General features: G+C 37.8%; 2 long non-coding RNA genes across 3 annotated transcripts; one reads left to right on the top strand and one right to left on the bottom strand.

Annotated features, from left to right (window-relative positions):
• Window positions 1-29,561: 29,561 nt before the first annotated feature.
• Window positions 29,562-52,725, bottom strand: LOC103351061 (uncharacterized). Of its 2 annotated transcripts, none has more exons than XR_007909582.2 (5): window positions 51,788-52,725; window positions 48,903-49,108; window positions 45,790-45,833; window positions 30,461-30,569; window positions 29,562-30,086 (listed from the first exon to the last, which is right to left on the bottom strand). It is a non-coding gene; the product is annotated as an uncharacterized lncRNA (long non-coding RNA). The 2 variants fall into 2 exon arrangements; XR_007909583.2 differs by lacking the exon at window positions 51,788-52,725 and adding an exon at window positions 50,263-51,227.
• Window positions 51,851-66,018, top strand: LOC127483415 (uncharacterized). Its single transcript, XR_007909585.2, has 3 exons — window positions 51,851-51,933; window positions 56,059-56,256; window positions 62,384-66,018. It is a non-coding gene; the product is annotated as an uncharacterized lncRNA (long non-coding RNA).
• Window positions 66,019-72,089: the final 6,071 nt, after the last annotated feature.

The following is a 72,089-nucleotide window of genomic DNA, read 5'->3' as shown; positions in this document are numbered from 1 at the left end:
GCATGAGAGGGAATGCTGAAAAATATGGCTGGTAATGCAGAGTGCCAGTGGAACAAAGGTGAGTATTCAAACATGTGGGTTAAATGGAAAGAATGAGCAAGCTATGTTTCATAAAGATAAGCTTGTCAGAGAAGTAAGTGGTAAACCAGCATTCAAAAAGAATGGAAACAGAGAGTAGTGTTGCAATTGGTAGAGCAGGTTAAACTGTTTCCTGGGCCACCTGCATCTCATATCAAAATACCTGGGATTGAGTCTTGTCTCTTCTTGCAATCCAGATTCCTACTAATGCACATGTACTAAGAGGCAGTAGATGATGGCCCCAGTAATGGGGTCCCTGCCACTCATCAAGGTGACTGAAATGGAGTTCCTAGTCCCTGACTTTGACCTGGCTCAGATTCTGCCATTGGAGGCATTTGCCTAGTGAACCAGTAGTTCTCTCTGTCTCTCAAATAAATAAAGGAAAATGATAAATAACTTAAAAACGTAGACATCTGTTAGGAAGCTTTATCAGCAGGACTTGGTAAGAACCAGGTAGTCAGAACAGAGAAAGATGGGAATGGAGATGAGGAGAAAACATCGCCAGTGTTCATGGGATGGGCCAGGCTTCTGTTTTCCTTCTTCCGCACTGATCTACAGCCAGCCTTCCCCACCATCTGGGCTTTATTTAAGTGATGTCTTAGGAAGGATTTTCCTTACAAGCTATATCCATTTCCTCCTATTTGATTGGCTTGGTAGTAACTGCCATTTCCTAAAACGACCTGCTTTATTTGGGGATCATTTATTTACCAGCTTTCTCCCCTGAAAACACTCAGTAGAATGCAAAATGCCATGGAATCAGGGTCTTTTTCTCTATGGTTCATCTCAGATTCAAGATGCACTGAAGAGACTTCAGAATATTCTAGGCATTCAGTACCAAGTTGGCAGCTCCCACCATTGGGCAGATTTTAACAGTCCTTGTCCCTAGGTCTGCACTCTCTGGACCTGCGCCTATGACAAGCAGAATTTGTATGTCCCAGCCAGTATCTGTAGGTGCTAGTTTGAACAGCAGTGAGGAGTGAGTTTACCTCAGGAACAGACACACCATAGCAGAGTGGGCTTTGTTCTTAACCAGGTTGCACTGATCTCAGTGGGCTGTGAGCTCTGTGTGTGTTCTAGTGCTGTGGCATTAGTGCACCCAGGCCTAGGAGTTTGTGACAATCCTAGCCCCAGAGAGAGGCTTGTAAGGACAAACCATCCCCTTTTATGAACCTTGGTGGCTCATTCTGAACAACACACAGTTATGGATTTGAGACAAATATAACCTTGTGGAGAATCTTATCACCAAACAGTGGAAACACTCTAACAGTAAATCTATGGCAACCCTTGACTTTGGGCTCTGTCTAGCGCTGGAATGGAAGAAATGTCCATAGACTCAGAGAAAATTAACAGACTGCTTGGATTTTCTAGAAGTGCAGCCAGAAACAAAGCTGAGATACTCTAGCTGATCCTCCCCTGAAGTGATGACACAGTCCAGCAGCTGGTCAGGAACTTTCATTGAACTGTGACTTCACTTATTGAACAAAATATGGTGCCTGGAAACCAGCTAGCCAGGAATTTAATTATTAAAGTGGGGATGAAGATTTCTAAACTGCTGTTTTAAGGACAATAAATGAACTTCAAAGCCAGAATAACAACTTAATATTCTAACAGAGAGACTTGGAAGAGATAAGAAAATAATTAAATCAAATAGAGATCCTTTAACTTAAAAGTACACTAGGTGAAAATAAATCCATGGGAGAAGTCAACAATAATAGAACAGATCAACCAGAATGAATCAGTGAGGTTAAAGACAGGCTATTTGAAAACAGGCAGCTGAAGGAGAAAAAAAGAATCAAAAGGAATGAGGAAGGTTTATAGTAATGTTTAAAAAGTGTGAAAAGAGTAAATATCTGACTTATTGGAATTCATGAGAGACTTGAGAATGTCAAAGAGCTGGAAAGTGTATCTAAAGATATAACAATGGGCTTGTGTTGTGGCGCAATGTGTTAAGCTGCCACTTGGAATACCAGCATCCCATGTCGGTGCTGATTTGAATCCTGGCTGCCCCACTTCTGATTCAGCTCACGGCTTTAAGCCTGGAAAAGCAGTGGAAGATGACCCATGCACTCAGGCTGCTGCCACCAATCCTGGCTTCTGCCTGGCCAGCCCTGGCCATTGCAGCCATTAGGGGAATGAACCAGCATATGGAAGATCTCTCACTTCCCTCTGTCTCTCCCTCTTTCTCTCTGTGATTCTGCCTTTCAAATACATAAATAAAACTTAAAAAAGGGAGATAATTAAGAAAATTTTCCATACCCAGAGAAAGATACTACTACCCACCCAGGTATAGGACAGTCAAAATTGACCAGACTTAACCTAATCAAGTCTACCCCAAGACATGTTCTAATCAAGTTCTCAAATCTGAAAGACAATGAAAGGGTTCTCAAAGCTGCTAAATAATTGAAATAAATAACATGTAAGTGGTCCCAAATCCACCTGACTGGAGACTATCAGTAGAAGCCTTATAGGACAGGAGAAAAATGAAAAATTCACAAGCAAGGCTTTAATTTCTTTTTTCAAATTCTTTACGTTTGAGAATTAGAAGGCTGAGACTGAAGAAGAGGGAAAGTGAGAGAGAGGTACTCTTACCATTGTTTCATCCCCAAATGCCACAAGTGGATGGTGCCAGAGCCAGTATCTATGAACTCTATCCAAATTCTATAAGTGGATGTCAAAAACCCAATCACTTCAATCCTATAAATCTGTTGAAATACTGTACTGTGTCCCATAAACTGTACCCCATAGTTTTATATACTAATCAAATTTATAATTAAAATAATTTCAAAAAAGCATTATTAATTCAAATAGTTTTTATACTAACTATATAGACAGTTATATTTACAAGAAATACACAAAATTATTCCAATAAGTATATAATTAATAATAACTAAAGCTCCCCACCAGCATCTATCATGCCTTATGTAGTGTTTTGGCGATCTGGCCTTTACCACAGGGCACAATACAGGGTTAAACTTGCTCATTACATTTAAATAATTAGGCTTATTTTCTAAATTCATTACATTGACACAATTTTTTTTTTTGACAGGCAGAGTTAGACAGTGAGAGAGAGAGAGAGAGTGCGAGAGAAAGGTCTTCCTTCCATTGGTTCACCCCTCAAATGGCCGCCAAAGCTGGCACGCTGAGCCGACCTGAAGTCAGGAGACAGGTGCCCCTTCCTGATCTCCCATGTGGGTGCAGGGCTTCCACTTCTTTCCTGGGCCACAACAGAGAGCTAGACTGAAAGAAGAGCAACCGGGACAGAATCTGGCGTCCCAACTGGGACTAGAACCCAGGGTACCAGCAACGCAGGTGGAGGACTAGCCAAGTGAGCCGCGGTGCTGACCACATTGACAAGAATTTTAAAATACTTAAAAGTCAATACATAGGCATAAAAATACATCAATAAAATAGCAATTACATGCCACTAGCTTCCCACTGGGTTGACTAAAATTAGAAAGTGGCTACATTCACTTCCAGTAGTAATCCTACTAGCTATGCTAATGATGTTCTCCCTCTTTGACCAACACTTAAAGAAATTTTAAAATCTTCACTAATCTTGAATCTTGCTGATTTGGCTTGAATTCTCCTCATTATTAATTCATTTATATCTTTAAGGTAATAGAAGCTTAGCATGCTTGCTTCAAAAAATCCATTTGTACATCCATTATCTATTTTCTATTGGATTATTGATCTTTTCCTTTATGGGTGGCATGATACATTTATATATTTTGAGTAGCATTCTACTGTAAGTTACATGTGTTATAAATACCCACTCCCTACTTGAAAATGCCAATTCAATTCCTTTGAGAACATTTATCAAAAAGGAGCAAAGGTCAAATTTGTCTGTTTTGTGTTCATTGTGTTTCATTTAAGTAAAAGATTAAGATTTCATGTCATCAAATACTATATGTTACATTATTTTTCCATAGGCTTCACTGTTTTGTGTATTTGGCTGCAACACATTAATATAACTCATCTTTAAATTCTAGCATGCTTAGTCTCAGCCTAAGGCACCAGCATCCCTTAAGGGGCTGATTCATGTCCAACCTAGCCGTTTCCAATCCAGCTCTCTGCTAATGGCCTAGGAAAGCAGTGGAAGATGGTCCAAGTGCTTAGACTCCTGCACCCATGTAGTAGACCCAGAGGAAGCTCCTGGCTCTTGGCTTCAGATGGGCCCAGCTCCAGCCATTGTGGGCATTTGAAGAGTGAACTAGTAGATGAAAGATCTCTGTCTCTGTCTCTTCCTCTCTCTGTCTATAATTCTGCCTCTCAAATAAATAAATAAAATCTTAAAGGAGTTTCAAAAACTTGTCATAACTGAAAAGAAATATAAATTCTTAGCACTCCTCAACCCTACTAAATCAGAAGATCTGTAAAGAAGGCACAGATTCTGTATTTTAGCTATAGTTCCTTGTTATTCTAATATATGCCAAAGTTTGGGAGGGATTTTATTAGAACTTTACAACCATGTAATCAGGCAAAGCCAAGTGAAAATCTCAGTCATAATTTTTATGGCTTAACAGTAAGAAATAATAAGAAAATATTTCTCATCAAGGAAAAAAGTTTTCCAGCTAGAAGAGAAGACTTAAAAATTTAAAGATTCAAAGAAATACAAATCCAATCAAATAAAAGGAACAGTCTGGGTGAGCAGAAGAAAACACTTGTCCCTTTCATACCTGATGTGAACATGAAGTCATGCTACACGTGGCCACCTCTTTCTTTAAATTTTGCAGTTCCTATTTTATATTATAAATAAGCTTACTAACCCTCTCTGCTTCACACCAAAACTAAATTTTTATCTGGGCCATCAAAAATGGTCCATAAGAAACTTTAGCTAATTGACATGGAAATATCAAAAAAAAGGTTATGACACAAATGATGCGTGTAGCCAGACATACTTTAAGTGAAAAACACTTGGAACTATGAATACAAATACCTAAGAGAATAAGACTTGTAATATTAATACTATGATTAAGAAATCTGCAAGCATGTGATTCACAGGCACATAATACTGATGAGATTCTAGCCATCAAAGGCTGGATTTTCTGGAAGTCGAAGACTGAGATCAATCCTAGGTGACATTTTGCCTTGAGCTGCAATTTTAGAGAAACAGAATCAGAAAAAAAGAGGCATGCTACAAGGAAAAAGCAAACAAAGAAGGAAATGATCACTGTTCCGATTGCCTACTTCTGCCTCTATGAATTCTACTTCCATATTTGTTGCTGATTTAGAGCATATACCTGCTCCAGAAAGAAATTACTCTGGTCTCCTCAGGTGAAGCTGTTCAGTCAGCACTAAAAGCAGGCCTTCCAAAGGCCATTCCATTCTTCCCTTGGGTGAGAAATGGAAAACATGGCCAAGAGCACTGAATTCCATGATCATGAGTTTATTGACACAATGAATCAATGTACCACAAGTTTCTTAGTAAAATCCACGGTATGCCTGGGGCTGGCGCTATGGAGTAGCTGGTTGCCACCTGCAATGCCGGCATCCCATATGGGTGCATCCCGGCTGTTCCACTTACCATCTAGTTCTCTGCTATGGCTTGGGAAAGCAGTAGAAGATGGCCCAAGTCCTTGGGTCCCTGCATCCATGTGGGAGAGCTAGAGGAAGCTCCTGGCTCCTGGCTTTGGATCGGTGCAATTCCAGCCATTGCGGCCATCTGGAGAATGAACCAGCAGATGGTAAACCTCTCTCTTTCTTCCACTGCCCCTCTATCTCTCCGTAACTCTGCCTTTCACATAAATAAATAAATAAATAAATCTTTTAAAAAATAATCCATGGTATATGAAATATTATGATGAAGAAAAGGGTATTTCAACACCTACAAAAACTGCTATTAGGCAGTTCTGCATCCAGAAAAAGAGCCTATCCCAGTGACAAGAAACCACGGCTCCTTCCACGATAGAAGTGGCTGGATGACCTTCTCTATTCCAGGGGAAATAGTCTATGTCAGAGACCCAGTGTCTATCTCCTCCACAACAATAAGGGACGGGCTCAGTAACTGAATATCTGTGGATGAATCATATAAAATTTCCACCCCCAGCATTGCACTGCTCTGTTTGTGAGTCTGTAAGCTCAACTGACATGCCCAGAAGATTTCATCTGGTCACTTCAAAATTAAGGTTTTTTCTTCTACAGTTTCAGTTTGATGATCATGGAAATCAAAAACCTTTACATTCTGTGTTTTCAAAGAGGTATAATGTATTTCTTATCTCTAAAGCTTCTAATAACCAACTTTTTAATTTTATTCCCTTCAATTCTCTGAACAACCAGGCAAAAATATTTCCCACTGTCAACACTCAGTGTAAATACTTTTTTCTGAAATTTCTAAGCAAATTAGCAATGAGATGCACTGCTTAAGCATCTCAGTATTTTCCTTAGGGCCACCATGAAGGTATATAGTACAACCACCCATTTTCAAGATTTACTAACATATTTGTATAGAAGAATCTCTTGACCAGATAGAACCTTTTCCTTCTTAGTTTTGTCCATTAAAAAAAGATCCTACGAGCCCACAGGTGTAGCCGCAGAGAAAGGAGACCATGTAGAAACAGCATGGGGATCTGTGCCACTTGGCCATGCAACTTAACACCTTCAGAATTCCTTTGAGCCCAGTAACATCAGCCACTTCCCTTTAGCGACAGAAGGTTGCTGAGTCTGCTACGCAATCTGAACAGTTTCTGGGATTAGACAACACCCAGTTTGCACCAACATCCCACATCCCATGGTAACTTGCTGATCTCTAGTTAGATTTCCAGTTTCCACTAAAGCTTAACACTGAGTCAAAAGGAGAATGGACATGTGCAGAGGATGGTCCAAGTCTCCTTCAAAACCCTAATATACCCTGTATTTACTAACGACCCCTCCCAACACTTCCATCTGCACGAAGCATGTCAAACACCAATGGATGTGCTGGGTCACTTGGGTTAAGTGACAGGATATATGATGGTGACCTAGATGTCCTGAAATTATACTCTTAGCAGAGCCCAACACAAGGCTATAAAGATAATTAGTAAAGATAATTCATTAAGTCATCTCTACCTTACCCAGAAAACTGATGAAGACCAAACTGGAGGGAAAAATGATTACCCAGCACATTCAAAATTATTTATTGGCTGGGTCTTTGCCTTTGAGTTAAAACATCTGCCTCTCACATCAGAGTACCTGAGTTTGATCCATTCTTCTGGCCACCGACTCCAATTTTCTGTAAATTCTCCTTCTGGGATACACAGTTGAAGGCTGAAGTAATTGGGTCCTTGCCATGGGTGTGGGAGACCTGGATTACATTCTTGTCTTTTGGCTGTAGCTCTGGCCTCGATTCAACCTTTTTGGGCATTTTGGGTTGAACTAGCAGATGAAATATCTCTATGTGTCTATCTGGCTTTGTCTGTAGATGTATCTCAAGTTAATAAATTAAAAAAAAACAAATGTGTTATGCATTTTGTCTAGCAGTTTAGATGATGACTTGCCTTTCAAATAATGAGAAGTAATTAATTAATTTAAAAGCCAATTAAGATGCCTGAATCTATGTCCTTGAATTTGAGACTTGAAAATACTCTGGACTACAGCTTTCTAGCCAATGCACATCCTGGGAGACAGCCCAAGGATGTAGATCCTTGCCTTCATGGGGGAGATTTGGATTGGGTTCCTGGATCCAGAGTTCAGCCATGGCATACACTTGGAAAGTAAATTTTGGGATTCTCTCTCTCACTGTCTCTTAATATCAAATACATTAATAAAATAAAAATTATAAAGAAATTATGTACATTGGCATAGTAAATAGTCTTTTAAAAATACTATTGTTTATATGTGTGTCTTAGGACTAGCATATTTTGTAGATCCATCACTTAATGAATCCAGCAAAAATTCCACCTTCTTATATTTTCACTGAAGTGGGCAAAAGTGTTTCTGTGACTTGGGCAGTTGACTTTATCCTTCTAGACTTCTCTCTCATATGTAAAATGAGAGCCAGGATAGTTCCAATTTTAACAGTATTTGACATATTACGATAAAGCACTGAATCCCTTGTTTAGGAAAAGTACACATTTCAATGTTAACATCAGTGATAAACTAACAGCAATATTCTTTAAAAATAGAGAAAGAAAGAAGTTTGGATATCTTTTCTGACAGTAGGATATAAGGATTATGAAATGCCTGACTGAGATGCTATCAGTATTTAGTAAATACCCAAGTGGTACTGGAATTCAATGCTATCACCAACTAGATTGCTGCTCTAAGCATCGTTTGGTAATTAATTCACTTTGAAAAAATATTCAGACCAGGGAGAACTGTCAGTTTGTCACAGTGGTAATTTCAAAATGATAAAATTACCATTGTGCTAGCTTATGTGACTATTAAGGTACTGGAAATGAAATTTTATAGTAGAAAAACCTCACACTGACACAATAAGTAGGAAATAGTTGCAGGAAAGTTTTCAAGCAATAGAGAATCATGTTCAAATGAAAGTGATTTAAAGCTTTTCTCTTATTGTCATTCATCCCAGAAAATAAGCTCACTTCCACTTTGGCAGCACATATCCTTAGAGCATGCAGAATAATTAAAGACACCCAAAGGTAAGTTCGCAGAGAGAAAAGTCATTTGTGTGCAACAATAAAAGGAACCACATAACTGACCCCAGGTTAAGCTTCCCAGCTCTTTAAGGACAATCAAGAACCACTTGCAACTAGAAAATCTAGCACTCCAGGAAGGCTACAGATGGAGTTTCTTTCAAAAAGTATGAGTGTGGAGACATTTCCAACAAAGAGACTGCAGATTTCTGCAGTACATCATATAAATTGATCATTACAATGATTAAGAAACCTATGTAAAATAGAATTGAACCAAGAAAAAAAATAAAGGAAAAGTATAACAATATCTTTGCTACCTGCTTAAAGGTTTCACCAATCGCTTAGATAAGAAATGTGAGAAGTAACAGTTGAAGTAAGAATAAGGCAGGTCCTTTCCTATCTGGGATGTATTTGTTCAGAGTGGTGATTGGCTGGTTAACAAGAGTCAAGAAATTAGGTAAGTCTGTGTGGATATGATGTAGTGGAGGGAGAGACAGCTTCTGCGGGTCCTCCGAGCAGTGTGTGATGCCCAAGTGGTCAAGCTATAGAGGTGCTGTTTATAAGTTTGTCGTTAATACTGGAAAGATACCAGTGGTTATTTAAAACAAGCATATACCTTTTCATGAATTGGAGTAATGCTCTGGGAACTTTGTTGATAAAATTATAAACATTGAGCTGACTTTGTGGCATAGCAGGTGAGGCCACCACCTGCAGTGCCTGTATCCCATATGGGTGCCAGTTCAAGTCCTGGCTGCTCTACTTCTGATCCAGCTCTCTACTATGGCCTGGGAAAGCAGTAAAAGATGGCCCAAGTCCTTGGGCCCCTGCACCCGCATGGGAGACCCAGAAGAAGCTCCTGGCTCCTGGCTTCGGATTGGCACAGCTCCAGCCATTGCAGTCATTTGGGGAGTGAACCAGCAGAATGGAAGACCCCTCCCCCTTCTCTTACTCGATTTCTCTCTGTAACTCCTCTGACTTTCAAAATAAATAAAATAATTCTAAAAAAATAAGAAGAAAAGAAAAAGAAGCTGCATTAAGGGCTGATTCTGAGGCCAGAGTGCTGTGTAGGGCATTTATGACTCTATGAGTCTGCTGTGTATCCCACTTCCCATGTTGGATCGTTCTCTCCTTCAGCACTTAAGGCATTCAGATCTGGCTAAAAAGCCCATGAGAGTATTTCAGGAATGGAAAGCCAAGAGACTGTGGCAAAAAAAAAAAAAATGACCTAAATGAAATATCTCTGTGAATGAGATCCCAGTGGAAAGAATGGGCCATCAAAGAAGGAGGTACCTTTCTCTGAAGGGAGGAGAGAACTTCCACTTTGACTATGGCCTTGTCTAACTAAGATCAGAATCAGTGAACTCAAAAGGCTTCCATAGCCTTGGCAGCTCATGACAAGAGCCTCAGGTGATTACTGACGTCATAAATAAGAGTGTCATTGTTAAATCAACAACAGGAGTCACTGTGCACTTGCTCCCCATGTAGGATCTCTGTCTTTATGTGTTGTACTATGAGAATTAGTGGTAAAAATAATCTTCAAACAGTACTTTATACTTTTTGTGTCTGTGTGGGTGCAAACTGTTGAAATATTTACTTAGTATAGATTTGTTCTTCTGTAAACAAATATAATCAAAAATGAATCTTGGGGCCAGTTCTGTGGAGCAGTAGGTTAATCCTCTGCCTGTGGCGCTGGCATCCTTTATGGGCGCCGGATTCTAGTTCCGGCTGCTCCTCTCCCAATCCAGCTCTCTGTTGTGGCCAGGAAAAGCAGTAGAAGATGGCCCAAGTGCTTGGGCCCCTTCGCCCATATGGGAGACCAGGAAGAAACACCTCGCTCCTGGCTTTGGATCGGTGCAGCTCCGGCCATTACAGCCATTTGGGGAGTGAACCAGCGGATGGGAGACCTATCTCTCAGCTCTCCCTCTCACTGTCTGTAACTCTACCTCTCAAATAAATAAATAAAATCTTAAATTTTTTTAAAAAAAGAATCTTAATGGAGAGTGGGATGGGAGAGGGAGTAGGAGATGGGGTGCTTTGCAAGTGGGAGGGTGATTATAAGGGGAAGAATCATTATAATCCAAAAGTTGTACTTCTGAAATTTATATTTGTTAAATAAAAGTTTTCTATTAAAAAATAAACTTCATTATAGGGAAGAAATATAAAAAAATACAAAGATAAGGGCAAAGAAGGGTAGTTTTTTTTTGAAAAAATACTAAACCTTGAATTATTTTGAGCTTAGTATGTGTCTGGTTTATTGCAAATACTTTATTAAAATTAAGTAACATGATGCTCCAAGAAAACCTTGGAGTGGTACCTGTTTTTATTACTATTTTACAATTGAGGAATCTGAGGCACCTAACTAACTGAGTGAGTGGTGAAGTAGGAACAATTTGACACCAGAGTTTTGTTCTTAGTATTATGTCACATTTAGTCTCCAATTAAAAAAGATCTTCGGGTGGTGGTTAGACAACTATTAAAGTGAGGTCATAATAGGATTTCAGATTCAGGAGCATGGGCACTAACTGGATAATTTTTGTATGCTTGGCCAATTTTCTCACATAGGTGGTAGGAATGTATGGTAGTTTCTTGGCCTAGAGAGTGGTTTAAGATTGAGAAAGTTATTATGAAAAATAATACTTCCTAGAAATGAGTCAATGGGAAAACTAAAGAGTGAAACGGTGTATTTGGAATCTCTAATTGTTTTGACTGTTGTTCCCGCAGTAAGAACAATATACACTGCTTCCAAAAGTCGTAGAAAATCAAGTGACAAGACAAGTTTATATTGATTTAAAAGGCTTTCTTTGAGTCATGCATTTTAAAGTTCTTAGTAAAAAGGAAGTCTAAGAGTGACAATTTGCCTATTTTCTTTTTTCAGAATGAAGAAATTAATGATGTTAAAATGTTTTGTTTTTACAATCCTATTTGGCATAAACATAACTTTCACATATTGATAATATATCACATTTATGTTATACATGTCCTCTTCCTTTCTGGGTTTAAACAAAATTCTGAGTACAGAGAAAATGATTTAATGAAATTGCTAATTTTAAGCACAGTTGAATTTGATTTTCAAGTTTATGAACTGAATGTGTACATAAAAATGGTAGCTAGCTTTAGTAATGAACAGTTTGATTTGTTGTTGTTTAGAATTACTCAAAGTCAAGGAACAGAATGAAATGGTAGTCGCACAGAAAATACCTAACAGCTGTAACTGATCATATTACATTTTGTTTTGTAGACTCAGGATGTGGACAAAAAGATTTTCCCCATAGGCAGTTAACATTTTACTTGAATTTACCAAACGTGAAAAATGATGATAGTATGACTAATGAAAGATAAATAGATTATATAGATAGAAAGATGTAGATAGGAATAGAACCAACATATAAATTTTAAATTATATTTTCTCAACAAAAATATTCATCTCATTTTTGATAATCATGATTATTTGTTATAATTCATGATTATCAAAATAAACACTGAATCCTGTGAACATCCTATGAATATTGAACTGGATGATAGAAATGGATGATGTATATTTTACAATTTAAACCACAGATACACAGAACATTTACAGTTAAAGGTGCTTTATTCAGAATAAACATATATATATATATATTTCATAAAACTAAATTACTTTTAGAAGCTTTTATGAATGTTACCAAAAACCAAATAATATCTAAATTATTTAATTATATTTTTGAAAATGTAATGTACAAATGAGCACCTTCGACTTACATACATGATATCTGAGATTTAAACTCCCTGTGCTATTAGATATGACTTTGTTTCCAAACTGCAAAACTTAAGAAATGCTGTTCTATTTATAATGCCAGGGTAAGTTTTCATTATTTCCTTTTCAACATCTAAATTACCTTTATAAATTTAATATATGTAAAAATTCTAGGCTGCTACAAATATACATAAACATATAAGTTCAGCAGGCTTGATGTGATGTTAAAACAATGTCACAGGTCCAGTATCTGTTTTGGTTTTCCATCTAGGTCTCTTTTAAGCAAGGCCCAACAAGTTTCATTTCTATTTCATTTTGTTTTTTCACATAAACCTTTTCTTATTACTTTTGGAGCTCAAACTGAAATAAGTTTCTCACAATTCTCTCAGGATTCGAGTTCCAAGGTCTACCTGATATCTTTATATTGGGAAAAATACATCTTTGGATCTCTCTCCTAGCAGGTATCTAAGGAGAGTTCCTAATCCTAACTTGATTATGTCTTTTCCACAGAAAGTGACACTGTCACTACTTGTATTGCTTTCATTTCTCCTCTGAAAATAAACAACTGCAATATTGGAGGAGACATTACACAGGAATTACAAAGAAAGTTCAAACTTGGAAGGAAATCTGACTTAGCACTTTTCAACAAAATGATCGTATTATCACAGGAAGGCTTTATGTAGCTAGCTCTTTATATTTTAGCATTTTCACTCAAACTGTTTAAGATTCCCTGATTGAGAGTTGATACATAGCATGGAAATCTCTGTAATTGGTGCGGCAAGTAGACAGTCTATTTTATTGAGTTACATCTGATACTGTAAGCCCAACTTTGATGTAACAAATGAATATTTCAATGAAAACATCTGAAAACGACAAAAGCACCTTGTAGCCCCGCAGATCAACCTTGAAATATAGGATTATTTGTCATATTTTTGATTTGTTTGGTGGATGGTTAGTTAGTTTAATGGTTGGTTAGTTTTTTGACTGACATCAAGAATGAACACAGAGACACAATAGAATAACGAGACCAAATGACTTACTCACAGAAACTCAGTTACATTTTAAAGTGGAAATAACCATTTTCTGTGGCAACAAGCTTACTTCTATGTTCAAAGATTATTTTTCATCTTTCCCTAATCAAATTCAAACATTTTCTCAAGTCAACGGCTTTTTGTATCCCAGCTAAGTGGCTACATATAATATGACAGAAATTTGTTCACTAATTTTGAAAACGCCTTGTGCCCTGGATTGGGATATGCTTGTTTAAACTTGTTTTTTAAATACTTAATTAGGTAGTACTTTCCATCTGTTGGAACTCAGTTTGAGGTCATAAAAGTTATTTAAATTACAGATATTTCAGCAACTATCTATTATTAAAGTGAGATAAATATACATCATTATTTCCAGAATGTTCAAAGGACCATTATATGCTGTAATGGCAACTTAAACCGGATGGCATAATTTCAAGCTGTTGTGAAAAATACTTAACAGCAAAATTGGTTTTAATGAAATTAAGACAGCAATTTTCGTTGTTCATTGGCCTTTACTAAATCAACTTTTTAAAAAAGATAAAATAATATCTGTTGTATTCATAAATGAGTCAGCTATATTTAAAGGTATGAGTTCACACATTTGAACAAGCAATTGAAATTAAAATACTAAACTTGAAGAACACAATGCAATGAAGGGGTTATAATTATCACTTAGTTTTATAAATATTCTTTATTTTTAATTAAATGTATCCATAGCAATAAATGCATGTTTTTCATGCATAATTATTCTCTTAAAAGCTATTGCATGGTGATTGCATTAACTGTATCTAATATTTATTAGAACTCATTAATTGTTCTCCAAGTAAGCATTAAGTGTAGACTTACAAATATGCATATATATATAAAATTCTATGTAGCACATATTAAATGTGTATATATGGACTCTAAATCTATCAAATAGCTGAAAAGTTAGTTTATGGTATACTTCTTCAGACATAGAATCAATTCTCAATGTAACTAAAATATACACTGCATTTATTTTGTCATTGCAGCCTATCAAAGTCTTACCAAAACTATAGTGTGTCTGAACTGAGGCAGCAAATCCAATGCTACACCCTACGGGGACAGTTTTCTTGGTTCTCAACCATAATAGAATTGAAGCAGCTGTTCGGTCCTGGCTCTTAGGAATGAGTCCTCACGTAGGGGACCAGCAACCCCTCAAGCCAAGATTGCACTGCTGTGTATGCACTGCTCTGTGGAGCTTTGTTCCCCAACATGAGCCAGTTTCTCCCCTGCTTCCCAGTCACACTGACCACCTGTATGCCCTCAAATACCCTTGACACATCACCCGTATCAGGGTTTACCGCTGTAGCTACCTATCAGCCTTTCTCTTTCCCCTCCTACAGCTGTACAATGAATTATCACCTTCTAGGAGACATCTGTAGTCAAAATTGCAGCACTTCTCTCACCCATGGCCCTAAACAATTGGCTAATCTTCTTGGCAGCACTTCCCATCAGGTGATGTGTGTTACAAACACTTATTTAACTATTGTCTGTCACAACTTCTGTCAGTCCAGAGGCCAGAGCCCCCAGTTTTCCATCACCTTCATTATCAGACTGCTTCTACCTGCTTGAAAACTCCCTGTCCTGTCTAACTTGGGAACATTCCCACACCACCTGCCCTGGACTAAGATGCTTTGTTCTGTTTTGTTTCACCTTTCTAGATCCTTCCTCCCATTTCAGATCTCTGCTTGATGCAACCTTAGCAAAGATTTGTCTAAGCAGTTCTTCCTTACCTAGCTAACAAAGATTCATGTAAATCTTCCATTTTTATTCCTCTGCAGCACCCTTTTTCCCACCTGACAACCAGCTCTAGTCATAATTATATGTGTATTGTCACTTACCGAACTACAGATTGGGTACCCCTTATCCAAAATGCTTGGGACCAGAAGTTTTTGCAGAGTTTGAATGTTTGGAATGTTTGCGTATACATGTTCTGTAGCTTTGGTGTATTTTATGCATTTTTGAGAGTGTGATATTTTTAACACACAACAAGTTTTTAGAATGTAACCCCATTTAGTTCGAGGGGCATTTGTACATAATCGTTGGATACAACACATTTTCTCGAAGCTGGAAAGAATGTAGCACAAATAACAGCAATGTTCATCTACGTAATGTATTACTTATTATTGAGAATTACATAGAAAGTCTATTTGATCAGATTTATGAGACCGTCACAGAATTAATATGTTCCATGGCTGCATTTGAGATGTTCATTTATTTGTTGTTGCAGTCACTCTTAACTCTTTCCACGGTTCTACTGAACTATGTATGAACAATATATGCATACTGTTGGAGCTAAGACACCTGCCTTTGGAAATAAAGATTTGCAAGCCATGTGCTTCAATGTTCATTTCTTCTGTTTTCTCTGTAACTCCCAGAGTCTTTTTGAATATTTTTGCTCTAATTCTACTAGCTATGTAAATGAGATACAAAAAATTCTTGAAAAAAAGAAGCAAATACATATCAATATGCACTCCATATGAATTAATTCCTATTTTCACAAAGTGTCTTCTGAGATATGACTTGAACCTTCCTTTGTTATTTACCCATTTATAAATTAAATGCTCACTAGTGTTAATTTTAGATATTTAGTGAATTAGTTCATATATAAATAAAAGAGTATCAATCAAACAAACGAAAAAGTTCATTTCTTCAAGAAGTGATAGAGAAGGAAGAATCAGTGTGATCCAGGCTGTCACAGAGACAAGGGCAAGGTGTCGCGGTGTAGGGGGGACACCTATCCTGCCTGGCGTGGCAGAGCATGAAATCAGGAAATCTGCCCCAAACTGAGTACACAGCATATACTTTCTTTTTTACTTTTTAAAATTTGTGTTGTTTTTAATATTTATTTGAGAAGTAGAGATACAGAGAGAGGGAGAGACACAGAGAAAGTTCTTCTATCTGCTGGGTCTGGCTCACTCCCCAGATGGCTGCAGTGGCAGGAGCTGGGCCAAGCTGAAGCCAGGAGCCAAGAGCTTCTTCCAGGTTGCCCATGTGTGTGCAGGGGGCCCAAGGACTTGGGCCATCTTCTACTGCTTTCCCAGGCCATAACACAGAGCTGGATCAGAAGAGCAGCAGTTGGGAACAGAACTGGTGTCCGTATGGGATGCTGGTGCATTAAGGCAAAGGCTTAGCCCACTATGACACAGCGCTGGCCCCTATACACTGTATACTTTCAATTCCTATAGTCATGCATATCTTGGATCATCCATGCAAAATTATATGCAAGAACTAAAAGGATAATTTCATGTCCAGTGCATACATTGTGAAGGATTTTATGAGGTGCAAGGAATTAGCAGAGATAGGCTTTATCCACTTTCCAAGGGAGGAAAGGGACCAGACAGCATAGGCAATATCAGACCCAAATGCTGATGGAGGGGGATTTATAAGCTCTCAAAATGGGCAGGCATAAATTAGTTTTGTTTGTCATTTTTGTGACCAGAGTAAAGGAGGCTGCTGCTGTCTTTGGGACTTTGTGAACCAGAGTGTCTATTGGGGCCATACCCCCTGCAGGTGGGGTTAACCAGGCATTCAGCAGTTATTCTAGTAATGGACTGCATCACTCTACACTGTTACCTGGCCAGACTGACCTAGGAGGGAGCATATTAGTGGCAGGGAGTGGCTTTCCCCAAGAGTAAAATTGACTTACTTAGAAAATGGACTGGCTTGGGGCCTGCACTTGGGGCTGTGGTGCAGTGGGTTAATGCCCTGGCCTGAAGTGCCGGCATCCCATATGGGCACTAGTTCTCGTCCCAGCTGCTCCTCTTCCAATCCAGCTCTCTGCTATGGCCTGGGAAAGCAGTACAAGATGGCCAAGATGGCCCAAGTCCTTGGGCACCTACCCCAACGCGGGAGACCTGGAAGAAGCTCCTGGCTTCAGATTGGTGCAGCTCCAGCCATTGCAGCCAGTTGGGGAGTGAACCATCCATGAGATGGAAGACCTCTTCTCTCTCACTCTCTCTCTGCCTCTCCTCTCTCTGTGTAACTCTGACTTTCAGATAAATAAATAAATTCAAAAACTGGGCCCTATGAGTAATTGTTTTGTTTTTGTTTTAGTGATATGCATCACACTAAGATCCAGTGCACTGAATGATCTCATAGATCAGATTTAATCAAAAATTATTTGGTGACACATCTGCTGTTTTCATATTATTCTGGTAGATATTAGAAGAATATAAGATGTGGTGGGGATGAGTTCTGTTCTTACTAGACATACAATCCAGTGGGATACTTCTTCTGGCTTACCTCAACTTATTTATTTCTAGGAATTGCAGGGGAATATTTTAGCATATGTTTTTTTCTGTCTAATTTCCATATATTTGTTTGATTATTCAACAGGAATAGTCTTGGTTGTGGATATTTAATATATATAAAATATCTATAAATAACAAACACATTTACTTCTAGGCTGAAATAAAAATCCATACATTATAACAATTATAAAATTGATATATATGCCCTAATATATTGTTTAGCTATAACAGGCGTTTTTCCAGTGCACTACTGAATTTCATTTTTTTTTAACATGAGGATTTTGTGATGGGGTACAGTGCACTGCAAGTGTAATTTGTGAAGTGAAACTTTGTTACGGTGAGGGCACTGCTCCTGGAGTGCTACTAAGCAGAGACAGCACGCTGACTGCCCTTTTGTTGCCACAGTAATAACAGGAATCTTTGCTCTCACTGGTGGCACTGGGATGATTGACAAGAGGTTCTGGAGAAATGAATCCTGTGGCTACCTCTGGCTCAGGAATCCCACAATGGGACACAGTCGCTGCAGTCATCATTTTATTTGCTGTTCAATAAGTACAGCTTGAATCTTCAGATGAAACAATTCATTGTTAGAATTATTTACCTCTAAATATGCAACTCAATAAGTGGGGTAAAAGGGATATTTTTCAAACATTTATTTTATTTATATGAAAGGCAGAGTTAGAGAGAGAGAGAGAGAGAAAGAGGTCTTCCATCCACTGGTTTACTCCCCAAATGGCAACAAAGGCCAGGGCTGGGCCAGGCCAAAGCCAGGAGCTTCATCAGAGTCTCCTACATGGGTGCATGGGCTCAAGGACTTGGGTCATCTTCTGCTGCTTTCTCAGGGCATTAGCAGGGAGCTGGATGAAATGTGGAGTAGCCGGGACTTGAACTGGTGCCCATACGGGACATCAGCATTGCAGACAGCAGCATAAACCATTACACTATGATGCTTGAATAAATGAAATATTTTAGGAGAATTTTCTATCTTATGAAAAACTACAATTTCAAATTAAATTAATTTAAAAATTCTGAACACCATGAAGACGGGAGATTTGAGGAGAAAGAAATGAGGGGATTATTCAGGAGTAATTAATTTTCTTCCACAGTGTGCATTCAATAAATGTCAGTTATTGATTTTTTTGATATGTGTAAAGAATGTAGCTGGGCTGGATTTCACAGACCTGACAGCTATGCCATCTGAACAAAGCCTCTTCAGAGCAGAGGGAGACAACCTCAGAGAGACTTAAATTTTTCTTTAGTTTAACAGCAGAGTTTGAGAGAAACTATGCAAGGCAGGGTGTCCCATGAAGACACTAACTTTCCTAGATGAAGAAGTCAAAGGTCTGAAAGGCAAGTGTGGCAACTGGGGAGAGAGGAAGGTTTGATATTTCAGCACTCTATAATTAAATAGGTGAATAAGACAAAAGAGGTAAAACTGACAAGTTGAATGAAACAAAAGAATACACACAGGGGCTAGCATTTGTGGCACAGTGGGTTCAGATGATGCTTGCAACCCTGGCATCTCAGATTGTAGTGATGCTTCTAGTCCTGGTCAACTCCACTTCCAGTCCAGTTTCTTCCTAATGTGCCTGGGAAGGCAGCAGACGATGGCCCAGGCACTTGGGCCCCTGCCACCCATGTGTGAAACCCAGGTGGAATTCCTGGCTTAGGACTTGCCCAGCCCGGACCTGGCTATTGCAAGCATTTGTAGACCAAACCAGCAGAGAGTAGATCTCTCTCTCTCTATTTCTCTCTCTCTCTCTCTCTCTCTTCTCTATCTCCCTTCTTTCTCTTCCTCTCTCCATCCCTCTCTCTGTGTTGCTCTGCTTTTCAAACAAATAAATAATTCTTTGAAAAGATACATGTAATTCCATTGTATTGGGCTTTTATGCCAGAAAAAAATAGTAATAATTGAACAGTGAGAGATAATAGAGAAACAGAACATGAGCGTATCACAAATAAAAGCCTAACTTTGATTCACAATTTGCAGTAACAAGAATGGGATGCAAAACTACGTGTCTAGGGTTCCAAGTGATCAAGACTTGATCAGCACTCAGCAGTTTTGTCATTTCCCCCTAATTTAGGACTAACTGGATAAAGCCGAATTTGCTCCTCCAGAAAATCTAGTGGGCATCCCATTTCTCAGTAGCTCTCCTTTAATTTTTGCGTATCAACAGTGCTCAATCAATTTGAATCTGTAAAACCTTCCCTTTTTCTACTCCTCTTGTCTTTAGCTCCCTGTCAAGTGCAAGTTTTGTTGCTTGACTCTGTGAGCTATGAATGAGAGTCTGTGCTTGTTCTCATATTTCCATCACAGAAGGAACAGATGGTGTCCAACCATGATGGCATCTAGGTTCCTTCCATGTCTCTGCTAATGTGAATACTGCTGCAGAACAAAAGGGAGTGCAGGAGTTTCATTCCAATCCTGATTTCACTCCCAGAGGTGGGTGGGGTGGGTCAGGTGAGGGATCTCTTTAGCTCTTTAAGCAACCACACTACAGTTCTCCATAATGGCTGTACTACTTTGTATTTCCACTAACACTGTATGAGGGTTCATTTTTCTCCACAGATACACAGGCAGAACTTGCAGGGTTTCTAAAGTAAGTACTCTAAGAAAAACAGTGAGGGTAATCATCCTATAGACAGGGAAACATTATTTTCTTTTATGATTTGGGCTTGGTGTTTCTATGCGTCCTTACCCCTCACTAGCTGTCCATCCTTAAGTTTCTAACTTTTAATCTCTGTTTACTCACATGTTAGTGGGGATCATGTTCTGTGTTTTTGTTTGAATTAATCTAGATTATACATGAAAAATCTTAAAACTAAGTTTAATTTGTAAGAAATTCTGAATAAGATATCATTGTGTCATGGATGAATGAATTCAGAAGTTAAGGTGTTATTCATAAAGTTGAGACTAAGTATTATAAACGGAAACTCAAGCCCGTCTGTATAAAGCTGCATATTTTCATTCGGGTAAGAACCCGGTAGCTGAGTAACAACTCAGGAGGAGAATATGTTCTTTTTCACTTTGTGTCTCAATATACTGTGCACATATACTTCAAAATTTTTAAAATAGTAGAAACTGATATATTTGGGCAGAGGAGTATAGAAAATCAATGAAAATATATTAGAAAAGGGGAGATTTTTTTAAGGCTTGAGAAATGAAGTTCCCTTACTTATTGAAATTGCCTTACAAACAGGATTCCAGAATTGAATCCTCTCCAGTAACTCAGAACTTTAAAACAAACCTGTAACTCTTAAGAACAAATGCATTCACAAGCAACCATTTCAAACTAAAGTCTTCTGTCTGTTTTTGCTTGTCTGCATTCCCTGAGGCCAAAAACAGGTAAGTATTTGGTAGGAGAACACAGAACAAATTATTTATGGAAATGAACAGACCCATATAAGAGATACTAGGCGGTGGCTGACATTGTTTTGTGGGGTCGGGTGCATGGGCTGCCTGGGGTGGATCAGGCAGTGCAGATGGATGCCAGTCACGTCAGAAAATGACTCATAAATCAAGACAATTGCAACTACTGATGGTGCAGGACTAACTGTGTCCTGCGACAAGAATGGTTTGCTTTCGAAGTCTTAAAAACCAACGCAACCACGATCATGGACTTTTTAGCTAATTGAAAACAGAAATTGTTTCTCTCTTTAAGCCTGCTTGAAATGTTCTAATTGAAAACTGCAAGTTTTCTAACATCTGCTAGATGTTTTGCCACAGGTATCAAGACGAGAAGTTGCTTAAACCTTTCTTCTTAGAAGTTTTAGTGTCCTCAAAACAATAGCTTGCATTTTCTGAATTTCTCCAAATGAGCTCCCAAAAAACTATTTTCAAACTTATTTCTCAGTTCTCTGCAACTATTCTTCTTCCTATTCTGACAATTTTTAATTTAGTTATTTTTTAAAAGATTTTATTTCTTTATTTGAGAGTTAGAGTTACAGACAGAGGGAGACAGAGAGGGAGAGAGGTTTTCTATCTGCTGGTTTACTCACCAAATGGCCACAACTGCCAGAGCTGGGGCAATCCAAAGCCAGGTGTCAGGAGTTTCCTCCAGGTTTCCCACACAGGTTCAGGGGTGCAAGCATTTGAGCCATCTTCTACTGCTTTCCCAGGCCAGCAGCAGAGAGCTCTATCAGGAGAGGAGCAGCCAGGACACGAGCAAGCTTCCATATGGGATGCCGGAGCCACAGGAGAAGGCTTAGCCCACCACCCCACAGCCCTGACCCCAGTAATTATTTTAAATTCTGAGAATCATTAGGAACAAATTTATCTTTTCTCTTAGAAGAAAAGTTGGTGTTCAGATCATGTTCTTATTTACATGTGCAGAGTAAGCAAAATGCATTTATGATATTTATATTTAAAGATTTATTTATTTATTTTTGAAAGAGTTCGTGGGAGAGTCAGAGAGAGAGGGAAATGTTTTCCATCTGCTGGTTTACTCCCCAAATGGCCTAATGGCCAGGGCTGGGCCGGGACAAAGCCAGAAGTCAAGAGCTTCTTCTGGGTCTCCCATGTGGGTGTAGGGGCCCATGCACTGGGGACATCCTCCATTGCTTTTGCAGGCCCATTAGCAGGAAGATGGTTTGGAAGTGGAACCGCCAGGACTTGAACTGGCACTCACATGGGATGCTGGCGCTACAGGTGGTGGCTTTCTCTCCTATGCCACTGTGTCAGCCCGATTTTTATTTATGAATTACTTAAAGCTACTAGTAATTTGATGATAAAATATGTTGAATTGCTTGCTTTTATGTTTAAATATATTTATAGTTGATTTTCAAAGTAAGGTACTATCTACTTGGTAAAAATTATTTTTTCTGATATTTAATGTTTCCTTGATGTATCCATATTTAAATCATTTTTTATCAAAGAAGAATATATAGCACCACATATTCATCTTAATACAATAGAGAAATAATCTGTTTTCAAAAGCGTAGGATGGCTTTTCAAATTTGAAAGTGTTTTTCCCCCCTAGAAATCAAACACAAGCTAATTGGTTAGATAGTAATTGTGCCAATTTATATCCTACTCTCATATTCATATCCTTAAGTATCACATTGAGGAATTAAAGAAAGTTGCTATAAGAATTAACAGAGGAAAATTGCAGGAAATATTTTATCATTGTTCAATTAACGAAAGCATGGCAAAAGTTATTATTCCCATTTCTCTGTAAACATAAAACACAAATTATTCAGAATGCTTTTGACTGTGGCTCTTAGGCTACATCCCAGAGCACCCTCACTCATCTGCAGTTAAGTTTTGCTTCTGTTGAGTTGCTGGCATTCGTTCACAAAATTATGAGTATAAGTAAAATCCTCATTGTACTCAAATATCACCAAACAAACACGGGAGCACAAAGATGGTGCTCCCTTGAAGTCTGAATGCTTTGCAAAGATTTCATCTGGAAGTAATTACAGATTCAGTTAGTTTTAAAAATAGTTTTGGGGTTACTTATGCAAACGATAACAACAACAGAGAGAAAGCTGTGTGTTCAGGACCCCGTGCTGTTGTGCAGCGGTTTAAGGAGCTACTTGAGATAGCAGCATTCCCTATCCAAGTGCCATTTCAAGTCATAGAAGCTCCACGTTCTCTCCTTCTAAAAAAAAAAATTTACTTATTTGAAAGACAGAATTACAGAGAAAGGTAGAAAGAGAGAGAGGTCTTCCAACTACTGGTTCACAAACGGGCACAACGGTCAGAGCGGAGTAGATCCGACTCCAGGAGGCAGGAGCTTCTTCGGGGTCTCCTACATGGGTGCAGTGGTCCAAGGACTTGGGCCATCCTCCACTGCTTTCCCAGGTGCAATAGCAGGGAGCTAGACTGGTAGTGGAGCAGCCAGGACTCAAACCGGTGCCCATATGGGATGCTGGCACTGCAGGCCAGGGCTTTAACCTGTTGCGCCACAGCTCAGGTTTCAGAAGCTCCACTCTAAATGCAGCTTCCTGCTGACTCATTCGCCTGTGAAAGCAGCAGAATATAGACTGGGTCCCTATCACTCACTTGGCTAAACCATAATGGATTCCCAGACTCCTAGCTTTAATCTAGCCTAGATTTTCAGTTGCAGTCATTTGAGGAACAGGATGATGAACAAGCTCTCTTCCTCTGGCTGTCTGCCGCTCTGCCTATAAAATAAAAATAAATCTTTTTTAAAGATGAAATATGAAGGTGCACCATTAAGGAGCATGTATAATTTTCATTCATAAGTTTATATTTTAACACAGAAGAGGTAAGTAAGTGTAAAGGGAAACCTTGCAGTTTTCTTATTCCTGATTTGTTAAAAAAAAGATGGATTAGTTTAAAGTAGTAATATTTGGTCATTCTAATATACGAAAAATATTAGATATATGAAATATCTGGCAAGTGGAAATGAGTGACATCAAAGTCATAAGCCCTATGTGGAGGAATTGAGACTGTTCTACTATCAGTCCCCTGCACTACATGTGAAGTGGTGTAGTTCTATTTGTAAGTAAACGTGCTAAACACATGTATTTCAAATTCTAAGGTAATCATTTTTTTCCTAAAAATATGGGTAGTAGAGATACTAAAAGAGAAATTTGGGTCATATAAATACTCAGTTTACTAGAGAAAGAATATACGAGATCATAATGACAATGAGCCAAAAAAAAAAAAAAAAAAAAAAAGGAGGCAAAAGAAGAGAAGAGCAATGAGTAGAAAATAGCTAAAAATGGGGCAGCCCAAGTGTATAAAAGCCACTAAATGTGGATGCTCCTAAATACTCAGATTTAAGGACAAAGATTGTCAGATTGGACACAAAAATACGATGCATATGTTATGTCATGAAACCCATTTTAAACACAAAAACTGAGGGCAAAAGTACGTGAATAAAAACTTACAGCATGCCAACCAAAATTAAAAGAAAGCTGGATGAATTATTTTACTTTATACAAACAGACTTCAGAAAAAAGCATTTTCAGGGATACGGAGGGTCATTACAAAACAGCACACAGATGATTTTGCAAGGGGTACAAAGCGATCCTATATTCGCATCTACCTAACATGGTTTCAAAATTCATGACTGAGAAATAAAATTAATAGAACTGAAGAAACAAACAAATCACTTTTATAGTTGGAGAATCGTTTCTCTTTCCATAAATGATAATTAAGCAGACAGAAAATCAGTAGATACAGGTGACCTGAGCAGAACTATTGACAAGTTGATCTGGTTAATATTTATTGAATAATGCATCAGAAAACTACACATGTTTCTCAGTTTCTCATGCTATCATAGGGCACTCACTAAGTTAAATGACAAATTGGGCCATAAAACGCATTAACATGTTTTTAAAAGTAGAAATCGGGCAAAGAATGGTATAAATTATAATGGTGTTTCACTAGCATTATTTTGAGAACATAATAAAATTCTAAAGTGTATTTACTATGAAACAAAGAAAAAGAAAAGCTGAAATATTTTAAAACTCAAGGCAAAGAGAAGCTTGCCCTGACATAATTTGAGACTCTATAAATCTACCTGAAATAAACAGATCTCAAAAATTTTGTAGAAAGCTTTCAGTATCACAATATATTGAATAAAGTACAAAAAATATAATGTATAGGAGTGAAATTGACATTTTGAGATTTGGTTATTGTTTATAGCCCTTGTCTCTACTGTTCAGGAAATTTTTGTTTGGGTTTTATTTCTTCTTACTGTTTGTTGAACTATTTATTTAGTGTGAGGTTAAGCTTATGATTACAAAATAAAGTGAAAGTATGCCATTGTAAGAATTAAAAGAAAAAATAAGCAAGGAAGACGAGGGAGGGTGGGGTGCTCATTTATCTGTATATGTGAAATACATGAAATTGTTCATCTCATGTAAATAAAAATTATTTTAAAATGTCACTGATAAAGAAGAGAAAACTGTTCAAAACCTGCCCTTTAACATACACAATGTTAACACCCAGCCATCAATACATGAGCTAAAACAATTTACAGTTAAAGAATGTGACTGAAAAACTCAATCTCAAATTTGATAGATTTTACATGCATCAAAGCATCAAAATGAATAGCAAAGAGCAATATATTTCACTGTTTTCTAATTTTGTGCGTCTCAATTTAGAACAAATAAAATGAAAAGTAAATAAATTGATAAAAAAGCAAATATGATAGACAATATTAATGTCCTAGATAACTGAGACCAGCTATATGCAGGCTCGGAATTTTCTGTGGGAAAATGACCAGAAAATCCCCCAGAGAAGAACTGCGAAGGCAAAAGCATATGACCAAAACATTCCAAATTATCATGATCAAACATTACAGCACTTACAGAATGACATTCATTGTACTGATATAAACTACAACACAGATTAAATGACACTTTTATGTTCCCAAACACAGAAAATATTTTAGAAATAGCATTCAGTGTTCATGAGGGTATAATAAAATGTCCAGTTTTATAGCCCAGGGATAATAAAGCAAACCACTGTCATCTGTCAGGAGTATAATTTTACAATTTTATCAGAGTTTCTTGTAAAATATAGGACTGTTAATAGAATAGCCCTAAACAGTCTATTTAGACTAAGATAATAATTAAGACCCAATATTTAGTCATATAAAAGAGTACTCACCTGAGTGTTATTTTTAAAAACACACTAAAACAAATAAAAAGAAATTTATCTGTTTTTTTTATAAACAGTATGTGTAGAAAAGATAACAAGTATGGAGGAATACTTTCTTAATTCAAAATATGATGTAAACATACACATTAATACTCAATAAGGTAATTTTTGAATGAACTTAATATTTAGTTAGAATGAGAAAAATGTTACAAATTTTAAAATGCTGAAAACATAAGAATTGTAACACAATATTTTAATAGATATGAGTAAAGTAATATTTTGATAATATAGGAAATGACATTTCATAGTATGATGCCATAATCAAATAAGTTCTAATACCAAGTTATATGACCTAAAATATATATTTAAATAGAATCATATAATATTCATTGTATATTATACCTGTTCTATATTAGCATTGTTATTAATATGGTATATATGGCACAATATATAAATATATACATGGCTTTATTGTGTAATCATATTTTATCTTTATTTTGTTAGTATCTTGAAAGATAAAATGGATGAATTTACTGTGTATGTATTAAAGTTATTATGTTCAAACTATCTTTTTGAGTTTTTATGCTATTTCTATGTCCACCATGATGACTATTTTAATTCTTACAATGAATATTAATCATTTTTATAATTTCAAAAATGAGCAGTGTCTTTTAATGAAGTGACACAATCTTATTTCTTTGAATTGTATGCACCAAGTGTGAGGGAAGAAGACAGCTAGAAAGGTAAAGTTCAAATCTATCTTTCTTTTTACCCCATAATCTTCAAATATTTTGACATGATTCCCAGGTGTTTGCTAAAGTGCTTCTGAACAGAAAAGTACAACCGCAGGTCAAATCCTTGAAATAACAACAGCCAGGCAACCTCAGTGAACTGCCCCTGGCCTCTGGTTTCCTTGCAGAAAAAGAGGTGTGCTTGGATCAGTTTTATATAAAATTATCCAATGAGCAGCCAGCTTTATAAAGGGCATGAAGAAGTCTTGGTTTCTAATATAATCCTTCAAATACTTTCTACTACAGAAGACCCGTAAGTGCCACTGTGTTCCAGTACTGGCTTTTTCAGCAAGTGCACAACTTCTGATGAAAAGTGTCCTGGTCCACTGGATCAGCTTCTAGAACTCTAGCACTGATCAGAGTTGTACATGTGAGTACACGTGTGTACATGTGAGTCAAATTTTATTTCACAAAATTTGCATTTTAATGACACACCTGATATTGCAATGTTTACCTTATATTCATTAAGACATCCCATTGCTTAGAATTAATATGAAATCATGGGACCATCCTTGAAGACATCATAAGCTCGTGTTTGTACTCTAGAGTTCTTAGAGAAAAGACAATCAAGGTGAGATAAGAAAAACCTTGAGTAAACAGAGCTCCTAGAATCTTCATGGCCACCGTACAATAGCGCCCCCTACCCACGGTTTCACTTTCCTTGGTTTCAGCTACCTGAGATTAACTACAGTTAGAATATATTACAGAAATAAAGAATTCATAAATTTTAACTCATGTGCTGTTCTGAATAGTGTGACGAAATCTTAAACTTTCCTGTCCCTCCTCATCTGGGACAGAAATCCTACTGCACCCAGGCTGTGCGTTTGCCCTCTGCCTGGGCAATTTAGTAGCAGTCTCAGTTATGAGATTCACTCTTGTATTTCAATGCTCGTGTTCAAGTAACTGTTCTGTAGTAGCTGAATGCTGTCTCAAGACCTAGGACACTGACTTCATTTCATCTCAGTGTGTGAGCACTGTGTCATCCCACATCATCACAAGAAGACGGGCAAATAAAAAACATGACATTTTACGACAGAGCACATTCCTGTAACTTCTCCTACAGCATATTGTTATAATCGTTCTATTGTATGATTATTTTACTGTTGATACATAACTGTGCCTAATTTGTAAATCAAATTCTATACGATATATGCACTTATACATACAGATGAATAAAGCATGTGTAGAGTGTGATGCTTCCATGGTTTTGGGCATCCACAGGTCTTATAATGTCTCCCCACAGATAAGAGGAATACTGTAAATTCCAGACCAGCCCCCCAACCATAACTGAAAGCCAAACTGAAAAGTAATTGAGGACTCTGCTGAGTGCAAACTAATGCTGAATTAGAAAAAGTGCTAAGCAAGGACACCGTTGTTGCGGTTCCAGCCCTAGAAATGTGCTCTGTCTACTACCAAGTTTGCAGGAGAATGGAATATTCACTGTATGAAAAATTTAAAAAAAAATCATAGCTAGGTTTAAATAAAGATTTCAAAAAGTTTTTGGGAAAATGGTATTAAAAGATGTTTATGGAGCAAAAACTTTTTGGAACACATGCATCATTTTTCATCATACATTTTCGTGAAATTATTGAAGATTCATCATATATGTATGACATATATATGGATTTTAAAAATTTTGCATCAAAATAAACTTAGTCTTCAATTCTATCTTCACAAACTTTTTATAGCATGCTTGAGTGTGGGTGCTTGTATGCAGATGTGACTGTGTGTATGTTTAATAACATAATACAAATAACTAATATAGGGTATTGAAATAGATTATTGCTTGTATAAACATTTATATTTACTCTATTTCATATACTATATTCATTTCTCCCACTAATTATGAACATTGCTTCTCATTTCCAAAGAATCTTTGGAGATAGGTGCTTGACCTAGATGTTCAGATACTGGTTGGGATACCTGTACCCAATATTGCAGTACCTGGGTTCGACACCAAGATATTTTTCTGATGCCAGTTTCTCTTAATGTAGACTTTAGAGGAAGCACTGATGGCTCAAGTGGTTGAGTCCATTTCAACCACCTTGGAACCTGGATTGAATTCCCTGGTCCCGTCTTCAAGCCCCAGTCCAGGGCCAATTCAGACATTGACAGAATACACCAGCAGATGGGAACTCGTCTCTGTCTCATTATCAATTAAATAAAAACTTCAAATTAAGAAAAGAATCTTCAAGTGAATATGATCTAAGTATCAACATTTAATGAAATATTATACAAAGTAAAACAAATTAAACTTTCCAAATTAAATACACAATTAAAAATTCAATAACTTTCATTTTCACTTCAGTGTTATCAAAATTTATTAAATAATATATAAATTAATGATGATAAAATAAAAATATTATAGTTGTCATTGCTAAAACCCTCTCCTGTAAAAATCCTTTATGAACCAAAAATTATATGTAGTATGCATTTATAGTATGCATAATACCTATAGCATATTTATAGAACACATATTTAAAATAATTTTATGGAAACAAAATTGAGGCTTATTGAGATGATTTTTATTATTTTACAATGGTTTCTACATTGTGAGAAAATGAATCATCCTGTCTTCTCAGTGCTCCCGTAGAAGTCTGCTTCTTCAGTAATGGAAACTTAGACAATATCCACACATCAAATGCTTGCTTGAATTGTTAGATCTGTAACCTACCGGTCAAGCTAATTGCTGCCTTCAGAAGAATTTTCCTTTACCTGTGGAAGAGCCACAGTTTCTTCAAACACCTACGCACCTAGGTTAAGGCATCGTTTTCCTTCCAAGGAAATGCTCTGAGAAGTGGACAGAAAAAATCATTTGTCTCCCCTTTGCAAATGCAGGAAACTGATGTTTGCCCAAGCCTTGCCCATGAAGTGAGCTTGCAGTGGGTATATGGTAGTTTTCCCAACTGACTTTCCTGATGTTGCTGTCAGGTTGGCAGGGCCTGGAAGTCACTGTGATTACTTCTTATGTGGATTGTGGTATGGTTATAAGAAAGCTCTCAAATCTTATCCAGGCTTCTGTCCCCACCTGTGAAGATGGGTAACATCTTAGACTTTTCGTAATTTCTGACATACATTTACACATCATTTGAAACATTTATTTGAATAGTCATTAGGTAATAGGGAGGTTATAAATATGAAAAGGTCTGTTTACAGTCTTTTCCTTGCATGTTCTGAAAGCTTTTTCCCAAATAATAAATATTTAAGTTGTGTTCCAACACAGTTTTATGACTGTGAAAACCTCCAAAGATGAAAACTGGTAATTGACATGTTGGGGACTTTTTAAACTACAGTAGCATAGAAAGATGCAACATAATTTATGATGACTCAGCTCCATTCCAGTCACCTCACAGATTTTTGTTATAAATGGGAAGCAAAATAAGTTAGTGATATTGTACTAACCTGGATTACTTTTCAGAAGACCCCACTTCCAAAACATCTGTGATGGTTTTGTAGGTAAAGTAGGATGGGAAATCCATCAGGGTGGAGAGGACATTTTTAAACTAGAAAACTAAAATGCAATACTTCATTTGAAAATGGCTATAATCATGCAATAAATCCATTCCTCCTCAATATAGAATGTTTACCCATAGTTCTTTAGCTGTGTTATTGAAATAAGGTATAGAACTATAATTCAGATTATTTTTAAAGCTTGAATATCGATAAGATTAGTTTAGATCTTACAGCTAACCATATTTGTATTTCAAAGTTGCAAATCTCAACTAATACTAAATATGTACTTATATATCTTAAAATTAAGTTTCCTTTTTAATTTACATTTTAGAACTGCATTTATGGCTTGTGAATTTCATATCCCGCAGTAACATGATAAATGCAAGTCATAATTACTTCTCAGGAATCAATGATCCAGGCAATATTACAAGCTTACTGTATAAATCTAGCTATAATACATCAAGTTACATATTTTAATTTAATACTCGATAAATTGTGGATCATTATAATTCTTTTAAGTTCATTTGCATGTTCTTGGGACCATGGAATTAAGTTCTAAAATTAAGAAATCATATTTTATGTATTTTAAACATTCTTTATAAAACAATGTTTGAGAACTACAGTTCTTCTTATGACCAAATGAGAATGTCTATTAGTAGAGAACACATCAAAATGGTATGACACTTTCAATTACTCTGCCATAAAGACTTAAAGTATTATATCTACTAATGTCAATTTATAATCCACACAATCATAGGCAATAAAAAGTTGTGTATTATAATTCCATTACACATACATTGTATATATAATTTACAAAAGATCTATTGTCAAGGTTAGATTTATTAAATTGGCATGATTTTTGAAAAAAGCACACTTTTCTCTCTTCTACATATAATTTATTTTTCTTATCTATTTCTTGATATTTTTAAAAATATTTATTTATTTATTTATTTGAGAGGCAGGGTTACACAAAGAGAAAGAGAGGCAGAGGGAGAGAAGTCTCCCATCCTCTGGTTTACTCCCCAAGTGGCTGCAATGGATCCAGAGCTGTGCAGATCTGAAGCCAGAAGCCAGGAGCTTCCTCTGGGTCTCCCAAGTGGGTTCAGGGGCCCAAGGACTTGGGCCATCGTCTACTGCTTTTCCAGGCTACAGCAGAGAGCCGGATTTAAAGTGGAGCAGCTGGGACTCGAACCGGCACCCATACAGGATGCCGGCACTGCAGGCAGAAGCTTTACCGGATACGCCATAGTGCCAGCCCCCTGATATTTTTGTTGTTGTTGTTGTTACCTGTACTCCATGTTGTCGAACCCAATGGTGATATTAATATCCTCACCACAGGAGGTGATGGAGTGTTTCATGTAATTGATCTGTTTCATTCTCTTGGTTCTTTTTGACACTGCTCTCCTTAATTTTTTCTCCTCCACAGTGGTCACACCTGCAGGCTCTCCATTACCAAGCCTCTTCTTCTTCCAATCTCTAAATTTGAAAATGTGCTGAGATGCTGTCCTGGATAGATTTTCCTCCTTGTCCTACACAATGTTTAAAAACTTACATCCAGATTTTAATCTGCATATAATGAATCCTAAATTCATGTCTGATTCTAACCTCATCTGTGCATTCTAGAGGTGGCTATTTTAATGATCGAAATGTTTGGCTCTTAAGAGGAGGGGAAATTAAGTGTTGGTGAGGGCATGTCAGTAGCATTCTCCCTAATGGGATTGATGTCTTTATAAAAGTGTTTGAATGGAGCGATCTTGGCCCTTCTACATGTGTGGACAAAGCAAGAATGAAAGGACCATCTAATAACAGGGCACCTGCTATTTAAAAGAAATCCTTAAGGATCTAAAGGGAGACATAGACTTCAATACAATAGTAATAGGGGACTTCATCACCTTAATTCCTAAACCTGAAAAAGATAAAACAGAGAAAGAGAACTACAGACCAATTTTCCTGTTGAACATAGATGCAAAAATCCTCAAGAAAATACTGGCTATTTGCATCCAACAACACATCAGAAAGATCATTCACCTGGACCACATGGGATTTATCCTAGGTATATAAGGATATTTCAACTTTTGCAAATTGGTTAATGTGATACATGACATTAAAAAACTGAAGAACAAAAACCATATGAGTATCTCAATAGATGCAGAGAAAGCCTTTGATAAAATACAACACCCTTTCTTGATGAAAACTCTAAGCAAAATGGATACAGAAGGAACATTCTTCAACACATGCAAGGCAATTTATGACAAACCCACAGCCAGGATCCTATTGAATGGGGAAAAGTTGGAAGCATTCCCACTGAGATCCGGTACCAGACAAGGATGCCCACTCTCACCAATGCTATTCAATATAGTCTTGGATGTTTTAGCCAAGGCCATTAAGCAAGAAAAATGAATCAAAGGATACAAATTGGAAAGGAGGAAGTCAAACTATCAATATTTTCAGATGACATGATTTTATAAAAAGGAGATCCAAAATACTCCATTAAAAGACTGTTGGAACTCATAAAAGAGTTTGGTGAAGTAACAGGATGTAAAATCAACACACAAAAATAATTTTGTGTACAGAGAGAACGCCATAGCTGAGAAAACTTCTAAGATCAATTCTATTCACAATAGCTACAAAAAAATCAAATACATTAGAATAAAATTTTTAAAAAGGAGGACATCAAAAATCTCTACAATGAGAATGTTTTGTAATGTTTTGTAACATTAAAGAAAGAAATAGGGGGCTGGCGCTGTGGTGTAGAGGGTAAAGCTGCTGCTTGCAGTGCCGGCATCCCATATGGGCTCCGGTTCGAGTCCTGGCTGCTCCTCTTCTGATCCAGCTCTCTGCTATGGCCTGGGAAAGCAGTAGAAGATGGCCCAAGCCCTTGGGCCCCTGCAGCTGCATGGGAGACCTGAAAGAAGCTCCTGACTCCTGGCTTCAGAGCGAAATAGCTCTGCCCATTGCGGCCAATTGGGGAGTGAACCAGTGGATGGAAGACCTCTCTCTCTCTCTCTCTCTCTCTCTCTCTCGCTGCCTCTCCTTCTCTGTGTAACTCTGACTTTCAAGTAAAATAAATAAATCTTTTTTAAAAAGGAAGTAAAACTAGAAGAAGATGCACAAAAATGGAAAAACCTTCCATGTTCATGGATTGGAAGAATCAATATCATCAAAATGTCCATTCTCCTGAAAGGAATTTACAGATTCAATGCAATATGAATCAAAATACCAAGGATATTTGTGGGGAGCAAACCGGACTAGACTGTTACTGGAATTAAGACTTATTCTATGCATCTGCTCTCCCACAATATGGCGCTGGGAGAGAAGTAAACAGCTTCCGCACAGCTGCCTCCAGTTCAACCAATTAACTGTAGGACTTGCTCCTGATTGGAGGAGAGCAGCGTACTCGGCGTGTGGGCAGCCGAGTTAGGATTGGCGGAGGAGGACTATAAAGGAGGAGAGAGACGGCATGCACCAGGAACATCTATGGGGAACATCTAAGGGAACCCGTGCAGCCCCCGAGAGAACCGGCCGGCGGTGTGCCGCTCCCCTGCGGAAGTGGGGAATGTGGCCAGGGGGAACTGCCCTTCCACAGAGGTGGAAGGGATAGTAGCCAACCCGGGAAGAACCAGCAGCAAACCCGGGGAGGGCCGAGCAGACGAAAGAACAGCGCAGGGTCCTGTGTCGTTCCCCCACGAAGACGGGGAGCGACATAATGGTGCCGTGACTCGGATAGGAAACTTAGGACGGATAGGAAACTTAGGAGAGAAGAAACGGGAAGAACTGGGAAAATACCGGAGAGAGAGACTAGCGAAGAGCCTAGGGGAAAGCCGGACGAGAAAGGTGCCGGAAGAAGCTATTGAAAGCCTAGGCATAGACTCGGATATGGACTGTGGGAAAGAAGTTAGGATTGAAAGCGAAAGTGAAAGCTTTCATAGACTCAGATGCGGACTATGGCGGGGAAGCTAGGAGATTGAAAGCGAAAGTGAAACCTGGAGGAGGCTTGGACTCGGATACGGACTGTGGGGAGTAGCCAGGAGAAATGAGAGGAATATTGTTGGAAGAAAACTTAAGGAAACATACCGGGTAGAGAGAAATGTTGGGGAGGATGAGGCCGCGAGTGCAGGCCGAGGCGGAGATATAAGCCACCTTGGAATTCTTCAAGTCACCCCGGGGAGCAAGAGGCGAAGATCTGGAACCAGAGGCAGAGACGTGGGCCGCCAGGTTGAAATTCGCCAGGTTAGTCCGGGGAACTTGGACTGAATGCCGGTGGTGGCGGAAACATTCGCGGAAGCCGCCGCGTGCAGAGAGAGCTCGGAGCGTGAATAGATAGGGAACGCTGGCGCGAGGCCGTGGTGCGGGCGCGAAGTGCGTGGAGACCGCGGAGCGGGCACGCAGAGCCGGGAACCCGCCGGCGGGGCGAGGCGCCGGGAAGCCGTGCAGAGCCGTGAAGCTGCCGCGGGGCGAGGTGCCGAGAAGCAGCCTCGGGGCGAGCGCCGCCAGGAAACCGCGGGGATAAGAGAAGCCGCGGGAAGTTTAGAAGTAAGATGAGAGAAATAGGAATGCTGGAAGATAGAAGTAAAATGGGAGAAATAGGAATGCCCGGAGATAGAGAAATAGAGAAATAGAAAGGCCTCCCTACAACACTGCAATGTGAGAGCTTGGATTCGGTCTGCCTGATTAAGTGAGGCGATGAGCACCTGCGGCGGCTAGCAGCTTATGCGCCGCAGGTCACCGAAGACAGGCACGAATTAACATCAATAAGGCCTCCCCACAACACAGCGCTGAGAAGGCTTGGATTCGGTTTGCCTGATTGCTAGGTTTTGTAAGCCCCTGCAGGCAGAGCAGAGCATGCGCTGCAGGGCACCGAACACAGGCACGCATCAGCGCCTAAAAACCTCCTCATAACATGGTGAAGAGAGGACCCGGATTCGGTTTTCCTGATTGATAGGACTTGTAAGAGCCTGTGGCAACTCTAGCAAGTAGAGCAGAGTGTGTGCCGCGGGACACCGAAGACAGGCGCGTATCAACGCCAAAAATAAAAAGAAAGGGGGATCTGTGGGGAGCAAACCGGACTAGACTGTTACTGGAATTAAGACTTATTCTATGCATCTGCTCTCCCACAATATGGCGCTGGGAGAGAAGTAAACAGCTTCCGCACAGCTGCCTCCAGTTCAACCAATTAACTGTAGGACTTGCTCCTGATTGGAGGAGAGCAGCGTACTCGGCGTGTGGGCAGCCGAGTTAGGATTGGCGGAGGAGGACTATAAAGGAGGAGAGAGACGGCATGCACCAGGAACATCTATGGGGAACATCTAAGGGAACCCGTGCAGCCCCCGAGAGAACCGGCCGGCGGTGTGCCGCTCCCCTGCGGAAGTGGGGAATGTGGCCAGGGGGAACTGCCCTTCCACGGAGGTGGAAGGGATAGTAGCCAACCCGGGAAGAACCAGCAGCAAACCCGGGGAGGGCCGAGCAGACGAAAGAACAGCGCAGGGTCCTGTGTCGTTCCTCCACGAAGAGGGGGAGCGACAGATATTCTTCTCAGATTAAGAAAAAAATGATGCTGAAATTCATATGGAAACACACGAGACTACGATTAGCTAAAGTAACCTTAAATAACAAAAGCAAAGCCAGAGGGAACATAATACCTGATTTTAAGACATACTGCAGGGCAGTTATAATCAACTTTTGCCTGGTACTGGTACAAAAACAGATGGGTAGACCAATGAAGCGGAATATAAACCCCAGAAATCAACCCACACATCTACAACCAACTTATCTTTGACAAAGGAGCTAAAATCAATAACTGCAACAAGAACAATCTCTTTGACAAATGGTGCTTGGAAAACTGGATCTCCACATGCAGATGTATGAAGCAACCCCTTAACTTACACCTTACAGAAACATCCACTCAAAATCAAAGATCTAAATTCCATCAAATTACTAGAGAACATTAGGGAAACCCTGGCAGACATTGGCATAGGCAAAGAGTTCTTGGAAAAGACCCCAGAGCCACAGGCAATCAAAATCAAAATTGATAAATGGAATTACATCTAATTGAGAAGTCTGTACTACAAAAGAAACACTCAGCAAAATGAAAAGGAACTGACAGAATGAGTCAAAATTATTTGCAAACTATTCAACCGATAATGGATTAATAACCAGAATATATAAAGAGATCAAGAAACTCAACAACAACAAAACAAACAACCCAGTTAAGAAATATGCAAAGGATTTAAACAGGCATTTTTCAAAACAGAAAATCAAGCCAAATGGCCAACAGACACATGAAAAAATGTTCAGGATGGCTAGCCATCAGCAAGATGGAAATCAAAAGCACAATGAGGTTTCACCTCACCCTTGTTTGAATGGCTTTCATACAGAAATTAAAACCAAAAAATGCTGGCGAGGATGTGGGGAAAAAGGTACCCTAACCAACTGATGGTGGGAATATAAACTGGTACAGCCATTGTGGAAGGCAGTATGGAGATATCAAAGAAATCTGAATATAGACCTACCATATGACCCAGCCATCCCATTCCTAGGAATTTGCCCAATGGAAATGAAATCAGCATATGAAAGTGTTACCTGTATCCGATATTTATTGTAGCTCAATTCACAATAGCTAAGATATGGAATCAATCCAAACGTCCATGAACTTAAGACTGGATAAAGAAATCATGGAATATGTACACCATGGAATACTACACAGTGGTAAAAAAGAAAAAAAAGAAAAAGAAATCTTGTCATTTGCAACAAAATGGATTAAACTGGAAAACATCATACTTAATGAAATAAGCCTGTCCCAAAAGGAAAAATACCATATGTCCTCCCTGACCTGTGATAACTAATAGAGCACCTAAAAGTTAATCTATAGAAATTGACACTTTGAGATGTGATGACTTTGAACAGCCCTTGACTCGACAGTTGAGGAACACCTTTTTTGTCCATAGTATTTGCTGAACTCTCTACTTAGTATAGAGTTAGTCTTATGTGTATAAAGTTAATTGAAAATACATCCTAGTGAAAAATAAAAATGAGAATAGGAGAGGGAGGAGAAATAAGTGTGGGAGTGCAGGTGGGAGGGCAGGTATGGTGGGAAGAATCACTATATTCCTAAAGTTGTACTTATTAAATTCATGAAGTTTGTATTTCTTTAAAAAAGGTTTGGGGGAAAAAGGCCATGTATGAGGAAAAGGCTCTCATCAGACAATCCGCTGGCACCTGAACTTTGCACTTCCTGAACTCCAGAACTGCAGGGCCTACATTCCTGTTGTTTATAAATTACCCAGTCTCATCATTTCCTTATGGCACCTCAAGTGGATGGAGACAGATATCTGAATTCTGCGGTGTGTAAGTAAGCAGATGCCCTGCCCAAACCTTCTCCTTCTGGTCTTTCAAGTATCATAAATTAATATGCCATGGCTTTGTTGTGAGAATTAGCAGCTCTTCAATTCTTCCATTTACTTCCCCCTTCATGTGCCTGTTCATCCCATCCTGTCCACTCCATGCTTAAGGATATCCAACTTGCACGCTTCTCCACGTTACACTTCCCTTGTCTCTCACTTAGACAATGACTCTTTAACTGTTCTACTTTCATCTTCCCAAATGTTTTATGCATGAAGCAATAGAAATAATCCTTTAAAAAGTTCACAATAGCCAAAATTTGCATTCCACCAAGGTGTCCCTTATCAGATGAATGGATAAAGAATATGTGAGGTGTGTGTGTGTCTGTGTATACACACAATAAATATTTTTTAGCTACAAAAAAATAATGAACTTCTATCATTTATATCAAAATAGATGGAACAGAAGGAAATCATGTTGAGTGAAATAAGCCAGACACAGAAAGACATTTTCTAGCTCCCTTTTATGTGGGAGCTAAAATTAAAAAAAGAAAAATATCAAAAACACAAGTAAAATAAATGCCTGTGTGTATAGATAATATTGCAATTATAATTGTGTAATACATTGTTGTATATCTTTATCATGGCAGTGGTTAAGAATGTTATGCTGCTATAGTTTTAATGATCTGTGGTTACTTTAAAATTACTGTGTATGTGTGAAATGGTCTTTTTTCAATTCAATTATTGTTTATAGCTATTTCCTATAGTGCCACTAAGCTAGGATTTTTTTGCTTTCTATTTGAGACTTTTTAATGTAATGCAAATTTAAAACATGTTATCCCAAAAACAAGAGGAAGGAGGAAGAAAGAGAAAAAAGAGGAAGGGGAGGAGGGAGGAAGGAAGGGAGAGAATTGAACCCAAGAAATATATTGCATCTGTTAATAACTAATTCTTTTTCTTACTGTACATTGAATTTGTCAGCATTGATAATTAATTACTCCACTTAAAATGAAATCCAAACTTCTTGCCTTGGAAACCAGGGCTGGTACAATGGAACTCATGACAGCATCTCTCACCTGGGGCTTCTCCTCCTCTCTGCTGACTGTCATTAAGACACTCTGTTTCACTCACACACTGTCATCTAGTCACTCTGTTTATGTTTTCTATTTTTTTTCAGCTTGGAAAACATATACATTCCCAACTTGGTACATTCCTACCACTTCTTCTTCTAAGGCAGGGTTTCCTATCAAGTGTCCACAGATGGAGTCATTTATGCTGAACTCCTCAGTTGAATATTATCTGCTCTGAGTGACCTTCACACTCAATATCTAAAATATCATGCCTACCACACTTCAATACCTGTCATATTTATCCCTTCTATTTATTTTATCTGATAGCATCTTCATATTTCCTTGATTATTTATTGTTTACTTCTTTTCTGTCCAACATCCATTTTATATCTACTCTATCAGAGCAAAACCAGGCTAGTCTGTCCAGAGAGAAATCATCAATATGGCATAACAGTGGATGCTCACAAAAAGTTTTGTAAACCTATATATATAGTGCTTGAGTTTGCAGAGGCGAGATATGTACTTTAAAATAAATACCATGACATTTAACTTTGAGTTACTTACACTAACATAATTCAAGAAAAATAATTTTAAATGTTTATGCCCATTATCAGGTTGTTCCTTTGATAATTTTTAAAAATATTTTCCTTCCATTTACATTCTTTATCTTATTTCTTGTTCTATTTTTATACTTTTTGTTGACCAATTACTCAGTTTGGCAGTAAATTCTATCAAAAACATGAGCATAAATTCTGGTTTACCACTGTTAGTGCATGGAGAAGCACCAAGGCTACCTAAGAATACTATTTGATAAGATGGTTGAATGAATCAATAAACTGGAATTGATAATAGGTCCCAAATGCTTAGTGCCTCATTATCAGTTATCATCAACGTAATTTTGTGTGTGTGGTTTTTTTTTTTTTTTTTTTTTTTTTTTTGACAGGAAGAGTAGATAGTGAGAGATAGAGACAGAGAGAAAGTTCTTCCTTTTGCTGTTGGTTCACCCTCCAATGGCCGCCACAGCCAGCGTGCTGCGGCTGGCGCACCGCTCTGATCCGAAGGCAGGAGCCAGGTGCTTCTCCTGGTCTCCCATGGGGTGCAGGGCCCAAGCACTTGGGCCATCCTCCACTGCACTCCCGGGCCACATCAGAGAGCTGGCCTGGAAGAGGGGCAACCGGAACAGAATCCGGCGCCCCGACTGGGACTAGAACCCGGTGTGCTAACGCTGGTAGGTGGAGGATTAGCCTATTGAGCCACGGCGCCGGCCCATCAACATAATTTTGTGAAGCCAGTGCTGATTGTGTCAGCTCAAAATTTAGGACTTTTGCATGTTCCTCTTTTGACCACCTAACAAAACACCTAGTGTAGATGGCGGGAAATTCATTGCCTATCATGAGACCTTATACCGGCATTAGTTAAAATAAAATGGAACACAAGTTCAAATATGTCAGAAGCGTTTAAACAAGGACTGAGTTTAATCAAACCACTCAGTTCCCAGCAAGTTCTATAAAGTGTTACTTTGGGGGTTTCTGAGTCCTATATGCTATCTCTCAAGTGCCCACATTTCTGTAAACAGTGAGCTAAAATTCTGTGATAAATCAAGGTGTTAAACCCAGTTCTGACCACTGTCTCTGAGCATCAGGCTCCCCTCTAAAGAACGCTCTAGTGCAGTACTCCAACAGGGGAAATAAAGAAACTATCTTCTTGCGTTGTTCTCAAGAATTATTTGACGAAACAAGTTGCTCTCAAATTCCCAGTTAGAGGTGCAGAGTTCCTGCCTGTGGATTGATCTCATTTAATTGGTAAGAGTCCCAGCTATGACTAGAACTGGACTGCATTTTGTTTAGGCAAATCTTGTCTTCTGCGTTGATAGAATTCATTCACCCAAAGCAGCGCTCAGTTATATGAACTGGAATAATATTTTTCTAAAAATATTCCAGAGGAGGGATGGAGAAAAGGAAGGATTTTTCAAAGTATATAAAGTTTCAGTTACAAAGGAGAATAATCTTAGTGTACAGAGTAGTTAATTCAGCTAATAATGATGTGTTATCATTCTACAACGATATATCAAAAATCACAGTGGATCCCATAAATATAGATAATTAATATCAACTAGAAACAAAGAAACATCAAACAACAACAACAACCTGGTCTGCTTGATGAAGGAAGCAAATATGATTTTTGGTCCAGAAAACCAAAGGAATAATTTTGTGGAATAAAGTTCACAGAGCCTTATTTCTCTAGAACTGACAATAGGATTAACTGGGTTGGCTCAGGTGTAATTTACATGATGTGAATGAATGAAAACAGGAGCCAGGATAATTTAAGTACCAAAGCGATCCCTTTAGGCTTTCATGAAACATGTTATTTTCATTTCCCCCCGCTTTACAGAGTTACTTCACACAAACTGGAAACTTTTTCTGCAGAGTGTTGGATAGTAAATATTTGAGACTTGAAGAACATATGGTCTCTGCTGAAGTGCTCCACTCTGTGCCTGTTGCAGCAAGGAAGTGGTCACATACAATATGTAAACGAATGGCTGTGGTGCATTTCAGATGACCTAGATCCATCAGCGCAGCCAGCTGGCCACATCTGGCCTGTGGACGTTGGTTTGCTGGCCACTGCTTCATAGAGCAATTGTGGCAATTAGGAATTTGTTCCAATGTTTTACACTTTTTACTGAAATTATTACACAACTAATTTTTGTTTAAGAACACTGTTCTTGATGTGTCACTGACATTTAACAGGATGAAATTTATGATAGCGGCGACAGAGAGTAAAGGAAGACACATGTTCATTAACTGAGTATCTGCCTCTACTGATAACAGTTTCAATAATTACTTTGAGAAAATGGACAGAAGCTTGTGAGGAATCTATGTGACACAGTTGTAGTCCTTTGGTCATTAATGTGTTCTATCCAAAATAAACAGCTCCTATAAATTGTAGGCAGTTGAATACTTTTGTATTGAATAATATCAATCATTTCACATGAACAGGTACTAGATGGGACTGTTCCTGCTTCTTATCTCTTCTTCCAGCTGTTTCAGTGAATCCAGTTGCACCATCTAACGTGAACAGGAAGGTATGGAATAGGGTCCCCAGGGAATGGCAATAGCATGGAAGACACCTCCCATCCCAACATCTCCCCTGTCATCAGGTCTCAGAACGCTCACGGTTACCTCAGCAGAAATCCATAAAAGCACCTTCTCTATTTGCCTATGTGTTGCTTGATGCCCCCAACTAAAGTGTGAAATCCATAAAGAAGGTTGTTGCTTGTCTTGTTCATTTAAGATCTACTTATTTTTGTTTTGATTCACATTAAAATAAATGTTATACTCTCTGAAGGCCGTTATTGTCTGGTTTTCTTTCCCCATGGCACCTATCATAGGTAGGTTATTAATTGTGGATGGCCTAAATATGTTTATTTCGAATTGGTTAGATGGATTGGGTTTTCCTAAGTGCTTTCAATAATGGGGTTTGGGTGTAGTGAGGCTGAATACTATCCATTTTGATAGATTAGATGTCCTTTAGGCTGATGGATAACCGTAGGCCTCGTTGTAGAAGTTTACAGACAACTTCACTGACCTGACTCTTGGCTGCCTCCCAAATTCATGTTAGTGTTCCCACATGAGTTTCCAGTTCTACTGATCCATTTGGAAGAGCAAATAGAAAAGCAAATTGATTTTAACTTGAGTGCCAATTCTCATGGATTGGAAGTGGCTGTTCAGAGCATTCAGGTGAGTAATATTCTGGAGCTACATCTGAGGTCAGCGGAACAGCGACTGCTGTGGAGAATTAGTGGTGGCGTTTGTGAGAGAGGCGAGGCTGGGCAGGGATACACATACCTCCCATTTCACATCTTTCACAAGAGTTACAGACAATTTTCTAAAGTAATTTTTCCAAAAGCAAGTATATTACTATCATTTAAACAAAACACAAGTGCTTCCCCTTTGCATGCAAGTGGGCATTTACTTTGTACTTTGCACTGTTCCTTTTGTCTGCTAGAATATAAATGTATCATATCCCTCAACCTTCCATGAAGTATTGATATATCTCATTTGATCCAATTCTTACAGCCAAACAGCCATAAAAATTAAAAATTCAATCAACCATACATCTCAATTCTTTTTTATGTTAACTTTTAAATAGTTATCTAATAGTTACAGGAAAAGCAAATGTTATCTGATGAAATATTAACTATATACTGGAAAATAGGGAAACAATTGAATGACAATGAAAATGACATTAATACCAGATAATGTCTGGGCATTTTTTCTGTCATTACATTATTTATTGTGGATGACAATGTTTTAATGGCCATCTGTTTAATATCCAAAGTGCTGCATGCCATTAAGGCACTAATTTGCTATCAGATGCAATAAAAAGGGATGCATGCAACTTATGTTCCAACCACGTCCTTATGTTAGAAAATATGAAATAAAAATGCCTCACAGGTGGTAGGAGTTATATGTGATCATTGTGAGAGTTACTTTCGATTGTAAAAATTCTGATTCCATTTATACTGCTCTATTTTCATGCCACTAGGTGTGAAATCTGTGATATGGAGTTTGGAGTCTATTAGCCCAGAACAGAGAGATGGTGTTAAGCCATGACGCAAAGACCTGTATCTGCACAGTCTGAAAATACAAAACTAAGTTCATGATCTAAGAAATGATCACTATCACTTAAATCCACTGACTCGGTTTGGAATCAGAGGATAAAACACTCAGGTCACAGTGATGTCATGGACTAATTATTTCAATTATTATTTGCTGGAATATCTTGACATACATCATAACTAAATTATTCTCTACAGAGTGGGAAATCATTTTTTAATCAACCAAAGGTAAAATCAAATCATCAAAAATAATCCCACTATCAATTCCCAGAAAGCGGGCATTCTTTAAAAAATTAAATGAACATAAGACCAGTTAAATTCCATGAAGGACAGCTGGCAAACACTTAAAGGTTTCCACACACAACTACAAACACGGGTGAATACAAACACACCACATTATTTTTCTTTGCTTTATTGTGAGAAATTTTTTGCAAGTTCATACCTATTTGAAGTCTGGAGTTTGTCAACCATTGAAGTACTCAGAAATAGTCTTGGTCATATTTACATAATATGAAGTGTTAAATGTTTACTTCATAGTGAGACTGGAAAATAACTTTTTTTCCTGTTTTTTTTTTTTATTTGACAGGTAGAGTTATAGACAGTGAGAGAGAGACAGAGAAAAAGGCCTTCCTTCCGTTGGTTCACCCCCCAAATAGTCGCCACAACTGACACTGCGCTGATCCGAAGCCAGGAGCCAGGAGCTTCCTCCTGGTTTCCCATGGGGTGCAAGGGCCCAAGCACTTGGGCCATCCTTCACTGCCCTCCCGGGCCACAGCAGAGAGCTAGACTGCAAAAGGGGCAACTGAGACCAGAACCTGGCACCTATATGGGTTGCCAGCGCCACAGGTGGAGGATTAACCAAGTGAGTCACTACAGCCGCCCCTGGAAAATAACTTCTTAAAACTTCAAGTGATGGCTCTAATTTCAACCTTTCTCTGATCACACATTTTAATGCATTTTCAAAGTTGGGTCATGAAATAGTTGAGTACATATATCATATATTTTGCATTTTATTATAAGAGTTACACCCCAGGGCCAGTGCTGTGGCACAGTAGGTTAATCCTCTGCCTGTGGTACTGGCGTCCCGTATGGATGTCGGTTCTAGTCCCAGCTGCTCCTCTTCTGATCCAGCTCTCTGCTATGGCCTGGGAAAGCAGAAGATGGCCCAAGTCCTTGGGTCCCAGCACCCATGTGTTTAGATCCAGAGGAGGCTCCTGGATCCTAGCTTTGGATCAGCCCAGCTCTGACAGTTTGAGCCATTTGGGGAGTGGACCAGTAGATGGAAAACCTTTCTCTGTGTCTCTCCCTCTCACTGTTTATAAATCTACCTGTCAAATAAATAAATAAAAATTTTAAAGTGTTAACACACCTCAACTTCCAAAAATATTTCAGATCTTGTATCCTCATGATCATATTCTATGAATGTATCCTAATCTTTTTTTATATGTCTCTCCTGAAATTTGATGTTTATAGTAGCATAAATTTAATGGCAAGAAAAATGTGTACAATCCATGTATATACCAGTCAGGGAACAAACTCCAAAAGCCCACTATCTAAATCTGATAAAAATGCAACATAAGATTAATATTTATGTAGTAAATATTCTGAAGGATATGCAGATTATATATTCGTTAAGTAATGCTAAAATCTATTTTTGGATTAAATCACACAATTATGAAGTTCCCATAGGATTATCTTAATTGCTTTGTGTTTTGGACAACATAGGATCAGATTAAATTCAAGAACATTAAATAAATAGTCTTTGGAAATTTGCCACTCCTTTTCCTTTATTTGTAGTTGAAAATGTTTGTAATTATATCATTTATGGAAATAAACCACTTTTGAATCTGAGTGCAGTAATTTTGTTGTGGGGCTGGCATTGTGGCTTAGCAGGTAAAGCTGCCACCTGAAAAGCCAGCATCCCAATAGTTCATGTCCCAGCTGCTCCACTTCTTGTCCATCACCCAGCTAATGGTCCGGGGAAAGCAGTGGAAGATGGCCCAAGTGCTTGGACCCCTGCCAGCCACATGGGAGACCTAGAGGAAGCTCCTGGCTCCTAACTTTGGCCTGGCCCAGTGCTGGGTGTTGTGACCATCTGAGGAGCGAACTAGCAGTTGAAAGATATCTCTCTTTCTCTCTCTCTCTCTCTCTCTATGTTTCTCCTTCCATCTGTATAATTCTGACTTTCAAAATAAATGAATAAATCCTTAAAAATATAGAAATAAATAAATTTTGGAGCATATTTTAACTTACCTGATGGAGGAGACCAGCATATCATCATGTCACAGGTTGTATGTCTAAGGACCACAGAAACTAATATCATTTACTTCCTTAATTTCTTTGTTGAGTTAAAATATTTATCTACAGCAGCATCGATGTCAAGGAAAATGTTGGTAGTTAATAAAAAAAAGGTAGTTGGATATATTTGTGCACATCAACACCAGAAGGAAAATTCATCTAGATTTTGTAAAATTACCCCTCTGGATGAATGTTTTGACCACAAGCTAAATATATACTTATTGAATGCTATAACAAGCATGTAGCTATAGCATAGTACTTCTCCAAAACTTAGGGTGTACTAGGGAGAGAGAGAAGGTCCTACGTGGATAGTCACAGTGACATGTGCAAAGTGCAATGGGAGAATGGACCAAGTATATTTAGCAAGATTGGCATAAAAGGTCTGGAGCAAATGACTGTAAGGAGTGAGTAAAAATAAGACAAAGAAAGGAAAGGTTTGAAGTATTCTAAGGAAAGATATTATGATTGCTAATAGGGTTGTAGCAAAAAGCAAGATGTGATTCCTGGTGGGGAAGTATGAGAAGGCAGTCCGGAGCTGCTGAGACCTGTGGGAATATGCTTCCTCTTCTTCTTGCCTTCTAATGAGCTGCCTGCTTCAGTTATCACTGTCACTAGAAATCCCACCCTAAATACCAAGGCTTTCCTTTTCCCCATGACTCTGTGGGTCGGAAGCAAATCCTAGCTCATCTCAGCTGACAACTCACACAGAGGTTGTCATGTTGCACCATGGCTGGGTTTAAGGAGTCCGCCATATTTCATTCACTCCAGCCAGTTGGTTCTGGCTGTCATCTTGGACACTTTGAATTTCCTCCAGAATCACTTACCACCAAGATGCTAGACTGGTGTTTCCACAGACCAGTGGTCAGCAGGAACCATGAGGTCAGTAGTAGAATCCCTAAGATGTCTGGAGGTGGGGACCTAGAGCTTGAATTAAGTCTCCTTTTCAAATTCTGCTGCCCAAATCACATCACAGGCCAATTCAGATTCCAGAGGAAGGAACAGGCTACACCGCTCGATTACGAGGCAAGAACTGAGGAGCCTGACACACTGACAACAATCTCTCACACTGTCACTCACGACCCAGTAATGCATCTGAAATGGCACCGAGATTGCATGAGAGCAGAAAGCACCATTAGAGGAAATTATCAGATCTCCAGAAGTGAAAAGATTTTAGAGGAAGTAAGTAAAAGCGAGGATGGAGGGGAAATTTAAAATGTTCCTGAAACACGGGAATATGTATTTTAGCCATTCATATAGAGGAATTATTTGCAGTAATTCAGAGCACATATAAGGGTACATCAAAAAGTCTGAGGAAAAAATAAAATTAAAAGATAAGTTTAATTTGATAAAAATATTTTTGAAATCCAAGCATAATTTTTTTATAATATGCACTTTACATAAACTTTTTGAAAATCCCTCATGAGTCACAGATATACAAAGTTGGCAGTCCAGAGCCAAATTTTATGGAAAGGTAATTGCTCCAAACTTTAATTTGAAATTTGAAAAAATATACGTTTTTGAGGCTTTCTTTTTTCAAAGTAATAATACACTTAATGTATGCCAACATAAAAACATTAATAAAAATATTATTTAATGAAACTTGTAGCATACCTTTCAAAAGGAATGAAGACTAAAAAAGAAAATATAATTCTTAACAATTGTTGCAGTTTCAATTATAAAATAAGGCTTATTTGCTTTACTTATTTAAAATGCATGCTCTGAAAAGTAAACTTTATTATCTTCACTTTAAAAATGAGAAAACTGAAATTAGGTTACTTGCCAGAAGCCTGGTCTATCTTATTCTAAATGAGCTATAGCAGGAAACATAATTTGGTCCCAGTCCGAGGATTGAAAAGACAGAGCATATGGACTGAGAACACTTTCCAAATTATTTTTCCTTCAGTTGACACTGAACCAGCAAACAAGCAGCTCAGGAGACACCCACACAACTAAAGGATACCAAGAAGAGGAAGCCGCTCATCACACGGTGTATCTGAAGTTCAGCAGTCAGGGTGCAATTTGGGGCCCTCTGAGTTAGAAGAACCCAGCAATTGGATGTCCACTGTATTAGCCTACACTGCTCTGAAAAGAGGCCTCATCAGCTCTCAAAAATCTGCCTACTACTACCACAAAGGGGTATTGCTTTTATATATGCGATACTCTTCTGGGCTCTTTTTAAAATTCTTCCTCCCTCCTTCCAATCCTTCCTCCCTCCCTCCCTCCCTTCCTCCCTTTCTTCCTTTCTTCTTTTCTTCCTTTCCTTTCTTTTCCTTTATTCTTTCTTTTCTTCTTTCCCTCTTTCTTAGGCAGAGCCAGAGAGAGACAGAGACAGAGAGAGAGATTCCATCTGCTAGTTCGCTCCCCAAATAGCCACAACAGCTGAGGCTAGGGTAGGTGGAAGCCAGGAGCCAGAAACTCCATCCTGTGCTCACAAATGCATGGCAGGAACCCAAGCACTTGGGTAATCTTCCAGTGCCTTCCCAGACTCATCATTGGGAAGCTGATCAGAAGCAGAGCACCCAGGACTTGGCCCCACTCTTGAACATGGGATCCAGGTATCACCAGTGTCAGCTTAACCCTCTGCACCAAAACGCCTGCCCTTCTGGGTTCTGTTACCTGGTCTCCAATTCTGAAAACTGTATGTTTGCTAAAACACTAAATTCTTTCCCAATGGAAAATTCCATAATTTGTATATCCCCAATTAACTTTGAACTTATTTCCATAATAAACAAACTTCTTCCAAAATATTGGAAACATCTCATTTCATAGTCCTGTGTGTTACAATAACAATAAAGTCCATAAAAAACATGTTCACTAAAAAAGATATCTGTTATGATGACTTAAAGGATTTATGGAATTATTTACCCTGGAATCATGATTTAAAATTGCTTAAGAGGGAGCATTATATAATAAAATAATTTAAGCACAGATGAGAAACCCATGTCCTCAAATACTTTTAAGATTTCTTTCTTGAATTTGAAAGTATTTCTGTAACATCTAATGGCAAAATGAATATTGCCTTTCCAAGTCACTTAAATTCCACAATATGACAAAAAGCAAACACTGACCTTTCCTGGATTTGAACACACAGATTAAAGCCTTCCTTATTTGTGAGTCCTTGCTTCTTGGACTGTCTCCAGGGAAGCTCCACTTCACCACAGATTGAGTGTGTTAACCTGTTGCCCTCCAGACAATTCGTCTCTATGGAACTCGACTCATTCATCCTCAAAGTCACCTTTTCCTTCACAGCCACACAAGCAGAGAAGTTTTTATACTGAAAGAGAATTAATCATGTGTTTGTCAGATGGCACCGAGAGTAAGTCATTTGATATCATGGAGCAAACTATTAGCTAAAGTTAGTTCCTATCAGGAGAGTTTTAAAATATGATGTTACTCATGTGTTTCCTTAATGACAGACAGGGTGGATTGCAAGGTGAACTGTTTTAATTTTCAACTTGCACAAAACAACACTGAACCTCAAAAGCTTTTTAATGTAACTCTGCTCTATCAAGAAGGCAATCCAATATAGAGAAAATATTTACTATATTACAATCAGGAGGAACTATTTAAGGTCATATACATAGATGATAATACTCTGGTAGATAATAATTTATTTTAATCAATTAAAACTTTACTTCATTTTAGCTTAGATTATGAGCAGTTTAGATTATTTATTATTTTATGTCAACTTTGTTTTAACTAGAAAATGACGTTTTATCTTTTTCCTCATAATATGAGCTCCTAAGTATATGGAAATTTATGTAAGCAAATTTACTGTCTTTAAACTTGTCCCATGAGATAGAAGAGAAATAATTTGAAAGAGAATTCAATAAACTATACTTCTCTTTAAATAGCCTAAGGAGAAATGGAAACATGGATTTTAGCCAAGGAAAGAGAAAGAGTAATGGGAAAATAAATTAATTTTAGAAGCTATAAAGAAATAAGTACCAGTAATTGGTCGATATAATATCAGAGTAATTTAGAAATACACATTTTAAACATTTTTAAAGAAATGAACCCTTAGGAGCTTCCAGCATCCATGCCTAGCCTGTTACAGACACATTATCATACAATCATTTTTTGCATATCTCTGGCCACTTTGACTTCCAGGAGACATCTGTATCACTATCAGTGAGTCAAGTTATTCAGAATGAGTGTACCAGACCAAGAGAAATATGGAATTATAATTCTCAAAATTGTATTTCTTTTTTATTTTGACAAAACCACAAGATTTCATTACTGCAAGACTGCTACAAGGAGCCTTATTATTCTTGGAACCATTATTAAGAGTTTCACTTGCCTAGTTCTTGCCCCTTCACATGTGAATAATTAATATGAATCAATTGCAATCAAGGACATTGTTCTGTATTATCACAAATGCACCCAATAAACCAGGCAATTAACATCTAATCCAAAGGCTCCACTCACATTTTTGCCAATCTTCTCAATAATGTCTTCGATGGTACAAGGGACCAAGTCAGTATCAATTTTTACATTTAGCTGTCATTAGCATTTAGTACTCTTTATTCTTGAGCTGTTGAGATTCATGACCCTGATATTGTGAAGATTACACACCAATTGCTTTACAGGATGTATCTCAGATTACATTTACCTGATAGGTACTCATTTTAAAATTTGGATTATACAAATATTTCCCATGGGCATATGATAGAAAGGAGAGTGTGTCTTTCCTAATACATCCTACCAGGCAATACTCAGTTTCACTTTGCTCCATCCATTATGAGGTGAGTGTTAATGATTTGGTTAAACTGTTCTCTGCCAATTCTCTCCATGGCAGGTTAACAATTTTGTCCTTTTAAGAATTTTTCCAGAATCAATTTAAGATTATTCCATTCCCCATCAAAATACCACCCACTAGGTTAATATCTACTTATATTTCTCAAATGAATTAATTAATACTGTGTTTATAGCCAAATAGTGATTGTCTAATTCCATCATACCATCTACATTTTTACATTGGTGTGCCATTTAAAAAAGTCTTTCTCCTCTAATAATTAGTTCATTGATGCATTTATTTTATTATTTTTATTTATTATTTAACTGCTTATAATCCATCACCATAATTATTTGTTTTGCTCTGCAGATTATCCTCTTTGCTAAACCTATCAATCTGGCTTCCTGTTCTTATTTTTAAAGACATTTATTTATTTGAAAGTCAGAATGATATATCAGAGACAAAAAGAAAAAGAAAGAGAGACATTTTTCCATCACTTTCCAAATGACCACAACAGACAACGGGACAGGCTGAAGCCAGAAGCCAGAAACTCCATCTGGATCTCCCATGTGGGTGACAAGAGCATAGCACAAGGGGCATCCTCTGTTGATTTTGGAGAAACATTATCCGGGAGCCGGACTAGAGGAAGAGCAGCTGAGACTCGAACTGGCACTCTGCTATTAGATGCTCGTGTCTCAAGCAGTGGTTTATAATCCGCTGTGTCACAATGCTGGCTTCATGTTGCTTTCTACCACTTTTTTTGAGAAATTCATTATTTTTTGTAAAATAAGATATTCCAAGCTCATTTATATCTTCTCTATGCCAATTTTTTATGCAGACATTTCTTCAATGAGCTTTGGGTTTTATTCTAATAAGTAATAGTGTTTTAAAAATCAAGAGGGGGACACTAGGTGTAATCACTCTGATTGTGTTACTGATTTTCCTAGACCTTGCCAAGCTTTCAAAAGACTCAGCTGAAGAGTGTACTTTCTCCTCCCTCCCATATACTTGTAGTTCTGTATTCAAAACCGTGAGTTCCCACTGACACCTCAAATTCAAGGTCAGCATCATGGAAATCTAGTTTCTTCGCTTTTCACATCTTCTTTGAAAAAGAGAAACCTGACTTCCATCAACCTTAATATTCATATTTACATATTTAACAATGTAAGTGACATCTCGTCACCTCTGCAGTCCCTGCTTTGAAGACGCCCTTCTCACCTGCATAGCCCCTGGATTAGCCAATTTTTTGTGACTCATTATATGATTGAGGCTGTCATAGTTCAGGGACAGGACTGAGGGTCTGCACCTGGTGATGGTGGCCTTCTTGCTGGTAGAGTCCTGAGGCAGCCATGAGAGTTTCGCAGGTATGGAAAGCCAAGACACTCTGGCAGAGAGAAAGAAAGAAAGAAAGAAAGAAAGAAAGAAAGAAAGAAAGAAAGAAAGAAAGAAAGAAAGAAAGAAAGAAAGAAAGAAAGAAAGAGAGAATTTGTTTTGTTTAGCTTATTATTGTTGTAATGAGGAGAGTAATGACTTTCAAGTCTTTTCATTTCAGAAATGATACTTGAAAGAACTTCCACTTTGACTATGACATTGTCTAAATAAGATCGGCATTGGAGCCTCGGGTGATTACTGACGCCATAAACAAGAGTGTCAATTGTTAAATCAACAACAGGAGTCACTGTGCATCTACTCCTCATGTAGAATCTCTGTCCTTAATGTGTTGTACTATGTGAATTAGCGGTATAACTAATACTCAAACAGTACTTTACACTTTGTGTTTCTGTGTGGGTGCAAACTGTTGAAAACCTTACTTAGTATATACTAAATTGATCTTCTGTATATAAAGATAATTAAAAATGAATTTTGATGTGAATGGGATGGGAGAGGGAGCGGGAGATGGGATGGTTGCGGGTGGGAGGGAGGTTATGGGGAGAAAAAGCTGCTATAATCCAAAAGCTGTACTTTGGAAATTTATATTTATTAAATAAAAGTTAAAAAAAATAAAAGTTAATAGAAAAGAAAGAAAGAAAGAAAGAAAGAAAGAAAGAAAGAAAGAAAGAAAGAAAGAAAGACCTAAATGAAAGATCTCTGTGAGTGAGATCCCAGCAGAAAGAAGGGGCCATCAAAAAGGAGGTACCTTTCTCTGAAGGGAGGAGAGAACTTCCACTTTGACTATGGCCTTGTCTAAATAAGATCAGAATTGGTGAACTCAAGAGGCTTCCATAGCTTTGGCAACTGATGACAAGAGCCTCGGGTAATTACTGACGTCATAAGAGTTTCAATTGTTAATCAACAATGGGAGTCACTGTGTACCTATTCCCCATGTAGGACCTCTGTCCTTAATGTGTTGTACTATGTGAATTAATGGTAAAATTACTACTCGAAGAGTACTTTATACTTTGTGTATCTATATCGATGCAAACTGTTGAAATCTTCGGTTAGTATATACTAAGTTGATCTTCTATATATAAAGATAATTGAAAATGAATCTTGATGAAGAATGGGATGGGAGAGGGATTGGGTGATGGGATGGTTGCGGGTGGGAGGGAAAAGCCACTATAATCCAAAAGTTGTAATTTCAAAATTTATATTTATTAAATATAAGTTAGAAAAATAGAATCCTGCGGCAGCTGACACCGCATGCAGAGATCAAGGAAGACATGTGCGTCTTCTCATCTTGCTCCCTCCTATAAGGCCAGCAGTATTCAGTGACAGGGATTCCACCACCATAAGCTTTCCAATCTTCATCAATTCCTTAAGGCCCAGCTCACATATCATTGTCAGAGCAAGTTCCCACGACCTTAACACCTCACAGAGGGGATCGGGTTTCAACACAGGAACACACATACCCTAGGGGAGCACCATGCACCAGCCATAGCTGCCTGCAACACTCGGTGCCAGGCAGCATCTGCTTGGCTCTGACACTCCTTGCAGGCTGCCTCCTGCTGCCACCCCACTGGGTACACAACCTCTGCCCTCTGCTCAGGCTCTTGGTTGCTGGACTGCACTACCCTCACTACCCCTAAACAAAGGGATATTCTTCAGAATTAACTATACAGGAAAAGGGGGTTAATGGCAGGAAAACAGACACGTGGAAAAACTATAGAGAGCAGCAGTATGTTTTGAGAGCAAAAGTTTGTGGAGCAAATTAATTGTTCTCACTTGAACTTTTTTTTTTTTTTTTGAACTTTCTGTCAGCAAGGTGCTACGAGTGGCTGTTTCTTAGCATGGATGCTGTTCATTATGCTGGTATTAAAGAAAAAGCGGCCGGCGCCGCGGCTCACTAGGCTAATCCTCCGCCTTGCGGCGCCGGCACACCAGGTTCTAGTACCGGTCGGGGCGCTGGATTCTGTCCCGGTTGCCCCTCTTCCAGGCCAGCTCTCTGCTGTGGCCAGGGAGTGCAGTGGAGGATGGCCCAAGTGCTTGGGCCCTGCACCCCATGGGAGACCAGGAGAAGCACCTGGCTCCTGCCATTGGATCAGCGCGCCAGCCGTGGCAGCCTAAAAAAAAAAAAAAAAAAAAAAAAAAAAAAAAAAAAAGCAGTGGTCTATAGGCCAGGGTAGAAGCCTATCAGTTCACATTCCCAGGGTGAAGGCAGGTTTCTCAGTTTGCCAATTCTCATACGTCTCTCATTCTACAACCTGCAAACAGCAGCAGTCTCAATGGCAAGAGACAAACATTGTCTCTGACTCTTTGTTTCCCACTGTCACTGTTCAGTGATCAGACAACCTAGTATACAATAGTTGATAAGTGATGGAGATTTCATGATCACAGAGACCTCCATATTGAATTATATTATTATTATAATTGAAAGAGTCATAAAGGATTGCAATCACAGAGGTAGATAACATTTCTGAAAATTTTCCTTTGGTTTTGTCACTGGGTAGCTAAGATGACTTTTCAAAATATCTGTTAAATCACAGTTTGCCAATGACTGTGTGCTCTGTCTTGTAAAAGTCCAGTACTGGGGGGAGCAATCCACTTGGCCTAATTTTTAAGCACTTTGCCTAATGCAAGCAAAGGTATATGTTTCCATGTGTCCCACTCACACAACAAATCCCTAAGGCCATGGTCAGGCTTTCAACTCTGTTATAATCAGTAACAGAGTAAGTAGTAATCTTTAAAAATATCTTTCTGGCACTGGCTGGAATAGATACTTTAGTGTTGTGAGACTATCTGGTTTTTGTTGAACCATTTTCTGAAGAGATGATAAATTGAGTTTTCATAACAACCTCATACAAAGTAACAGGCAAAACTGTGTTCCTAATTTTCAATCAGCTTATTTACAAAGTATACATAGAAGGATATTGCAGTTTGAATGGAGGAAACTATTTGCCAAACTTACTGTTCTACTGAGATTGATATTTAAAACCATCAGCTAGGGAAATACTATATGAAAATTTTGAGAATCAATGAAGCCCAGTTTTTAGATCAAGTTAAAATACTTTTGAATCTGCAACTTTAAGATGTAATTATTAAGTTATTTTGAATGCATGTCCTAGTGTGATAACACTTGCCAACAAGAATATGGCTCATAACACCAGTTCTATTGCATTGAATTGAATGCATAAAAAAAAAAGCTAAAACACTCTATTCTGCACTAGCTGGAACTTACTTTTTAAAAGTCAGACTTTATCATGTAAAAACATATCCTGGATTTTTTGATATATTTTCTAACTGTAGGAATTTCTAATTGCAATTATATATTATATAGGAGGAGGAAATTAATTAGTAACAATGAATGAATGAAAATTAATATGTCCATTAGAGTTGAATGTTGTATCTTTACATCAGGACAAGCAGTGGGAGTGAGAACAGCACAAGGATTAGAGTAAAATTATTCTGGGTTCTAAATCCAAACTCTGGTACTTACTAGCTCTGTATCCTTAGGCAAGTTAATTATCATCATTTTCCACATCTGTGAAGGGAATAATATGAGTATTTTCCAAATGGGATTGGGGTGAAGTGTCACAAAGTGATGTATGTAAACAAGATAGCAGAGTGCCTGGGGATACGTTTGGGTCAATACGACACCTTACTAATATTAATAACTTCGCCAGTTAGGAAATTGTTCAGATACTATCAGCTTTGTACACCATGTACTAGCAACACAAAATTAATTCACAATCTCTTCTTTCTTCCTTCAATGCCATCTGGGCTGTGATGCCTGAAGATTATCCTTTCTATTTCCCTTCTATCTAGAGCTTATCGTGAGAGCTCGTTGTAGCCACTGGGGAAAAAGATTTCTGGAAAGACGGACAGTCTTAAAGTGCTGTTTTCAAGAGATTGAAGGGGTAGTAAAAGGAGGAAACATGAATTGACGATGGTATTTTTAGATACAATATGAAAAGCAATATAGTAGCATCCATATGAATTTCAGTTCAAGAAACTTTTATCCAGATGGTTTTGCAGCCTTATTACTTTTAGAAACAACATTCTAATTTAACTCAACAGACTCCTCATCTAGCCCTCATTTCTTTCTTCTTCAGAGAATAGAATGCTCAAACCAGCTAACCAACCAGATACCTGTTCTTCAAGCATCCTTTCTACATCCATGCCTCCTTATGGTCTCTAACCCTAATAATCATAGCTTGAAATAGACTCAGTCTCAAAAAGGCCCCCAATGAGAAGACCATCTTCAACAAGACACCAGAACTGTCACAAGCGTTCTCTCTAGCCTTCTTACTGTAAGTAGCTAGTAATGTGATTTCTAAGTACTGGTCTCCCTTATAAACAGCAAGCAGTAAACTTGTCCTTGCAATATGAAAAGGATATTTTAGTGGACTTTTTAAGACTTAGTCAATAAATACTAAGTCAAAGCCTAGAGCCAGGAAGTCAATTCAGGTCTCCCATATGGGTAGCAAGGATCCAAGTCCTTGAGTTATTTTCTAATGGCTGCACATTAGCAGGAAGCTGGATTCAAGAGTGAATCTGGTTAATGAAGCCAAGCACTGTGATACAGGTTGCATATGCTCCAACTGGTGTCTTAACCACTAGACCACACACCCACCCTGATTCCATTTCATCTGCATAAGGAGATTGTGCAAGGCAAACTTTAAAAAGCATATACTATTTTTATGTACCCTCATTCCTACAATGCATTGGGTGTATGACCCAGGATACAATAAGTGATTTGGTCTCAGTTTCTACATATATAAAATTGCTGTACCTAACTTACTTAGTTTTTGTAGAAAAGATAAGCATAACATTATCAAACAAATGTAGGAACAATCTTAGTTAAAATGATGATGAACTCAATGACTTATACCTTTCTACAATATTTCAGAGCTTCTTGTTTTACTTAGATTTTTCCCTTCCAAATCTAAGTTGCCTACTTAAGTTTGATTCTGCTCTGAATCACTCTTTTGATTTTCAACCATAAAAAATGTTAATCCTCTGTGAATCTGCAAAAGTTTGATGTTAATTCCTATTAAAATATTGATGACTATCAAAGTTTAAAATGTTGTTCTGCCTTAAGGGGTATGCAAGTCCAATGTGATATCTAATGACTATTGGAAAGATAACAAATTTCATCTTTGTCAAGGAAGAAAGCATTTTGCTCGCTGAAGTTGAAGTCATACTAGCAAACATGTTTTTGTTGGTGTATAACGCTAATGCATGTATAATACATGGTTATAAGGCATTTACATGCACAGAGTCCTGTTGCATGAGTATTATCAGTCTGCATGAGACCAAAGCATTCACATTCAGATGTACCAGAACTACAGTGAAATAAACTTTGGGCATTTTGCTTTATAAAGTTCGTGACTGACTTGACTCTGCAAGTTGATCACTTCATTGATTTCCTATTGTCTGAATATATCCACTCTCCCTACTCCTTTTACTTACAGCAACACAGCAATAATGCAACCCAAAGAAACTGCTCAAAATATTCTTTTTCTTGTATAAATAGATTTTAAAAACCAGATCCTATGTGTTTGCATATTTAGTTTTAGACATTTTCATGAGTGATTAGTTATATGTATGGTATTTGAAAAGAGTAAGACATGATGTGAAATAGATCTGCACTGGGTCAATGAATTTAGAATTTGTTTTGATTCATCCTGTCTTGGTTTAGAGTAATACTTTTGTAAAAGGTTTATTTATCCATTTGTGACAATCCAAAATGTCTCTAAACATCACAAACAGTTCACTGGGGTTGCATACCTTCAGCTGATAACCACTCCTTCACTTCTGGCATCTTTGCAGTTATGTCTCATTTGTTTATGTCACACACTTCTGAGCAAGTATCCATATTTTATTACCTACATTTAATTTTTTATTTGTGAATCCTCTAGCACTGATGTGAGGTGTTCACATTTGCATAAGTACAGGTGCCAGAGAGCATAAGGAAAAGCTGGCTCCCAATGACCAAAACAAAACAAAACAAAACAAAAAAAAACAGCCAAAAAAATGGCTCATTCCCTCCATGATGCCTATGTCTTCTCCCTGTTACTCAGTGCTTCTCCTCAGTCTGACTGATTTTAGTCTCTGTTCACCCTGAGTTCATGGCTCCTACATACGCTTGGGTTCTACTGCCTAAAAGCTTCTGCCCAAGGCCCTTGCTCTGTTTCTGTCATTCTCAGCTTCTCTATTTCTCTCACTGACTCCCACAGTAAAGATGACCTTAGTGCATCTCTTCCTGTCAATACATAGAAGTATATATTGGCAGTCTGCAGGAATGCCTCCAGAGGAATGCATTTTAGGACAGAATTGTGGCTTTGGCTGCTCAGTTCATTTCTTGTAAAGCTTCCTGTAGCTATTTCTCTCGATACGAATTTAGGTCAAGAGAGGCATCCTGAGTTTTCTCAGATTTAGGGTGTTATCTCAGGCAGATAGCAGAGCTAAGACTTAGGCCTTAGCTTCTTCCCACTTGGAAATCAAAAGCTCAAGAAAAGAACGTCATTTTACCCTTGGACTTTGTCGAATCTTGTGAGTAATGACTCTTCGTTTCTCTGTCCCTCTTCCTGTGAATGACTTCTTTATAGGAAGAGGAATTTGACAATCTTTCCTTCGTGTACAAGGACAGTAATGCTTAGCAGGCTATTGTCTTTTGGGACTATTCCTTCATTGCAAATAATAATGAAGGAATTTCTTCTGTGCAAAGAAGCCATTATCATCCAGTGTTAGCAGACAAATAACAGCAAGTACCACACCACCAAAGGACCCCTACTCAGCAGGAATAGCACTGTTGCTTCTACATAATCATTCTTCCTAGTTAGCATGAATTTGGAACTTGTCATTTCACTCTTTGTGATTCATGGAGACATACATAACAGAATGTTAAAGAGAAATCTAATCTCCTACCCAGTTTGAAAACTTTCTTGTTGTTTGTTTTAAAATCAAAATAATAATAACTGTGATTTTGAAGTTAATGACAATTATTCTAATATTTCTTATTAACTGGGAACCAGACACTGTGTTGTCCTTGTTAGTTAGAAAATTTAGTTCACTGGGTTGGCATTGTGGCATGGTAGGTAAAGCAGCTGCCTGCAACACCTGCATCCCACATTGGTGCCAGTTCATGTCCCAGCTGCTACACTTCAGATCCAGCATCCTGGTAATGGTCTGAGAAAGCATCAAAAGATGGACCAAGTTTTTGGGCCCCTGCCACCCATGCGGGAGACCAGGAAGAAGTTTCTGGCTCCTGGCTTTGGCCTGATGCAGCTCTGGTCAATGATGCCATTTGGTGATTGAACCAGTGGATAGTAGAGTCTCTTTATGTCTCTCCTTATCTCTATATAACTATGACTATCAAAAAACAAATCTAAAATAATTAATTCAGTAAGTAATACTCTAATAGGTAATATTTAAACCAGCACCCATGTTTGTGAATCTGTGATTCTTACAGTATTCAATAGTCAGTAAGCACATTCATTCATACATTTTGCCATAAGTAATTATCATAGGCATTACTAATGCACATTCAGTGTTTTTTTCAGGTAGGCAACTTGGATATCATATTGGTCTTTCAAATCCGCCCACCTAATTTTTTTTTTTTTATTTTTTAGGTTAGAGTATATTTTTGCAAAATTAGGTAAAGCAGAGAAGAAGAAAAATAATGATTAGTCATGCAACTACCCATTGAAAATTGTGAAATGAAAACAGTAAAGGAAACAAATGCTAAAAACATCAACTAGGATTCTGATCAAAAAGCTAGTAAACACTATGTATATTTTCAAAATTCCTTATTTCATTTAGAATTACAGCTGGATGCTTTTAGCAGCCAATTCTAATGTTTTCTGATTTCACTATCATTGTCAGTCATTATTTTGTGCACGAGGAAAGGAGTATGTGTTTTTGTGTATTTTTTCTGGATATCCTCACTTTTTAAACATCTTCACTTCTATTTTTCAGTGAAGAAATATTATGTTTATTTTCAAATTGCTTGTTTTGCTTTCCTTTCCTACTGTTACCAGTGAAAATCCTTGAGATCCAGAAAATCTAAAACAAATTCCAAATTTGTCTAAAACTTTTGCCATGAATGTACAGGGATTTGACATCCCTGGATAACCTCCACGATAAACTGGCAAATGTGCCAAGTTCATGTGCCAGCCAAGAAAGCAATGGAATGATTCACTTGGGTTTTATATAGAATATCTATATTGAAAAGGGAGAAAATGTTGCTCTCATGGTTAAAAATAAAGTGAATACCCAGTGAGGTTAATGATGCAAAACAAAATTAATTGTCGATGGTAGCCTTTATGTCTTTTTTTGATAACCTATTCTAAAAGTCTAGAACATTGCCTTAAACACAGTAAATTATCGAGAAATAGTGAATGGCTAGTTATTAAAATTATTTATTTATTAAAGCATATTAAGCATTAAAATAAGGAAAAGTAAGAAATGACTTGGTTAAAAATTTTAGCTTTAGATATGAGAAAAAACGTCTAAATTTACAAGCCAAATGAAAACACGATATGGACTCCTAAAAACTACTGGGGAAATGGGAGGATGTGCACAGACATGTAGGAATGCCTTCTCAAGGTCTGCTCCTGTCGACATGTGAATTATTTTAGGGGTTAAAGCTATAAAATTCCGTATGTTGAAGAGAAGTGAGAGTTATAGACATGGAATGCACTGATTTCCAGTTTTCACCTTTATTTTAATAAAATGCAGAAGGATATTAAAATTCCATCCTAAGTTTTTCCCATCAAAACATGCAAATTACCCTTTCAGGTCTTTAACTACACTGAGATATAGGACCTAACAGGTTGTGAAATGAAATATAATTATGAGCCAAGGGCATTTTTCTTTCAAAACCTTTATAACATAAAACTTTAAAATGTTTTATGACTCTTCTGTATAAGTAGTCACTAAACTTTTAAAAAGCAAGGTACTTTTTACAGATTATTTTAAAATTTCTAACTTGTGAAAATGGAGACAGAATCTGTACTCAAAAGTTGTTATTCACATAAACCACTTAATCTCTTTTGCATAGTTTTGTTTCACAGTCCATCTTTGCTTCTGAATGAAGTATTATGAGTAGTATTACTACTCCAGGTAATAAGTAAATTCTAAAGTAGTATTACTACTCTAGATTATCATCATCATGAATGGATGAATGACAGGTAGATAAGATAGTTTATGTTATTTCTTAATGTACAATGAGTGTTTTCATTTTGTTATTATTTTTCTCATGATCTGATGATTTCCTGGCTGATCAAGGACTTCCATCGGCAGCTTGGGATGAGCTGAGAAAGGGAGGTGAGCAGGCCAGCGCCGCGGCTCACTAGGCTAATCCTCCGCCTAGCGGCGCCGGCACACCAGGTTCTAGTCCCGGTTGGGCCGCCGGATTCTGTGCCAGTTGCCCCTCTTCCAGGCCAGCTCTCTGCTGTGGCCCAGGAGTGCAGTGGAGGATGGCCCAGGTGCTTGGGCCCTGCACCCCATGGGAGACCAGGAAAAGCACCTGGCTCCTGGCTCCTGCCATCGGATCAGCGCGGTGCGCTGGCCACAGCGCGCCAGCTGCGGCGGCCATTGGAGGGTGAACCAACGGCAAAGGAAGACCTTTCTCTCTGTCTCTCTCTCTCACTGTCCACTCTGCCTGTCAAAAAAAAAAAAAAAAAAAAGGGATGTGAGCAGTGTATAGAATTACATGTAGATTTGCAGAATATGTCATGCTTTGGGTATGACATGAGTGTGTTCCAGTGGGTTCATGGATGGCAGTGTGTTGATGTTAAGGGTGGTGAGGTCTAGTAGAAGGCTGTTTGGTCATTGAGAGCACTGCTATGGAAAGGATCAAGGTAGTTCTCAGGAACTCTGGTTAGTTCCTCAGAGATGGTTGCTAGAAAAGGGCCAGATGGGCCCCACACTTCTCCCCAAGCCTCCCTGTCGCACCATGTGATCCCTCCCTGTTGCATGCACTCCCCTCACAATGCCATCTGCTATGTGGCCCTCACAAGAGCAGGCCCTTTGTTGTTTAGACTCTCAGCCTCCAGAACTGTGAGCTAAATAAACCTCTGTATAATTACTCAGCATCAGTATTATCAAAGCAATGGGCAAATAATCTAATACAGGTTCTTAAATGTAAAATGGGATAACGTACATAAATATATATATATATATATATATATATATCCTTTCTTCATTCATTTGTGTATCAACAGCTAAGCTTTTCTTACTATCACTTATCTTAAAAAAACAATTTATGTATAGAATTATTTATTCTATCTTTGAAAAAAGATCATAGGAGAACATAATATAGTAAAAATTTCTGCAAGAATGTTTACAAGATGATGATAATAGGGAGAAGGAAGTAAATTATATGGTGTATTTATAATGTACTGCCATATTTTTCTCTGGGCTTTTTTCTAGGAGGAGAGAATTTCTTGAGGACAAGTACATAAGAGTAACAGATACCAGAGAGAAGAGTATTACATTTAAGTCTGCATAGAGACAGCCTCTTGTGTTGTCCTGCACACATTTCCCAGAATCTTCAAAGATGATCATAGCAACTTGTTCATTGAGCAAAAAATCATACTGAGAAAGCCTCTTAGGTTTATATTTCTTAGTCCATCTAAAGTTGCAAATGAAGTGGATGCCCATTTGAAAGTTAATGAACATTTCGGGAGATCCTATGCTAGAACCAAGCTCCATCAGGACTAGCTGAGAACACACGACCAGGAAGCTAACCAGAGAACAAAGTACTCATAGCAGTGTTCTTAATGTCAGCAATATTGGTTGAGCTAAATAACTTAGGAAACTTTCTAAGAACTCAATTATGATTTTAAAAAGATGGAAACATGAATTATTTGTAAGCTGCAATCAACAATGACAATAGAGCAAACAATGGCCCAACAAACAAAGCTGTTGACTTCAATACCAGCATGGGGCCTAAGAGGTGTTCTCTCAGGGACAGAATCACAAGAATGAGGAGGAGTTTAAGCAAGAAACTTGAATGCTTTCATTTAAATGAAAGCTGGCATGTCTATAAATAGATGGACTAATTATTAGATAGGAATAAATTTGATATGTGTCGGCAAAAATATGTTTTTTCTAACAGCGGATCTAAGTACCGATGGCTGTTCTACTTCTGATCCAGCTCCCTACTAATTCACCTTGGAAAGCAATGGAGATGACCCAAGTGCTTGGACACCTGCCACTCAAGTGAGAGGCCCAATGCAGTTCTGGACTCCTGGTTTCAGCCTGGCCCTGTACCAACCTTTTTAACCATTTGAGAAGTGAACCAGTGGATGGAAGATCTCTCCCTCTCTCTGTCTCTGTCTCTCTGTCTCTCTCTCACACACACACACACACAAATTGCTTTTCAAATAAGTAAATTATTCTTTTTTAATGAAATACCAACATTTGCACTCTTGGGTTAACATTAGCATTCTTAATTGTCAATTTTCTAAAAACAAACACTTTAGTAAAAATGCCTTATTTAAAAAGTCCATTGTTTCAAGGGATGAAGGCTATTGCAATAGGAAAAACACAGTGATTTCAAGTTGTGGTTTCAAGGTCCTATAGAAAAATCCTTCTTCAACCAGGAGAGGGAAACAGTGCTAACAGGATGTTTGAAGGAAATGAAGCACGAGAATGCAGCTGAGCAGATGGCATGACGGTAGCATCTTACAGGAAATGCTTTCTCCTTTTGGTCATGTGATTCTTAGAACAAGACGTTAAGAAGAGATATTCTTTATATTATCACATGCTTAAAAGCTTAGGTATTGTGGTACAGCAGGTTAAGCCCTTGCTTACAACACTGATATTCCCTCTCAGAGGGCTGGTTCAAATCCTCGCTGCTCTGTTTCTAACCCACCTCCCAACTAATCCACCTGGGAAAGCAGTGGAAGATGACTCAAATACTTGGTCCCCTGCCACCCATGTAGGATACTGGACAGAAGTTCCTGGCTCCTAACTTCAGCACGGCCTGGGTCTGGCATTTGTGGCCACTTGAGGACTGAACCAGAGGCCAGATCTCTCCTTGTCTCTCTACCTTGCAGATAAATAAATAAATACTCAAAAACACAAAATAAATAAACAAAAGCTTAGATATAAGTAAAGTTTAGGGGTTTGTGGATATAGAACAAATTTGGTTACAATTTAGTCAATTCAAGTCAATGTCCAAGAAAGGAGCAATTGTGAGCACCTGGATTTAGTGTGAGCTCATGTTTTCAAATAAATAAATGGGAAATAAATGCAGGTATGTGTGTATGTGTGCAAGCAGCTGTGAATACTTGCTGGCATTGTCAGTGGAGTGGGGCTAGAAACCAGGACACCCTAGAGCTAGGAACATGAGTAGCACTCGGATATCACTTCCTAAAAACTAATCTCCAATAAGATTAGTATGAGGACTATTTGGGAAACAAATGGCTGAAATCATGACAGGAGAAGAAAAAATACATGAGAAATCTGGAAAATATATGAGGCAGTAGATGAGAAAATGATAAAAAAAAATACTGGCTTGATACTGACAAACCAGCTTGAAGGAGCTCCCAATAATAAAACCTGAGAGAACCTGGACCAAAAAATTAATGAATTGTATGCATTGGAATGAAATATCCATGCATGAGTTCGCACCAATAGGAGTAAATGAATGAATAAAAGAACAAACAGGGTAAAGCGGAAAGCTCTTCCAAATAGTTAAATTCCAGCAATGATAATATGGATATCATCATTAGGCAAACTTCACAGTGCTTGTTAATATGGAAAAAAACCATCCATACATAAGTAATAACATTTGAGGGTAAAATGTGCACGATAAGGAACAGAAATTTTCTATAGTCTTGTTAGCTGACCTCCTGGCAAACTTATTATTATTATTATTATTACCTAAAGTGTAAAATAATGAGTTCACTGAGAAGAAACTCAGCAGATATTTGCCAATCAAATTTGGAGAATATATCCATTGTTTCTTCTGTCGGTTTGCCAAGCCATCTATAAAATAAAATCTCATAAAGATCCCTCTATCCACAGTTGTTATTTGTTTATTGAAGTTTATTAAAGTCTGACTGAACACCAAGAGGGAAACCTGTTGGAGTGAGGTGGACACTATGGGAAACGGTGGCTTGATCAGCATAGCCCTGACTGTTAATGAACAACTTAATACATTATCCCTCTTAGTAGTTTTTTTTTATCTGTTCTACTTAATATGACTGGTTTAGATCTGTAATTGATGCACAGTTATTCTTAAGTGTTGAAAATTAACTGAAATGTGATCCCTGTTGAACATGGTGGTGGGAATGGGAGAGGGAAGAGATGTATAATTTGGGACATGCTCAGGCTGACTTGCCCCAAGTGGTGGAGTTGGAAGCATACCAGGGGATTCCAATTCAATCCCATCGAGGTGGCATGTACCAATGCCATCTCACTGTTCCAGGTGATCAGTTTCAGTTCACAGTTGGTCATGCTGGAGGGACTGGGAGTCAAAGGGAGCACATAGACAAGTCTAGTACCTGCTAACGCTAACCGATGGAGTAAATAAAGGGGCGAGTGATCCAACATGGGAAGTGAGATACTCAGCAGACTCATAGAATGGCAGATGTCCTAAATAGCACTCTGGCCTCAGAATCAGCCCTAAAGGCACTTGGATCTGGCTGAAAAGCCCATGAGAGTATTTCAGGCATGGAAAGCCAAGACACTCTGGCAAAAGATCTCTGTGAGTGAGATCCCAGTGGAAAGAACAGGTCTTCAAAGAGGGAGGTGCCTTTCTCTGAAGGGAGGAGAGAACCTCCACTTTGACTATGACCGTGTCTAAACAAGATAAGAGTCGGAGAACTCAAGGGGCTTCCATAGCCTTGGAAACTCATAACTGGTGAATAGGGAGATTACTGATGCCATAAACAGGAGTGTCAATTGGTAAAGTCAACAACAGGAGTCACTGTGCACTTACTCCTCATGTAGGATCTCTATCCTTAATGTGCTGTACATTGAGATTTAATGCTATAACGAGTACTCAAACAATATATTTCACTTTGTGTTTCTATGGGGGTGCAAACTGTTGAAATCCTTACTTAATGCATACTAATCTGATCCTCTGTAAAAAAAAAAAAAAAAAAAAAAAAAAAAAAAAAAAAAAAAGAAATTATCAATTCCCAACTTGACTCTCACTGGGATTAAACATGACAATAGGTCTGCTCTGATTTCATCATCATTTAAAAAAAATCATCTATTATTTTTCACTTTATGTTTCTGTGTGGGAGCAAACTGTTGAAATCCATACTTGATGTATACTAAGCTGATCTTCTGTATATTAAGATAATCAAAAATGAATCTTGATGTGAATGGAAGGGGAGAGGGAGTGGGAAAGGGGAGGGTTGTGGGTGGGAAGGACGGTATGGGGGGGAAGCCATTGTAATCCATAAGTCGTACTTTGGAAATTTATATGCATTAAATAGAAGTTTAAACAAAACAAAACAAAACAAAAAAAGAAAATACAAAAGCTGTAGAAAATCTAAATAAAGGAAAGATTGTAAAAAAAAAATAAATAAAGTCTGTAATCACCATTTGATTTTCTTGTGTGTCCTCAAATGGCAGTCGCCTCCCCATCCACCCTCTATATCTACCTAGTGGGCTCTTTTCTTCCTTGGTGATCTTGACAGATGACTCCGCAAATGTGACTGGGTGGGGATTCATGGCATTTTCCCCAGCAGCGGCGTCTCAGGGAAGGCGTCTAGCCCCTAAGCCCCTAGCCACCACACGTCCTCCAGCACCAGAGGCCCACAGCCAGAAGATCCTAATGAAGGAGATCAATGTTATTCTCTGTAAGGAAATGCAGACTGCAAAAGTTTCCCTCTTTACTGTATTTTGAGGGAGTAGAAGTTGGGTACTGCACTTCTCCTTAAAATGAATCTAAGGATGGATGCTAGCTGTAGCATAGTTTTATCAGATACCTCAAGTGTTCCTTGAGCACACAACACAACTTCATAAAATGATTTCAAATATTTTCTCAATCCTGATTTGATATGTCCCTGGAGCTTTAGCAATGTTGCAGGTTGAAGCAACATGAAAATGGTCTATTTTTTATGCACCTGTGTGTATCCACATACATTTTAGTCATTTTCAGCACAACTATTAGTCATTGATCATGAGTATTCACCTGAATATCTCAAGACGAAAAGAGGCAGATGTAAGATATAAGAAAACTAGCCTTGGATAAATGACACAATCTTCTCAATGGCTTCAAAATATTTAAGTGGAAGTTTGGCCCAAATTATGTGCTCTTTCCATTTCATCCATACTCCTGAAAGTAATATAGTACACATTTTTTTTTTCTTTTCCTAATATATCATTCAGGATTTCAAGCTTACAACAAGCAGAACTTGGGAACAATCATTTCAATCTAGCCAATAAAATATTGGTAGAAACATGAAGCCTCATGAAAACTCACTTTAGAAAAAGCTTAAATTTAAAATCTATTATTTCAAAACCAAATAAAAGAAAGTAAGAGAGGAAGGGTAAGAAGGAGAGAGGAAGAGGGAGGAAGGCGGAAAGAGAATATTATATTCTTAGATTTGTTATATTACATTACATTCTTAGACTTGAGCTATACTGAATCTGTTAAAAACTAATTAAAAATTTTAAAAAAGATTTAATAAACTGAACATTCTACTGAAGTGACAAAATATAAAAAATAAAAACAAGAAAAAAATCTTAAAATTCCATACATAGCACAGCATAGTAGCTTGGAAATTTTATTGCTATACTATGGCTAGGAAGATGAATTTACAGGGGGAAATAGCTCTCCTCTGACTGAAATACAAGATCTTTATCAACCAAAGTATGTAGCAGGTTCAACTGGTCTTTGCAGACTTTGCTTGGGTTAACTCATACTTGTCCAGAGAAGATTTTATTTTTGCCTTCCAAATGGCCAGGATTATCAAAATCTTTTGTTAAACTGCTGTTTCCTTATACTGATAATCTGAGAGTTAATTTCATTTTGATACATGAGACTTTTTCTATCACCTCTCACTCCTCTACCAAAAAGAATATGCTCATTTAGGAGCACGGGAATAATGAATTTCTAATTGTCAATCCACCTGGAAATTTGGTGTAGAACCAGCATACTCAAGAAGTGCATTGGTATTGTTTTAAATTATTTCTTTTCTATCCATTAGATAGTCTTACATGTGTAAGTAAAACTAAGAGAATTGGGCAACACATTGCAAGTCCAGGACATCATATCCACAAGTGAAACTATCCATGGAAATTAAACACTTGATCTTAGCCCAAAGATCAAGAGGAAATACAGATACAGAAATAGATACTGATGGATACAGAGATATGGGAACTGAAACAGTGAATGGTATGACGGCAACACTTAGAATTGTGGCTACTCAAATAACTCAAGTAGAGTAGAGCAAATTTGAGAAGAGGGGTCAGAAATTAGTACACATTTGTGTGTGAGAAATTGAATGTTTTTTGTGTTGGACTACTTGGTATGTAAGGGTGCATGGGCTAAACACTGTGTACCACCACCTGGTGGAGCTCCTAGATATCAGGACAGAAAACGTGTAGTATGAATTGAATCATTTGAAAACTGCATTTTTTTGTTTAAATAAATATCAAGTCTGTGTTCTAAGAAATAAAATACTTAATTGTCATGATCAAAGATCGAATAACTGACATTGAAGAAAAAAAGTGAGAAGAATCTTAATACATCAGATTAAAAGAAGAAATACATGGGAAAACAAAAAGAAAGAAGGTAGATGATGTGGAGAACAAATTAGTAGATGTCTACACCTTTGTATTTTTCAGAAGAAAACTGAACACTAAGTCTAGAATACAATAAAATTTAACAAAATGTCTTAATGAAGATCATAGAATAAAAGATTCAGTATAGTTCATTTAATAGTTTTTTTTTTGTTTTTTTTTTTTGTTTGTTTGTTTGTTTGTTTGTTTGTTTTGACAGGCAGAGTTAGACAGTTAGAGAAAGAGGGACAAGAGAAAGGTGTTCCTTCCATTGGTTCACCCCCCAAATGGTCGCTTCGGCCAGCTCGCTACGCCGATCCAAAGCCAGGAACCAGGTGCTTCCTCCTGGTTTCCCTTGTGGGTGCAGGGCCCAAGCACTTGGGCCATCCTCCACTGCCTTTCTAGGCCATAGTAGAGAGCTGGACTGGAAGAGGAGCAAGCAGGACAGAACCCGGTGCCCCAACTGGGACTAGAACCTGGGGTGCTAGTGCCACAGGCAGAGGATTAGCCAAGTGATCCATGGCGCCGGCCAATTTAATAGGTTTTAAATTAATTTTTCCTTCCCTTCTCCTTCAGAGATTCCTATAATAAGAACATGTATTTACTTAATGGAGTCCCATATTTTTCGTAGTCTTTATTCTTGATTCTTAATTATTCTCTCTTTATTTTTGACTGTACTACTTATTTATTTTTGTATTTCATATATACAATTTTAAGTACATAATGCTTCCTATATTTTTTCTCTCCTTTCATTGCTCCTCTTTATTTTGTTACTTTTATAAAAAAAATTTATGATTGCATACTTTTGTCTTACTTTATAGTTATAGGCTGAATCCTACTCTAGGACATCAACAAACAGAAAGACCACTGTTTTGCAGAAATATAAACAAGTACGATAAACAATATTAAAATCTTGGAAGTCAACTTCACTAATAAATATTATATTATTTTTTGTCCACCAAATCAGAAATTCTTTCCTCTGCTTGGCTTACTCTGCTGTGGAAGCTCTCAATTATGCTTTCTATTTAGTTGAGTGAAGGTTTCAACTCCCACATTTATATTTGGTTCTTTTTAATCACTTTATTGTCTTACTAATTTTCTCATTCAGGTCATCTATTGTTTTCCTTAAACTGAACTTGAACTTTTTTTTTATTTGGTTATTGTTTATAATTCTAGCCTTTTTCCTGCAGGACTATGTTCTTTTTGCTTTCTATTTGTTGAACTGTGTATTTAGTAAATCAATTAAGCCTTTGGATATAATGCATATCAACATATGTATTATCTCAATGAATAAAAAATTAGAAATAATTAATAAAATATAAAATATTAATTCTGTCAAAATTAATTAGTAATATTTCTTGAAATTGTGACAAACTGACAAAAAACAAGTGAATGAGAAAATCCAACAATATTTCTTAGAGGAAAAATAAATTGGAAGGAATGATCACATCTCAATGACAGGTATCACAACTGAGACTGTAGAACTAGCAAATAAATGAATGGGTTCATGAAGGAAAGGGAAAAGAAAGCACATAAACAGATCTACACATATACAGAAAATTAATTATGAGAAATGTGATATTGTAGAACAACAAGGGGTGAATTGAATCTTCAGTAAAGTCTAAGAGACAGTTGGTGTTGGCTTGGCAAAAAAAAAAAAAAAAAAAAAGTCTGAAATTAAACCCAAGTCACCTAATAGAATATACGCAAATTAAAGTTGATTAAAGACAAATTCTGAAAGAAAAACTTTATGCTTTTAGAAGAATTCATATGACAGCATATTTCTTTTTTTTTCACTGTTCTTATATTTTTAATTTAAAAATGTTTTATAGCTGTTTGCAAATCAGTATGTAGACGACTGTTAGAAATACATAATACTTGACTTTCTGAACATGTCTGTATTTTTTTTTAAACTTTTATTTAATGAATATAAATTTCCAAAGTACGACTTATGGATTACAATGGCTTCCCCCCCATACCGTCCTTCCCACCCACAACCCTCCCCTTTCCCACTCCCTCTCCCCTTCCATTCACATCAAGATTCATTTTCGATTATCTTAATATACAGAAGATCAGCTTAGTATACATTAAGTATGGATTTCAACAGTTTGCTCCCACACAGAAACATAAAGTGAAAAATAATAGATGATTTTTTTAAATGATGATGAAATCAGAGCAGACCTATTGTCATGACAGCATATTTCTAAATAAAACTTAGAGATGTTTCTTAAACTGGCTACAGAAAATATTTAATCTTTCAGGACAACACTGTTGCAGTTTACTACATTAGATTATAAAAATAAAAGCAGTTTTTGTAAAGAAAATCAAGACAAATCATCAACAGAGTAAACCATTAAAACAATAGCACAGTGAACAATAAATTAAAATAAACACAGATCAATTAAAATGAGAATAATAAACCAAAAGAGCAAAGAGTTCCCACAAGAGAAAAATATGGGAAACATAGGTGGTTGATTTTATTAACCATTTTGGAAAGTCAAATAATTACATTGAGGAAGCATATTAAACACATCTAATTGAGGAAAGCTTAAAAATAATATGAACCAAATGTCATGGGGTCTTAGCTGATTGTAGTAAAAATTAGATGGTTAGAGAAAATTTTGGTATAGTCTACTAATGGTGAACATGTACCTAGCATTGCCATAAACACCAGGGGAGATTTCTGCCCATACAGAAGAGAAGTCAGACGTGCGAAAGTTTGTAAAAATGATAAATCTGAAACAACCGAGATGGCCATGCACAGGAGTGTGAATACTAGGAAAGTGCCTTAATGGAATGCCAATTTTTATTTTTTTCAAATTCCTTGATTTATTTTTAACTTAAAGATAAAACCATATTTATCATATACAGTATGATATTTTGAAAAATCAGTACATGTGGAATATTTAAATCTAGTCAGCGTATTGTATGCATTTATGATTTTTGTGCAAATAGTTAACATCCATTTTCTTATCATAAGTAACTGTAGTCATATTACATAATAGATTTCTCAAACTGACGCTTATACTTAATTATAAGCTTTTTATCCTTTGTCTGATATCTCCCCAATCCTCCCTCCAAAAACCTCGGCTTCTGGTAACTAGTGTAGTACTCTCTGCTTCTATGAAATCAGCTTCTTCAGATTCTGCACGAGTGAGATCCTGTAGCATTTGAGTCTGTGCCTGGCTTATTTCATAATAACATAATGCCCTTCAGGCTCATCCATGTTGTATAAATGATAGAATTTTCTTCTGTCTTACCATCTTTTCATTGTGGAGCCTTGGTTAAAACATAAATAAGTGGGGCTGGTGCTGCGGTTTAGTGGGTAAATTTGCCGCCTGCATTGTCGGCCTCCCAAATGGGCGCAGGTTTCGAGTCCTAGCTGCTT

This window comes from Oryctolagus cuniculus, chromosome 13, assembly GCF_964237555.1.
Source record: "Oryctolagus cuniculus chromosome 13, mOryCun1.1, whole genome shotgun sequence".
Lineage (NCBI taxonomy): Eukaryota > Metazoa > Chordata > Mammalia > Lagomorpha > Leporidae > Oryctolagus > Oryctolagus cuniculus.
Note: the sequence above shows the minus strand (reverse complement) of the source record. Positions and strands in the feature narration are given on the sequence as shown.